The sequence below is a fragment of the Hypanus sabinus genome, chromosome 10 (assembly GCF_030144855.1).
Source record: "Hypanus sabinus isolate sHypSab1 chromosome 10, sHypSab1.hap1, whole genome shotgun sequence".
Lineage (NCBI taxonomy): Eukaryota > Metazoa > Chordata > Chondrichthyes > Myliobatiformes > Dasyatidae > Hypanus > Hypanus sabinus.
The window spans coordinates 46500491-46572579 of NC_082715.1; the positions used below are offsets into that span (position 1 = coordinate 46500491).

General features: G+C 40.2%; 2 protein-coding genes across 2 annotated transcripts in view; both read left to right on the plus strand.

Moving 5' to 3' along the window:
- Window positions 1-11346: 11346 nt before the first annotated feature.
- Window positions 11347-45761, plus strand: LOC132401315 (tudor domain-containing protein 15-like). Its single transcript, XM_059983447.1, is given in 6 exon segments — window positions 11347-11391; window positions 25500-25713; window positions 36912-40807; window positions 44774-45683; window positions 45686-45709; window positions 45712-45761. Coding segments are annotated over 5 exon segments (4887 nt in total). The 5' UTR covers window positions 11347-11391; window positions 25500-25706.
- Window positions 45762-65812: 20051 nt separating this feature from the next.
- The window catches only part of dusp23b (dual specificity phosphatase 23b), a 24651-nt gene continuing 18374 nt past the window's right edge, over window positions 65813-72089 (plus strand). The window contains exon 1 of the mRNA XM_059981807.1: window positions 65813-66138. The gene's annotated coding sequence lies outside the window, so the exon portion shown is untranslated. The remainder of the gene's footprint in view (window positions 66139-72089) is intronic.

Here is a 72089-nt window from a genome sequence, read left to right on the forward strand (position 1 = left end):
CACTGCCTCCTAAGGGTTCCTTCACTTCCATCTCTCTAATTACCTCTGGTTCATTACACAATACCCAACCCAGTGCAGACGATCCCCTATTGGGCTCAACAACAAGCTGTTCTAAAAAGCCATCTTGTAGACATTTTACAAATTCTCTCTCTTGAGATCCAGTGCCGATCTGATTTTCCCAATCCACTCACATGTTAAAATCCCCTACAATTATCATAACACTGCCCTTCTGGCAAGCCTTTTCTTTTTCCTGTATAATTTGTAGTCCACATCACTGCAGCTATTTGGAGGCCTGTAGATAACTGTCATCAGGGTCCTTTTACCCCTGCGATTCCTTAGCTCAACCCATAAAGATTCTGTACCTTCCGATCCTATGTCAACTCTTTCCGATGATTTAATATCATTTCTTACCATTAAAGCCACACCACCCCTTCTACCTAACTGCCTATTCTTCCGATAGACCGTGTATCCTTGGACGTTCAGCTCCCAGAGACATGCATCCTTTAGCCACATCTCAGTGATGGCCACAATATCATACCTGCCAATCTGTAACTGTACAACAAAATCATTCCTTATTCCTTATGCTGTGTGCTTAGGGATTTCACCAGTCTTCAATGACTTTTGAAAAATACATGTTAGCGGTTTGTATATATAATCACAGACCTCTTTAAGTACCCTCGAATATATGTTGTCAGGCCCTGGAGATTTATTAACTTGCAGCCATTTCAGCTGAAGCAGATGCTCACTTTCTAAGATCTCAAAGTCACTTAAAACAACCTTACATTTCTCTACACTTAATGGCATATTGCTAACATATTCGCAGGCGAATGCTGCAGCAAAATCTGAGTTAAGAGTATCCACTATATCCTTCTCTGCATAACTTAACACTATTACTCTGAATGGACTTGATTCCTCCTTAACTTTTCTTCTACTGCTAAAGTATTGAAAAAAATCTCTTAGGGTCAATCTTAGCATTATGAGCAATATCTTTCTCAATCTGCCTTTTGGCAATCAAAATCTCCCTCTTGACAATAGCTCTCATATTTTCATATGCCCTACAGTTAACATCATTACTATTTATTTTGTATTCTTTATATAGCTGTCTTTTCTTCAATAATTTTTATGATTATCTTTATTCATCATTGTAGTTGATCTATTGTTTTTATTGCTTCTCCCAACCTTGGGTCTGAACATTTTCTGCACTGTGTGTATTCTTTAAATTGACCCCCATGGTTCATCAACTGACTCAACGTCAAGCAGTCCATTCCACTTTACTTTCTGAAGTCTGTGCTGTACCTGCATAAACTTTGCCTTTCTGAACTTCAATTCAACGGCTTTGGCTTTTATTGATATATTCTCTCAAAAAACTTCGAGACTAACAATGTTATGATCACTTGTTCCTAAAGGTTCAACAATTTTTGTACTCAAAATTCTATCCAAATTCTTACAGAATATCAAATCGAAACAGACCTCTCCTCTTACTTGTTCACTAATATACTGGGTCAAAAAGCAATCATTCACTAAATCAATGAATTCACTTTCTTGTAATCTATTAGTCACTAGGTTCTCCTATTCAGTATTTTAGAAATTAAAGTTACCCATAACTATAACATTACCCTCAGAACTTGTTTTTTTAATATTCTAATATCATTGTTTATTGAAGTCACTATCAGCATTAGGTAGTCTATAACATACACTCAATGTTCAAACACAAGGAATACATTCAATGTTATTCCTTTTTCTTTATAGCTTTCAATCTCACCCAGGTATCTTTACTAAGTCTCAATTCATCTCCTATTATAAGCAAACTCATGTTTAAATTCTCTCTTTTATATATATATATATGGCTATTTCTCCACCTTTACAATATTGCCTATCTTTCCTAAGTATATCCATTAATACGAAATTCATCACCATCTTTTGAGGTCAGCCAGGTTTCAGTTATTGGTATTATATCATACTTCTACACACTTGCATATGATTCCAGCTCACTTAATACTTATTGCATTTACATAGGACATCCTTAGTCTACGTATTACTGATGTTATTCATCCTGTTCCGACATACTTTTATATTTTTGAAGCCTATAATCAGTTTATGTCCTAATGTGTTGTTCTCCACTAAGGTGTTTAAATTGATGAGCCTGGCCTGCACCATGGCCCCCACCCCCATTTCCTAGTTTTAAACAGAATACATGTTCTTTTTCCTGTCAAATTGAGATTGTTCATGAAGTTCACTGTGCAGAACACTGTGATCCTTTCTTGATCGAGGAAAGCATAAGTAACCACTGTTTTGTTACCCTTCTTAGACTTCACCTGGACTGGAATTATAGGAAGTTTACAATCATGATCACCAGCCCCCATAAAGCAATTAAATACCAAGGTGGTACTTGCTGAAGTGTGTACTTCATTAACGGGTTGTTTCGAATCTGCATCCTTTTCATTAGAGCTCATATGAAGAATGCTGGGATGTTTGCTACCCCACACCTTGCACAAAAGATGCTTCTTGCAATCTTGCTTAGTGTCCTGTATACAAACAACAAAAGCAGATGCCATTTTCTTTTAGAACGGTAACCTTCTCCTTCTGAACCTTTTATTACCAACTTACACCACGAATCCAAAGCATATTCACCCTGGCAGTACAGGCAAACCTTATCATTAATTCTGGGCTGAGTTTTAGCTTTACTTTTCACAGGAGCCACAGTAGTGTAAAAGCTGCTTCCTTTAGCCTAAGACCAATTTTGTGATCTAGTTTTGTTCATACCTTTACTTACTAGCAGCGATGTTGCCTTGTATTCTTTCCCAAACACTGGGTATGTAGCAATCTTTACTTGCCTTTCAATAAAATCAACAATGCCAGTGAAAGTATACTTATGGTTGTGCCTTTCTTGCAGTTTACCAGTCTCCATTTTTCCCAAAGTTTATCGGGCAATTTATTTATGACAATCCTCATATTAGCAGGCATGTCCAACTCACAATTGCCTTGCATGCCTTCTATGGCATTGCAAAGCAGCCTCTAAGAAAAAGACTATAGTCTTGAAGAGCTTTCACATCTTCCAATTTAATATGTTGCCAAGAAAGAGCCTTTTCCATGTGGGCTGCCACAATTTTGTGCTCATCACTACAATATTCCTGGAGTAAAGCTTGGGCCTTTAGATATTGTTGTTCTGAGCTGCCCACTGGCAACTTTTCACAAGCTCTCTAGGGTAACCTCCAGCAAAATGTTCGAGAAATAGAGATGGTCACCATAATTATCAGTCTTGCGCTCAATGCTATTCTTGAAAACCCTCATAAATGAATCATAATGCAATGGACCGTGATCAAAGATATGAACCTCTCTTTAGGCAGAGATGCAATGACTTGTTGTTGCATCACTATGCATGTTATTTCCTTTTGTGTCCTTATGGCCTCCAGTGCAGCATTTAGACCTTTAACATCTGAAGCATGAATGTCACCATACTGTAAAGTAATGTTCTCTGAAACACATTGTGCTATTGGACATGGATATTGGTACAGGCTGAGGGTGAGCATCCTGAACTACCTCTTGGGGTTCAAAACTGTGGTTCACATGCATTTGTTCTTCAGATTTATCCATGCAGACATCAGAATATGCAAGATTTTATCTGTTCCATGTCAACTTAGGAACTCTCACTATAGAACTCTCAGCACATTTAGCACTCATAGCACTCAAAGCCCTTAAGCACCTTAACTGTGGCAATCTTGGTTGCAATTTCTTCCTGCAACTTAAGCTGCCCCATCTTTCTCTGAAGTTGGTCTTCCTTCTGCTCTTGGTCTCTTCAAAGCTGTTCCATTTGTACTTCCTGTTTTCTTTGAAGCTGTTCCATCTTTTCTTCCAATGCTTATCCCTCAATATTTGTTGTTTTACACAATAACTCAGCTAAATCAGCCTCCATTCTACTGTGTGCTGATGGGGAATCAGATGCAGGGCACCTTGCTAGCAATAGAACATGGTGAATGCACGGTAGATGCACTGTCTTCATCTTTATACGTAGACACTGCCTGTTCTGTGGCTTTATAAATATTTTCATTTCCTTCAGCATCCTGACCTTCAACCACATCCAGTCTCTGCTGTAACTCTTTTAATGAGTGTATCAATGCTTACAAAATTTTCAGTCTGTTTATCTTGTTCAGAGATAGGCGTTAAAGACAACAGCAAATTATGTTGCTTAGCAACATTTTCATGAAGGATGTTTAAATCATCCAAATGAGACTGCACTGCTTTTCCTGTTAAAAATTTCTCTCTAATGTCATCCTCTTAACAATTTTATGATAGTCCTTTTGAAGGTTGTTTTCCAACTGCAACCAGACAAAGCAACAGAAATTCAATTCAACATTTCAACAGAACCAAGGGTTGAACTACTCAGGCAAATACCACTATACAGCTTTCAATCCCTAATTGGACAGGCAGGGCTGACCATTAAAAACTCTGTTTCAAACCTAAACACACAGCATGAACCAACAAAAGATCGTTACTTGCCACAAGCTGCTCCAGGCTGCGGTGCTTCTAATTTCATGAACACATCCAAATGCTGATGTTTGTTTGGTATAACTGTCAAAAACTTTTGCTGACAGAATGTTGTGGCCAAACCAAAGCAACTGCTGTTGCTGCTGACCCTACAGAATTGTTATACTGTGCTTGTACAACACCACCTCACTCCATTAAAGACTGCTCCAAAGCATTGAGGATATGCATCCAGATCCTTTGTTAGCAATTAGCAAACATACAACTTAGAAGCAATGAAACTTAAGCATACACAAGTGTAAGCTAAGTGTAATTAAGCATTATTGAGTGACCAGCAAAATATATGACATCCACCATTCCCCAAGCTAAAAACTGCTATGAACAAAGCATGAATACATGACTTATTCCCTTCATTTTTAACATGCCTGACTCATATGACTAGTTACCACTATAAACATAATAAATATGCAACACAGAATACAATGCAGATAGAGAATACATGCATGACTCCTACACAAGAATGAACATGAAGTGGAAGAAGATGGCATCAGCAAACAACATGACCAAGAGCAAAATCCTTCACAAAATTGTTGCAAGTGTGATCTACATTTTGGCCGTGTGTTTTCAAGCTGATTGAGCAATCTGGGACTTTGCTGTCTCCGAGGGTGTTCAGTGAGGTTTCCAGTGAAGCATGAGGCCTTGAGACCAAGGAGCCTGAAGACCAGTGCTGTTGGAGAATTGTATTGGAAGCCTGGGTCTTGGGCAGGGTTTAATCAATGCAGTTTGTGGATTGAATTTTATAGTTCATGTTATGATGTGTTTCTGGTTTCTCCTTTTTCATTACTATTTTGGGCAAATTTGAGCAGGGTAGCAGGTTCCTATGTTCGATAGATTCAGGAACAGTTCCTGCTGACTGGAGGGTAGCTAATGTTGTCCCACTTTTCAAGAAAGGAAGGAAAGAGAAAATAGGGAACTATAGACCAGTTATCCTGACATCAGTGGTGGGAAAGATGCTGCAGTCAATTATAAAAGATGAAATTACGACACATTTGGATAGCAGCAGAAGGATCAGCCTGAGTCAGCATGGATTTAGGAAGGAAAAGTCATGCTTGACTAATCTTCTGGAGTTTTTTGAGGATATAACTATGAAAATGGACAAGGGAGAGCCAATGGATGTAGTGTACCTGGACTTCCAGAAAGCTTTTGATAAAGTCCCACATAGGAAATTAGTGGGCAAAATTAGGGCACATGGTATTGGGGGCAGAGTACTGACATGGATTAAAAATTGGCTGGCTGACAGGAAACAAAGAGTAGTGATTAACAGGTCCCTTTCAGAATGGCAGGCTGTGACCAGTGGGGTACCGCAAGGTTCGGTGCTGGGACTGCAGCCATTTACAATATACATTAATGATTTAGATGAAGGGATTAAAAGTAACATTAGCAAATTTGCTGATGACACAAAGCTGGGTGGCAGTGTGACATGTCAGGAAGATGTTATGAGAATGCAGGGTGACTTGGACAGGTTGGGTGAGTGGGCAAATGTATGGCAGCTGCAGTTTAATGTGAATAAATGTGAGGTTATCCACTTTGGTGGCAAGAACAGGAAGGCAGATTACTATCTAAATGGAGTCAAGTTAGGAAAAGGGGAAGTACAACGAGATCTAGGTGTTCTTGTACATCAGTCAATGAAAGCAAGCATGCAGGTACAGCAGGCAGTGAAGAAAGCTAATGGCATGCTGGCCTTCATAACAAGAGGAATTGAGTATAGGAGTAAAGAGGTCCTTCTGCAGTTGTACAGGGCCCTGGTGAGATCCCACCTGGAGTATTGTGTACAGTTTTGGTCTCCAAATTTGAGGAAGGACATTCTTGCTATTGAGGGAGTGCAGTGTAGGTTCGCAAGGTTAATTCCTGGAATGGCGGGACTGTCATATGTTGAAAGATTGGAGCAACTGGGCTTGGATACACTGGAATTTAGAAGGATGAGAGGAATCTGATTGAGACATATAAGATTATTAAGGGATTGGAGACACTGGAGGCAGGAAGCATGTTCCTGCTGATGGGTGAGTCCAGAACTAGAGGCCCCAGTTTAAGAATAAGGGGTAGGCCATTTAGAACTGTGATGCAGAAAAACGTTTTCACCCAGAGAGTGCTGGATATGTGGAATGCTCTGCCCCAGAAGGCGGTGGAGGCCAAGTCTCTGGATGCATTCAAGAGAGTTAGATAGAGCTCTTATAGATAGCAGGGTCAAGGGATATGGGGAGAGGGCAGGAACGGGGTTTTTGTGTATGATCAGCCATGATCACAGTGAATGGCAGTGCTGGCTAGAAGGCGAAGGCGGTGGAGGCCAAGTCTCTGGATGCATTCAAGAGAGTTAGATAGAGCTCTTATAGATAGCAGGGTCAAGGGATATGGGGAGAGGGCAGGAACGGGGTTTTTGTGTATGATCAGCCATGATCACAGTGAATGGCGGTGCTGGCTAGAAGGGCTGAATGGCCTACTCCTGCACCTATTGTCTATTGTCTAAGTTTGTCATAGCTGGGGTGGTAATGGGGATAAGCTCCCACTTCTTATAAAGTACTCCAAATGGCATGCGACTCTAACAACCAAGTCCAACTCTTGGCCTTCATGTGTGGTTTAGTTGCTGGGCCCGGCAGAACTGTTTCTACTGACAGGGCAAAGATACCTCAAAAACATTTGTTTCGGGCAGGTGGAACTCATCAGTCTTGGACGGTAGCCTGCCTAGGAGAAGGAAAACTATTTTTAAACCTCCGCTGCCTTGCAGCCATACCCACCCATGGGAGAAATCCCCGAGGAAGAAATCCGGAGCTGGGGTCCCTAATGCAGTTTAATGTTGCTTACAACATCACTCTGGACTACATCAGTGATATGGAGAGGGTGAACCCGCGGCATGGGCAACATCCAGTTCTTCAAATCTTCCTGCACAGGCTTGCACCCTGGGGAAGACACAGTTCACCAGAGGCGCAAACCCATTATCCCCTGGGATCAATGGCTGGCAGTCCAAGATAATGAATGACACAGCGCTACATTGAACTGAACTGACTTGAAATGAATATACCTGGACTTCATCGAGTTTGTGTTTCATATTCTTTTTTTTTGCTTGTTTCTTGCCACATACATGTTTTTTTGCACACTGGGGGTCAGGGTTTGATGTTTTTCTTGGCTTTCTTTGTTTCATGGCTGTCTGTGAGGAGGACGAATCTCAGGGTTGTATACTTTTATATAAATGTACTTTGAACTTTGAGCAGTTCTCACAACCTTTTCAACTCTGTGTGTTTCATGTTATTTGCCACTCTAAAGGCTCTTCTTAAATACACAGTATGTTATAGTATGAATGAGAATCAACATTAATACGTATACTGGAGATCATTTTCTGAAACAATGTAACAGTCTATATTCTGTTGACTGCATAACTTAAAGGATTCTATGAAAGTTTTTATTGATGGTTTATAACCATTTATAAGTTATATATTAAACATATCTTCAATAATTTTCAATAACTGGATCCATATTTTTAAGCAATAGCAAGTAGTTAGAGATGAGTAGATTATATATCAAATACACATTATGCAACAAGTATCAGTTATACTATGTCATTTAGATGTACTCTCAACTAAGTCTGAAAGTTCTAGGTTCAATTCCTGTTTCAGTGACTTGAGTATAAAAGTAGTAACTGTGATATAGTGCAGTACTGAGAAGTATAGCATAGTGGTAAATATTATATTTCAGATGAGACAACATTGACTGCTCTTTCAACTAGATGTAAATAGCAGTACTGTAATGTGAAGATGAATGTCTGAGTTATCCCTGTAGTTCTGGCTAATACCAATCCTTCAATCTGAGCTTCAACTACTGATCACCTCTTTGTAGGACATCGTTCTGCACAACTGAGTGTTGTATTCTCTTCATTTCAACAGTGAAAAGTACTCCATTCACTCAAGGTTGAATTTGAAAGATTTCTGAAATGTTTCTCATTTATATCTAGATCCAAACTATTGTACTGCAATCTGTATATTAAATCTATCGGTTTCACCAAACAGAACTCTGACGTCCAATTTGAAGCAAGTAAAAGGGGACAATTTAAAGGGGACATTCATGTAGTTAGGACAGCCGCTGAAAAAACTACTGATGACATGACAGATGGCAGAATGAGGGTGAAAGAAGAGATCCAATCTTTTGATGCAGATCTAGAAGCATTTGTTTGTGGTATCTTCCACTTGCAGAAGGCCAAGAGTGAACATAACTGACCAATGTCACTTACGGTCAATTTTTGTTGCTACCCATCTTTTCTGTGCCTCCCATTACTGCCCTCAGCTTGTCTGGGACTTGTCAGGCATAGACTGGATTGTTTTCCATGCTGCAGCAAAGCTAAGGCTTCCCCCACACTACCTATACAGTTTGGCTATGATCTGCAGCGGGAGTGAGGTGACATTAAGTGACTGGATAGAACAATTTGTCAATCAAAAATCACCAGCAGTCTTTTCTTTAGGAACACTGAATTTTCCAGTATCAGGTGACCACAATTCCTCCCCTTCCTCTCTGATCCTCCTCCATTCCCCTTATTTGTTCCCCTTCCCATACTCTCCCACCTTCAGCCATTTATTTTCATTTCCACCCCTGTTCCGTGCTATCCACCTACGACCAACACATTTCACACATCAGCTTTTCCCCATCTGGTCCTGCTTAAACCTGCCTTTTGTCTCTTTCTAATAGTCTCTATTATTTCTTCCCTTACTTATATTTCAGCAATAGTAGCCTCTGTGTTTCTGCTAATTATGCTCCATCCCTGCCTCCTCCCAGCTACACCTCCCTCGATTTTTGTCTGCCACCTAATAGCAGATAATAATCTTTCATCTCCATCCCACTGCTCCTCTACCCCTACCTGGACAATCTGCCATCATTTTTCACCCCTCTCCAGTCCACTTATCACCTACTGCCTTTTGTCTCACCCCATCCTCATCTACTCTTAACAATTTTTTATTGATGCGCCACATAGAGCATTCTAACTGGATGTATTATAGTTGGCATGGCAACTGCTCTATGTCAGTGAAAGCAAAAAAAACTGCACAGATTTGTGGACAAAGCTTAGCACATCGTAGAAAACAGCCTCCACTCCATGGACTCTGTCTATACTTCTCATTTCCTCAGTAAAGCAGCCAGCATAAACAAAGACACCAGCTACTGCAGATATTCTCTCTTCTCCCCTCTCCCATTGGGCAGAACAGAATCAGAATCAGGCTTATTATCACCGGCATGTGTCGTGAAATTTGTTAACCTAGCAGCAGCAGTTCAATGCAATACATTATCTAGTACCCAAGATGGAGCTGACTAGATTTACAACTTTCTGTAGCTTTTTTTGGTCCTGTGCAGTAGTCCCTCCATACCTGGCAGTGATGCAGCCTGTCAGAATGCTCTCCATGGTACAACTATATAAGTTTTTGAGTGTATTTATTGACGTATCAAATCTCTTCAAACTCCTAATAAAGTATAGCTGCTGTCTTGCCTTCTTTATGTTATGTATATATAACATATATCGATATGTTAGGACCAGCTTAGACCCTCAGAGATATTGACACCCAGGAACTTGAAGCTGCTCCCTCTCTCCACCACTGATCCCTCTAAGAGGATTTCTATATGTTCTTTCATCTTACACTTACTGAAGTCAACAATCAGCTCTTTTGTCTTACTGATGTTCAGTGGCAGGTTGTTGCTGCGGCACCACTCCACTATTTGGCATATCTCACTCGTGCACGCCCTCTTGTCACCACCTGAGATTCTACCAACAATGGTTGTATCATCAGCAAATTTGTAGATGGTATTTGAGCTATGCCTAGCCACACAGTCACGAGTATATAGAGAGTAGAGCAGTGGGCTAAGCACACACCCCTGAGGTGCACCAGTATTGATCATCAGCAAAGAGGAGATATCACCAATCTGCACAGACTGTAGTCTTATGGTTCGGAAGTCGAGGATCCAATTGCAGAGGGTGGTACAGAGGCCCAGGTTCTGCAACTTCTCAATCAGAATTGTGAGAATGATGGTATTAAATGCTTAACTATAGTTGATGACCAGCATCCTTTCATGGGTGTTTGTGTTGTTCAGGTGGTCTAAAGCCTTGTGAAGAGCCATTGAGATTGCATCTGCCATTGACCTATTGTGGTGACAGGCAGATTGCAATGAGTCCAGGTCCTTGCTGAGGCAGGAGTTCAGTCTAGTCCTGACCAACCTCTCAAAACATTTCATCACTGTTGATGTGAGTGCTACAGAGTGATAGTCATTAAGACAGCCCATATTATTCTTCTTAGGCACTGGTATAATTGTTGCCTTTTTGAAGCAAGTGGGAATTTCCTCTGGTAGCAGTGAGAGGTTGAAAATGTCTTTGAATACTCCTGCTAGTTGGTTGGCACAGATTTTCATGCAAAAACATGTACCACCAGGCTCAAGGATAGCATCTATTGAATGATTCCCAAGTACTATAAGATTGAATTTTGATCTCACAAGCTAACTTGTTATGATCTAGCATCTTATTGTCTACTTGCACTGCACTTTCTTTGTAGCTATAATACTTTATTCTGGACTGTTACTGTATCATCTTACCTTGTACTGTACTACCTCAGTGCACTCTGTAATGAATTGATCTATACGAACAGTACAGCTTTTCACTGCATCTCGGTACAGGTGACAATTATAACCCTAGACCTATTTATCTCCGGACGCAGACCCGACACGGATGATGCGCGGTTCCAGCCGGTCGCCCGTTGGCCCTCCGCGCTCAGCCGCTCGCGCCCTCCAACCGGCGGCAACCAACCCGGGGAAGGGGAGTTTGCGCATGCGCGGGGCAGGAGCCTGGTCGCTGAGAGGTGGTGGCAGGATCGTGATGCGAGGAGGGAGGTAAAGAGAGCGGGGGTACCGAAGTGGGTTATGAATTCCTGTTCCCCCCCCCAAAGATATCGAGTGGTGGAGAGGCTTGGCGATGAATAATTTCCCTCCGTTAAATTTTACTATCTTATACACTCCTGACAACTTATGGTTAGACAAATAGTGATGAATGGCAAAATGGCTGAAGATTGGGTTGTCCTGCTGAAGGGTCTCGGCCCGAAACGTCGACTGTACTCTTTTCCATAGATGTTGCCCGGCTTCTTGAGCGACTCCAGCATTTTGTGTACGTTGCTTAGATTTCCAGCATCTGCAGGTTTTCTCTTGTTTGTGAAGATTGGGTGGTTCCACTTTATTGTAAAAATATTATTAACCTACGACAATTTATCCTCGTCGGACACTTTTTGACAAGTTAACCGAAGACATTCAAATAAGTAATCCCTACAAGTTTCACGAGTTTGCTTTACCAAAAGAGAGCAGGGCCTTTAAGACTTAAAGATGATAAAATTCTTTGTCGTCTCTTAATTTCAATTACGTCTGTCCTATTTTTACATGTGAATCTGCTCCACACATTCTTATTAAATAAAGGCCTTTGTTTAAAATATTATTGCTATTCTCTTCAAGTATGTTCCTGACCTGCAAAGTTGCCAATATAGGTACTTGTGCAGTTTTTTTTCAAACTGCTCGATCTGTTCAGAAGCAACTGATGTTTCTTTAAACGTTATTGCTCGTGAAATTGAATGATTTCAGACTTTGTGCATTTGTCTACAACGAAACATAAATTTACAGTACTAGAGCACAAAGTATCGGCCTGATCTCAAAAATATGCAGGAAAATGAGGGTATGAATGACCTTAATGTATCTGATTTTCTGACCCACAAATATGGATGCAACTAAAGATTGCCATGGTTTAAGATCTCGTTTTTTTAAATTGCAATTTCAGTAGTGAAATGTAATAATGCATCTGTTGCCATGAAAGAATGAGAATATATACAACTGACGGTACAGTTATTAGTCTGTTTTAATTGGGTGAAAACTTTTGAAGTGGATTTGCGGTACAACTCAAAATTTGAAGTTTTGCAGTGCAAGTGCACGGATATACAAGTATTAATAAGTAAGAAATAATTAAAAAAAATACCTCAGACATTCTAATGGGTTGGGTGGGGTGGGGGGGAGGTGTCATCACTTCCCCAACTATAGGTTGACTCATATAGAGCCTAAAAATGGCAGCGGGTAAGACTGAACTCATATAGCACTCTTCGGAGCAGCACAGTTGTCTTAGTCTATTACTAAAAGTGCTCCTCTGTTCAGCCAAGGTGGCATGCAGGGGGTGAAAAGCATTATCTAGAATTGCCAGGATTTTCCATAGGGTCCTTTGTTCTACCACAGCCTCCAGTGTGTCCAGCTTGACTCTTATAACAGAGCCAGCCTTTCTAATCAGTTTATTGAGCTGGTTGGCATCACCCATGTTGATGCCATTGCCCCAGCATGCCATCGCATAGAAGATTGTACTGGCGATAAAGACTGGTAGAAATGTGAAGGAGAGGCTAGCATACTTAAAAGGACCTTGGTCTCCTCAGGAAGTAGAGGTGACTGAGGCCTTTCTTGTATACAGCCTCTGTGTTGGTATGTTTGCTCTCCATATCCATGACACCAGGCATTTAATTTTAGAGCTCTTGTCAGTGTTAATTTTATTCACAATCCATGTTGTGTCCCTTTTTACTTTTCACATTTGAAGCACTTTCTTTACTTTGATTCTTTGATTAATAATTTTATTTTTGGAGATGTGAATGCCTCGGGTAAGACTATTTCTGGTCTGTATTAACCTTGAAAACATAAAGGTGAGCTGCTACCTGAAACTGCTGCAGTGCTAGTGATCCCAGTGTTGCTTAGTGAGGAGTTTCAGATTAATAATGAAGGATTAAGAATTTATTGCAAAATCAAGATGGTGTGTGACTTGGAAAGGAACCTGATAGTGATTGTGTTTGTATAGAAACATAGAAAACCTACAGCACAATACAGGCCCTTCGGCCCACAAAGTTGTGCCGAACACGTCCCTACTTTAGAAATTACTAGGCTTACCTATAGCCATCTATTTTAGTAAGCTCCATGTACCTATCTAAAAGCCTTTTAAACAGCCCTATTGTATCCGCCTCCACCACCATTGCCGGCAGCCCATTCCACGCACTTACCACCCTCTGAGTAAAAAACTTACCCTTAACATCTCTGTACCTACTCCCCAGCACCTTAAACCTGTGTCCTCTTGTGGCAACCATTTTAGCCCTGGGGAAAAGCCTCTGTCTATCCACACGATCAATGCCTCTCATCATCTTGTATACCTCTATCAGGTTTCCTCTCATCTTCCTTCGCTCCAAGGAGAAAAGGCCGTGTTGACTCAACCTATTCTCATAAGGCATGCTCCCCAATCCAGGCAACATCCTGGTAAATCTCCTCTGCACCCATTCTATGTCTTCCACATCCTTCCTGTAGTAAGGCAACCAGAACTGAGCACAGTATATCAAGTACGGTGTGACCAGGGCCCTATATAGCTGCAACATTACCTCTCGGCTCCTAAATTCAATTCCACGATTGATGAAGGCCAATACATTGTACACCTTCTTAACCACAGAGTCAACCTGTGCAGCTGCTTTGAGCGTCCTATGGACTTGGACCCCAAGATCCCTCTGATCCTCCACGCTGCCAAGAGTCTTACCATTAATACTATATTCTGCCATCATATTTGACCTACCAAAATGAACAACTTCACACTTATCTGGGTTGAACTCCATCTGCTACTTCTCAGCCCAGTTTTGCATCCTGTCAATGTCCCACTGTAACCTCTGACAGCCCTCCACACTATCCACAACACCTCCAACCTTTGTGTCATCAGCAAACTTACTAATCCATCCCTCCACTTCCTCATCCAGGTCACTTATAAAAATCACGAAAAGTAAGGGTCCCAGAACAGATCCCTGAGGAACTCCACTGGTGACCGACCTCCATGCAGAATATGACCTGTCTACAACCACTCTTTGCCTTCTGTGGGCAAGCCAGTTCTGGATCCACAAAGCAATGTCCCCTTCAATCCCATGCCTCTTTACTTTCTCAATATGTTCCTGTTTTTGTTCTTTTTGATGTGTGTTTGGAAGGTCCTGTTGCAACAATCAAGGGAAATAAGGATACACATTTTGTAGATGATGGAGAGATTTATTGAGTGGTACCAATTAGTTGGTTTGCTATTTCCTAGATAGTACTGAGCTTTTTGAATGTTAGCACTGTACTTATCCTGGTAAGTGGAGAGTATTCCATCTTCCTCCTGGCTTGTGCTTTGTTTTCCATGTTATTTGGTGGATGCCAGTGTTTTTGTTGTTTCGGAATAGTTTTGTGAGAGGTTCTGTGCTCAGTTTGAGGTCCCGAGAGACAGGTGACAGAGTAGCAGTGGGAGTATTTAAAAAAAACACCCTTCTGAATTGCTAATAAAACTTATAAGAAAAGCACTTCTTATTGGCTAATTGTGAGACCTCAGCGAATACAAAGAAAGCAAGTACTAGCAGAATGGCCATTGTGAGAGTAGACCAATATTTGAGCAGTAATTTAAGTAATCTAAGGCTCGCAAGTTAGAGACACGTGTCAAGTTCCTTGAATCACCTTGGAGCATTTAGATGGCATTTTGGGCTATAGCATGCTCCTATAGGATTCTCGAGGGGGAAGGTGAACAGCCTATGCATGTTGTCACAAATGATATAGGTAAAGAAAGGAATGGGGTCCTATGGAGTGAATATAAGGAACTAGGGAAAAAATTAAAAAGCAGAACCTGGAGGTAGTAATCACCAGATTACTTTGCTACATGCTAGTGAGGGTAAGAAAAGGAAGATATGGCAAATGAATATGTGGTTGAAAAATTGTAGGCGACAGAATTTTGGAACTTTGAGATATTTTCAGGGACAGAATGACCTGAGCAAGAGAGATGTGTTACATGTGAACTGGAGGGGCAATGATATCCTGGCAGGCAGATTAGCTAGTGCAACTGGGATTGATTTAAAACTGGATTGGCAGTGATTGGCATCTCAAGAATCGGGCGGGGTGCGTGAGAGATTAGCAGGAGTCAGTGACAGGAAGTTCTATAGTTATTACAGACAGGGCAATGGCCAGTAGGAAAGAAAGTCTGTTGGATTAAATTGCACTTATTTCACTGCGAGAGCTCAGTTGGATAGGGCAGATAAATGAGACTTATCTAGCCTCAAAGGACTGGAATATTATAGATATTATTGAAGGGATGGTTCTGGCAGCTGAATGTTACAGATACAGGTAATTAGGTTAAGATAGAGGTGGAAGAAAGAGGGGAGTTCCAATTTTGAATAAGGGGAATGTCACAGCAGGAGTCAGTTGTGAAATTACTGAGGGATCAAACAGTGGAACTTAATGGGTGGAGTTGAGAAATAAAGTGATGATTACATTGTTGGGATTGTACAATAGGTCTCCAAATTGGACAATGGGAATTAGAAGAACAAATGTGCAGATATTATGCAAAGTTTTAATAATAGTAAGGTTATTATAGTTGGGGATTTTACCATTCCTAACATAAACTGGGCTTAGATGGGATGGAATTTGTTAAATGCATTCAGGAAATTCTTCCGTGTCACTACCAAGGAGAGTGCATAGCCTGACTTATTCTGGGATAAGAAGACTGTGATAGTGGGGGAGCATTTTGGGACAAGTAGTCAAAGTAGCTTTAAAATAGTTATGGAAAGGGCAGAACTGAACCACGGTTCTAGATTGGGGCAAAGTGAATTTTGATAGGATGAGAAGTAAACAATGTGCTGCATGTCTTAAAAAACAAAGAAGATAGATGAATCTCCAAGATCTGGCAATATTTGCATCATTGTTAGCTTGGTGATGTGCTGATAGAATAGAGATTAGTGAACATTGTGCCTTTATTTTAAAAGGATAGCAAAGAAAAACTTGGAACCGATAGGCCAGTAAGTATAACATCTGTGGTTAAATTATGAAGTGGATTCTGAGGGTTAAGATATTCGTACATCTGCAAGGATGGGTTGATTAAGCATAGTCAGCATGATTATGGCCAATCATATCTTATAAAGTTAATTGAGTGTAATATGATCAGCAGTGTTGATGAGGATAGAAGCAGCATTATATGGACTTCAATATGGTTCCACATGGTAGGCCGTTCTGGAAAAGGTTATTTCTTGGACTAAAGGCCTGTGATTAGTGATATGTCGGTGCTGAACCCAGAATTGTTTGTCATCTTTATCAACAATTGGGATAAAAATGTACAAGGTATGGTTAGCGAGTTTGCAGATAACACCTAAAATAGGTGATATAGTGGGTAATAATGTAATCTTGAGACTTTATAAAGCACTGTTGAGGCCTCATTTGGAGTATTGTGAGCAGTGAGTATTGTGAAACCCCAGAAAGGATGTGAAAGGAGGTTCCCGAAAATGATTGCAGATTGGTGGGAGAGTCTAAGACCAGAGGACACTGGCTCAGAATAGAGGGGCATCCTTTTAGAACAGAGATGAGGAATTTCTTCAGTCAGGGAATGGTGAATCTGTGAAATTCTTTGCCAGAGGCAGCTGTGGCGGCCAAATCTTTGTACATTTAAGGCAGATATTGATCGATTCTTGATTGGGCAGGGCATGAAGGGATACAGGGAGAAAGAAAGAGATTGAGGCTGAGAGAAAAATTGGATCAGCCATAATGAAATGGTGGAGCAGACTTGATGGGCCAAATGGCCTAATTCTGCTTCTATATCTTGCAGTCTAATGAAAAAGGTTGTCAAAAATTACAGGGGTATTTTGTTCAGCTGAGTAAATGGGCTGAGGAACAGCCATTTGGAGTATAATTCGGCTAAGTGCGAGCTGTTACATTTTGGAAAGTCAAATCCAAGTCAAGTCAACTTTTATTGTCATTTCGACCATAACTGCTGGTACAGTGCATAGTAAAACTGAGACAATGTTTTTCAGGACCATGGTGTTACATGACACAGTACAAAAATCTGGACTGAACTATGTAATAATAAAAAATAATAACAAAGAGAAAGCTATACTGGACTACAGACCTACACTGGACTGCATAAAGTGCACAAAAACAATGTAGGTATTACAATAAATAATAAACAGGACAGTAGGGCAAGGTGTCAGGCCAGGCTTTGGGTTTTGAGGAGTCTGAAGCTTGCGGAAAGAAACTGTTACATAGTCTGGTCGTGAGAGCCCGGTTGCTTCGGAGCCTTTTCCCAGACAGCAGGAGGGAGAAGAGATTGTATTGAGGGGAGTGCGGGGTCCTTCATAATGCTGTTTCCTTTGCGGATGCAGCATGTAGTGTAAATGTCCGTGATGGCAGGAAGAAAGACCCCCATGATTTCTCAGCTGACCTCACTATCGGCTGCAGGGTCTTGTGATCCGAGATGGTGCAATTTCCGAACCAGGTGGTGATGCAGCTGCTCAGGATGCTCTCAATACAACCCCTGTAGAATGTGATGAGGATGTGATCCAGGTAAGACTTGAAGAGTAAACTGGCGTGTCTCTGGGGAGTGTTGTGGAATAGAGGGACATTGGAGTACATGTGGATGGTTTACTGAAAATGGAGACTCCAGTAGGCAGGGTGGTGAAGAAGGCTTTTGTCACACTGGCCTTCATAAGTCAGGGCATTGAGTATAAAAGTTGGGAGGTCATGGTGCATTTGTTAAGGATGTTTCAAATATTGAATTCAGTTTTGCTAACTCTTCCATAGGAAAGATGCTAATAAACAGGAAAGAATGGAGAAAAGAGACTGAATTAAAAGGAGAGATAGGATAGGATTTTATTCATTTGAGTATAGGGGAGTAAGGGGTGATCTTAGAGAGTTGTATAAGATCATGAGGAGCATAAAGTTGCATTGTCTTTTTCTTAGAGCTGTGGAATAAAGTACTCGAAGGCGAAATAGAAATGTGAGGGACAACTTTTCTTACACAAAGAGTGATATCTGTGTGGAATCATCTACTAGAATCATTTACTATAACTTTTAAAAGACTGTTGGACAGGTACATGGATGGAAAGATTTAGGTTTTATAGGTTAAATACTAGTAAATAGGACCAGCTTGGATGTAGCATAACAAGAGAAAATCTGCAGAAGCTGGAAATCTGAGCAACACACACAAAGTGCCGGAGAAACTCAGCAGGCCAGGCAGCTTCTATGGGAAAAAAGTACAGTCCATGTTTCACCTGTTTTTTTTTGCTCTCCCTTCCCCCTCCTCCCAGATTTGAAATCTACTATTCAGCTTTTCTTCTCCAGTCCTGCCAAAGGGCTTCGGCCAGAAACATCAACTGTACTTTTAAATGCTGTAATTGTCTTCCATTTCCCCCACCCATGTCTACCACTTTCTCCAGCAGTTTGTTACAATACCCACCACCCACTATAGAAAAAAGATACTTCTGATTCATTTTAAATATTTTCCTTACACCTAAACCCTATAGATTTAGACCCCTACCCCCTTTTTTAGAGAGATGGGGAGATTGTGACCATTCAGCTTCTTTATGCTCCTCATGATATTTATGTACTCTATAAGGTCACCCTTCAGCCTCCTACACTTCAGGGGGAAAAATTTCCAACCTGTCCAGTCTCTTCTTAGAGCTCAAGCCTTTCTGTCCCAGTAAAATTCTTGTAAAAATCCTTTTTGCACGTTACCCGGTTTAGGGTGACATCCTTCCTATACCAAGGCAACCAGAACTGTACACAGAATTCCAAGTGTGATCTTACGAATGTCTTGTATCAGTGTAACATGGCATCCCAACTTTTGTAGTTGATGCTTTGATTGATAAAGGAAGTATGCCAAATGCTGTCTTCATCACTGTTTTCCTGTGTCTCCACTTTCAGCAAACTATATGCCTATACCTGCAGTACTTTCCAGGGCCTTGACCAAGTCCTGCTCTGTTTCACTTTCCAAAATACAGCACCTTGCACTTGCCTGTGTTAAATTTTATTTATCAGTCTCTGGCCCATTTCCTAAGTTGATCTAGCTTGCTTTGCAAACTTGAGTAACCATTGTTACTGACTATTACACCACTAATTTCCTTGTTGTTCACAAACTTACTTTATTAACAACATTGAAATCTACATTAACACTAACACCAATCAATAGTGGACTCAGCAGCAATCCCTGTGGCACACCATTGGTCAGGGGCATCCAGTTTGAAAGCCAACCTTCTACCTTGCCTCTTGCCTTCTCCCACCAAGCCAGTTTTTATCCAATTAACTAGCTCACCTTGGATTCTGTATGATGCAACCTTCCAGGCTAGCCTACCATAGCAAGGACTGCAAGGACCTTGTTGAAAAGTCTTGCTAAACTACATTTAGACCATATGCATTGTCCTCCCCTCTTTAATTCTCTTGGTTATCTCTTAAAAACAAAACTCAGTCAAACCTGTGAAGCATGATTTCTCAAACACAAATCTCTGCTGAACATCCCTGATTAGTCCTTGCCTTTCCAAGTACTGGTCAAGCTAGTCCTGCAGTCCCCTATAGTAACATTCCCACCCAAGATGTTAGGCTCACTGGCCTCTAGTTCCTTGATGTCTTTGCAGTCTTTCTAAACTAAAGGCATTCAGTTAGCTATAATCCAATCTCCTAGTACCTCACCTGTGTCTAAGAAAGATGCAAGAGCCCTGGCAGCAGAGATACTTGTAATTTCATTTTTGGCTTCCTGCAATGCCATACGATACATTTGGTTAAGCCCTGGGGATCTGCCTACCTTAATATGCTGTAAGATTGCTGGTACTTGCTCTTCCGTAATGTTGCTATTTTCTGAGACCTTACTAACCATAAAGCTTATTCCTTTGTTTGGATAACCTTCTCCATAGTAAATAGATATGGTAAATATTAATATCTTGCACATTCCTTGTGGCCCCCTGCATGGATGACTATATTAATCCTTAAGGAGGACTTCTTAGCACCCTTGTTACCCTTCTTAATATACTGGTAGAATCTTTAAGGATTCTCCTTTTATTTTGTGGCAGTCTGTGGGCAGATGCATCTCAGATGAATCTCAGAGTAATATACTGCATACATACTTTGATAATAAATGTACTTTGAATCTTTAACTTATCAGCCAGAGACAACTTGTGTTGTCTTCTTGTCCACCTTGTCTCTGTCTTGTGAGCTTTTAAATTTCTTGTACAAAGGGGGTTGTTTCATCCAAGTCTTGCTTTCTCTCTAAACGGGAATAAGCTGCACTCTCTGCATCTCACCTTTAAAACCCTCCTGCTGCTCTCAGTTGTGCCTTAACTGAGTGGAAAAATAACTTTCTGATGATAGGGATCTTGAAATCTGAGATAGATCATGTGCTTGGTACCTCTGACAAGACATTGTTGCAAATGTTTATCCTTTAGTACCTGAGTGCCCATCTTTATTTCTAAACACATTTCTTTGAGCTGCTATAAAGGTTTAAAGTAAGTTTATTGTTAAAGTACATATGCCACCATATACAACCCTGAAATTCATTTTCTTGTGGACATGCTCAATAAATCCATAATAGTTATTTAAAGTTATTTGTTTTAATATTCTTACTGATGTGGCACGATTGTAGGGCTTTGACTGTTTGACTGGGCTTGAATATTTCTATAGTTGGCCACTACTTTAGTTGTGAGTATAATTGATCCAGCAGGTTGATGGAAAGACACAGGATTTGGATGGTACGGTCAGCTATGTTAAAAATTTACGTGGGCTGAGAAAAAACAGAAGGATTATGTTATCACGAGGAAAACTGCAGATGCTGGAAATTCAAGCAACACTCAAAATGCTGGTGGAATGCAGCAGGCTAGGCAGCATCTATAGGAAGAAGCACTGTGGACGTTTCGGGCTGAGACACTTCGTCGGGACTAACTGAAAGGAAAGATAGTAAGAGATTTGAAAGGAGGGGGAGGGGGAAATGCGCAATGATAGGAAAAGACCAGAGGGGGTTGGGTGAATCTAAGAGCCTTCTTGCCTCATCTCTGATATATTTAGTTTTTTACCCCCTCCACTTTTTTCTCTGCCCGTCACTCTGCCTGCTCTCCATCTCCCTCTGGTGCTCCCTTCCCCCTTTCTTTCTCCCTAGGCCTCCCGTCCCATGATCTTTTCCCTTCTCCAGCTCTGTATCCCTTTTGCCAATCACCTTTGCAGCTCTTAGCTTCACCCCACCCCCTCCGGTCTTCTATCATTTTGCATTTCCCCCTCCCCCTCTTACTGTCAAATCTCTTATTATCTTTCCTTTCAGTTAGTCCTGACAAAGGGTCTCAGCCCAGAACGTCAACAAGTGCTTCTTCCTATAAATGCTGCCTGGCCTGCTGCGTTCCATCAGCATTTTGTGTGTGAGGATTAAGTTATCTAGTTGGCCCCCCTTATCCGTGGGTTCTGCATGCGTGGATTCAACCAATCACGGATTGGGAAAACCTGGAAGTTCTATCTCCAGCACTTGTTGTTTGAGCATGTACAGACTTTTTGTCATTATTCCCTAAACAATACAGTATAACAATTATTTACATACCATTTACTTTATATTGGGTATTATAAGTAAATCGGAGCAGGTACATTCGGTATTATTTAGCATCAGTTAGTCAAACATTTGTCTTAGTATATAGTATATATTTTACCTTTCTATGCATATAAAATACTTAAACATATGTATTTTAATAATTAAATCACTGTGTTGCTTAGTAATAATTGCAGCTTTCATCGGGGCAGGGCCTTTCACATGCTGCATTATTTTCACTTTATCCTTTAAAATTGTTCCGATTGTTGACCGACTGTAGCCTAACGCTTTTCCAATGACCTATGAAGTTACAGCTCTTTCTGATCGCTTTATTATTTCTGCTTTATTTTCAATCGTGATCGTTTTCTGTCAACGGAACAGAAACACTGGGTGGCGGGTCCTGAGCTCGGCCAGGTCCTAAAGTCCACCACACTGAGACAGGTTAAATAAAGGAATTGAGCATCCACGTTTTTTGGTATCCGTGGGGAGGCCAGGAACCAATCCCCTGCAGATAAGGAGGGCCAACTATAGTTTGTTATATACAGTGGATTCTGGTTAATTGGGACCAGTACATTTTGGCCCAATTAAGTGGCTGTTCCAATTAGCCAAGGTTTCATAGAAATAGTTAAGATATAAAAAAGAGAAGCTACCTTTTAACTGAGTAAAAAATTATGTTTTTGAATGAAATACAGAACAAGTTAGAACCTCACCAAAATCACTGGTAGGTGTCCGTCTTATTCGAAGATGACAAAAAACTTGTGTGGGAGAGTTTTTAAAGTGGAAGAGCCACTGCACTGGATAGTTCTGCTTTCTGCCTTGTAAGTCTGGGGCCAGTGGTACAAGTAGTCATCACAGCCAGGGTTTTTTCCCTGGTTGAGACCGCTATGAGCAAAACAGTTCTGGATTGTCTTGCTGGTTATTTCTCGCAGCATCAGTGACAAATATCACTGCTTTTTGAACACAAACTGATGATTTTTAAAAACTGTTTACTCTAAGCATGGTCTAGTGTCCAACAACCACATAAACACTCATGATTAACTCTAGTTAGAAATTGTTTAGCAAGACAATTAGGTGGCATAGTGTCCCAAATGAATGAAGGGAATCTCAGTTGTTATCCTAATTAGTTTTTGTTCTTCTTAAATTGTTCCATATTAACTGGAGTCCATTGTATTACATTTTAATAACTTGGGTAAAAATGAAAGGTGACTGCTTTTCCTGATTAACTATTTTTATTGTAATTTTATTTTACTTAGATGGAGTGTGGAATAGGCCCATGCACTACCCAGCAACCCACCTATTTAACCCTAGCCCTTATCATTGCACAATTTCCAATTACAAATTAACTTTCTAACCAGTACCTCTTTGGAATGTAGGAGGAAACTGGAGCACCTGGAGGAATCCCACAAGCTCACAAGGAGGGACAAACAAACTCCTGGTAGATGCCATCGGAATTGAACTCTGAATTCTGACATCCCAAGCTGTAAGAGCATTGCGCTAACCACTGCTACGTGGTTCCCATTTACTTTTTGTTCAGGAGTAGAATCTTTTGCTGATCATGGTGAACAAAAAATTGCACTTTCTTCAAGGTACAGTTTGGGTGACAGCTGTAAATGGCATGGAGAAGCCAGAACAACATATTAATTTACTCTTGTCCTTGTAATACTCTTGACAACATTTCAAAGCCCTGAATTTAAATATTTGTGTAATCATCTGTCATGAAGTCCTAAAGTACTTGAATGCCAATAAAGCCCTCTCCAATCTTTCAAAATTATGACAGGTATAGTTACAGAAAATGCAAGTAGGCTTTTTCCACTGAGGTTGGGTGGGGCTACGATTAGAGTAACCAATTATGGTTTAAGGGTGAATGCTGCAAAGTTTAAGGGGAACATGAGGGGAAACTTCTTCACTCAGAGGGTTGTGAGACTATGGGACAAGCTGCCAGCGCATGTGGTGCAAGTCAGCTCAATTTCAATGTTTAAGAGAAGTTTGGATAGGTATGTGGATGGTAGGGATATGGAGGGCTATGGTCCTGGTGCAGGTCGATGGGAGTAGGCAGTTTAAATGTTTTGGCATAGATTAGATAGGCTGAAGGGCCTGTTTCTATGCTGTATTTTTCTATGACTCTAATCACAGTTATTGGGAATAAGGGAGCCAATTTGCCCACAACAGGTTTCTATAAATTCATTGTGATAATGATCAGATATGTTGTTTGGTGATGTTGATGGATAACTCAACAGCATTTACAGTCATAGTTACATAGCACAGAAACAGACTATTCAGTCCAGTCAAGTTGGTTATCTCAGGTAGCCAAATTTAACTGGCCCTTATCCCTCAAGCTTTTTTATTTGTATACCTATCCAAATATGTTTTAATCTATGTAACTACTTCCTTTGGTGGTTTGTTCTATATTTTTTGCCACCTTCCATGTGAAAATCATTGCCCCTCAGGTCCCTTTTAAATCTTCCTTTTTCACCTTAAACTTATGTCCTCTAGTTGTAGACTCTCCTACCCTGGAAAAGAGATTAACATTATTTTTCACACACAAAATGCTGGTGGAACACAGCAGGCCTGGCAGCATCTATAGGGAGAAGCACTGTCAATGTTTTGGGCTGAGACCCTTTATCAGGACTAACTGAAAGGAAAGGTAGTAAGAGATCTGAAAGTAGTGGGGGGAGGGGGAAATGCGAAATGATAGGAGAAGACCGGTCGGGGTGGGATGTAGTAAGAGATTTGAAAGTAGTGGGGGGAGGGGGAAATGCGAAATGATAGGAGAAGACCGGTGGGGGTGGGATGAAGCTAAGGGAAGCCAACTGGAGTCAGTTGGTGGCGGAGACACGTTCCAAGGAAGGATATATGGCTGTAATAACGGGTCTGGGTCAAAATATGATTGAAAAGTTGAAGGGCCGAAGGAATTATAGATGGGGAGCAGCGAGAGAGGGTTTCACTGAACTCCAGTTGAAGAGAAGATTTAAACTTCTTCAGTGTAGGCATCACTGGCAGAGGCTTTGCAGTAGTGAATTTGAAGAGCAAACACAAGGAAATCTACAGATGCTGGAAATTCAAACAACACACACAAAATGCTGGTGGAACACAGTAGGCCAGGCAGTATCTATAGGGAGAAGCACTGTTGATGTTTTGGGCCAAGAGCCTTCGTCAGGACTAACTGAAAGGAATGATAGTAAGAGATTTGAAAGTAGTGGGGGGAGGGGGGGAATGTAGTCCTGACGAAGGGTCTCTGCCCGAAAAGTCGACAATGTTTCTCCCTATAGATGCTGCCTGGCCTGCTGTGTTCCACCAGCATTTTGTGTGTTGTTTGAATTCCCAGCATCTGCAGATTTCCTCGTGTTAACACTATTTATGTTATCTATACCCCCACTCCTCTGTTAGGTCACTATTCAGCCTTTCACGTTTCAAGAAAAATATGTCGCAGCCTGTCCAGTCTCACCTTGTAACTTGAGCCCTTTAATCTTGATAATATCCTTGTGAACCCTGGTAATAGCTATGGTGTCAGCGTACAATGCTTCCTTGGTCAATGTCTTCCAGATAGCCCATGAAAATGTCTATTTTACTATCTTTAGTTTGGATTTTCATCTTAAGTGTATTTCTGGAATTGTTGCAGCCCACAGTTTGCAGTCTGGGGATCATTTGAGTGACCCGGTGCTTCATTGTTTTCAAGAAGGTTCCAGTGTCACGCACGTACTCAGACAGACTCAAGGTGAAGAAACTTCGAGATGGCGTGAGCCAATGTTTGACTCCATTTCGCCGATCAAAGTGTCCATTAATCACCAATTAAAGAGTCGAGAAAGATTGAGACAGAGAAGCGAATATGGAAGGTGAGTGAGAGTTTAGTGCCAACTGCCTGCCTTGTGATCGCTGCCGAGAAGGAAGCTGTGTGTGGTGTATTGCTGTGTGGCTCTCTGGGCAGGCGGGTAGGCCTCTGCGTTTGTGTGTTCTCTCTCTTTAGATGATGAAGGAGGACGTTACCTTGGCTCTGTGTAATGGATTGGACTTCTGCGTTTATGGACTGTGGGCTTCTTTTCAGACGAGTTTTTTTTTCCAATTTCTTTCCATTTTGTGTGTGGAAGGGGACTGATGTTCTGGTGATTTATAAGGTTTTTGTGCGGGGAAGGAGGATATGGGGGTCGATGTTCTTCTGTTTTATGTGGTGAGGGCAGTTTGGGTGTTGATGATCAGAATGCTGTTCTTTATTGTGTGGTATTTATTGTGTGGTTCTTTATTGTGTGGTTCTTTATTGGGTTTGATGTTTCTGAACAACTTTCATGTTCCTTTGTTTCATGGCTATTTGGAAAAGATGAATCTGAGTTGTATACGGATACATTGATAATAAATGAACCTTTGTGTCTTTCTTGTATTCTTTCCAATTTAATGGCAATTTTTTTTATATAGCTGGATGGTCAGAACTGCACTCAACACTGCAAGTATGATCTCATTGATGTCTTGTACCTTTGTAATATGATATCCCAACTCTGGTACTCAATGCCTGAATGATGATAAATATGTCAACCACCTTCACCCTGACTGCATGTGCATCTGCTTTCAGAGAGCTATGTAACTGTACCCTTTGGGGACTCTGTTCTACATCACTCTCTAGGTCCTACCATTTACTGTATCGTCCTACCTGGTTTCCTGGTTTAACTTGTCAAAGTGCTACACCTTGCACATGTCAGAGTTAAATTCTACCTTCCATTTTGAGGATGACTTTCCCAGTTGATCTAGATCCCGTTTGTGATCTTGGTTATCCCTCTTTACTGTCTACTATACCACCATTACCACCAATAATACCAGTTATCTGGAAACTTACTAACCATGCCAATTATATTCTTGACCAATTTTTTCCTGGATGTATGTTTTTGTCTTAATAAAGCAAATGGAGATAAAATTTAGCTAAAAACTGCTGGAAGAACTCAGTAGGTCAAGCAATATCTAATAAAAGATGTAAGTTAGTATTTTGGGTCGTGAACCTGCATCAGGACTGAAGAAAAGGAAAGATTGCAGAATTGGGGGCATTGGGGGTGGGTTGTTGCTTTTAGTGAGTTGGAGGTTGGTAGGTTATACAATGGAGATTGGAATTTCTGGGATTCCGTTTATTTTTTTTTTGAAAGATGGTTCTTCTGGCAAAGCACTGGAAAATGGTTTATGCAGAAGGTGAGTGAGAGTTTCAGCACTGACAACATGCCTTTTGATTGCTGCCGGAGAAGGAGTCTGTGAGCGACCTATCGCTGTGTGGTTCGCTGTGGCAAGTAGGTAAGCTATGAATGTTGGTGGTATCGTGGTTCTGCGTTTATGGATTGGACTAATGTGTTTATGGACGGTGGCCTTTTTCAGACTTCATGTTTTTATATTCAGGGTGTTTTTCATTTGCATGAAAATTGACCAGAAAATAATTACATTTTCAACAGGTATTATTACTGTCATTTATCTCTTTTTATGAATTTTAACAAAATCAGGTTTATCACTGGCATGTAACATGAAATTTGTTAATTTAGCAGCATAATCTAGCAGAAAGAGAAGAAAAAAAAATAAAAACTTTGTCTGAAAACATCGACATGTGGTCAATCTTTAAGGATCTCTTGCAGGATGTTAGGGATAAATTTGTCCCGGTGAGGAAGATAAAGAATAGTAGGGTGAAGGAACCATGGGTGACAAGTGAAGTGGAAAATCTAGTCAGGTGGAAGAAGACAGCGTACGTGAGGTTTAGGAAGCAAGGATCAGATGGGTCTATTGAGGAATGTAGGGTAGCAAGAAAGGAGCTTAAGAAGGGGCTGAGAAGAGCAAGAAGGGGGCATGGGAAGGCCTTGGCGAGTAGGGTAAAGGAAAACCCCAAGACATTCTTCAATTATGTGAAGAACAAAAGGATGACAGGAGTGAAGGTAGGACTGAATAGAGATGAAAGTGGGAAGATGTGCCTGGGGGCTGTGAAAGTGAGGGAGTTCCTCAATGAATACTTCTCTTTGGTATTCACTTGAGAGGGAACTTGATAATGGTGAGGACAATATGAGTGAGGTTGATGTTCTGGAGCATGTTGATATTAAGGGAGAGGAGGTGTTGGAGTTGTTAAAATACATTAGGATGGATAAGTCCTCAAGGCCTGATGGAATATTCCCCAGGCTGCTCCACGAGGCAAGGGAAGAAATTGCTGAACCTCTGGCTAGGATCTTTATGTCCTTGTTGTCCACGGGAATGGTAATGGAGGATTGGAGGGAGGCGAATGTTGTCCCCTTGTTCAAAAAAGGTAGTAGGGATAGTCATTTCAAAGTAGTGGTCTCTTCATGACCTTGATTTGTTTATATGCTAAGGTAGATCTGTAGAGAACATTGCAGTGCAGGAACTTGAGGTTACCACAAAGTAATGAAAGAATTTGGGAGAAATCATGACATATAGCTGTGAATGAGAGTGAGTGGGCGGAATGGATGAAAAAAAAGTACTATCTTATAATGCCAACTATTTTTACCTGTAAAATACCACAAATTCAAAACTAGAGCCAGCTAGCAAAAATATTTAACCACAAACATTTGGAATGTTGTCTGCCTTTCATAGAGCTATAGATCAATGCTGGCCCTTGGCCCAGTGAGTCCATGCCAAACCTGGTGCCTATCTAGCTAGTTCCACTTTCCTGTGTTTGGACCATATCCCTCTAAGCCAGGGGTTCTTAGACTTTTGGCTATGGATCTCTTTGGCAGTCTGGTGAAACCTATAGACCCTTTCTCAGAATAATATATTTAAGCATAAAATACATAGGATTATAAAAGGATACTAATTATTCTGAAATGCAGTAATCAAAATATTAAAGCAAATTTGTGATATAGTAATATATGTGCTTCTTTATTAACACATTAAATAACAAGAATATACGTTTAAGATATAGGCAAGTTAAAATTAAATTTTATTTCTAAAGATGTCTATGAAGGTTGTTGCTTAACTGGAAAAAGACCTTCAAATTGCGGGTTAGTCTTTGACAAAACAACACGCATATCATGTTGGACATCCAATCAATATTGATTTTTTGCTTTAATTGTTACATGTTGAAAATGCTGATTCACAAAGATATACTACAAATGGAATTAAAGCTTGCATAGCTCGTTTTTCAAGGCAAGGGTAGGTTTCTGTCAAGGAACACCAGAATTCTCCACTGCTTTTTGTGTTAAACTCCAGTTGTAGTGAGTTTTTGTCCTAGAGTTTTGATCTTTGGCTAGATCAACATCTTCAATAGAGCTTGCATCAAAAAGAAAAGGGTTGCTAATCCAGGGTTCAACTATAATGCCAACAAAATTGAAAGAGATCTAAGTGCTTCCAGGTGTTCACAGATGTCTCTCTTCAAAGAAATTGACAGAGAATTTTGTATCTCAATTCCATCTTGGTAAACTCTTGATCCAGCATTTAAAAGTTTGCAAAAATGTCAGCCTCTACTTTATTCTTCCATATCAGCAGCTTAAAGGTTCAAAGGATCACTTATTATCAAAGTATACAACTCTGAAATTCTTCAAAAAAAGCTAAGCAAAACAGATCAGGCACATTGACCTCAAATCATTCTCCCCACACAAAAATAATTGAGAAGATCAGGTAAAAAACACAGAACGTAAAACTGAAAAAAGTCTATTGTCCAAGTCCATATCCAAAAGCAGCAAAGACCTGGTCAGTGCTCTCTGGGCACAGAGGCAGGCTCTTCCCTCTCTGGTACAGAGCAACCAATCAAAAGGCAAGCAGCTGGTACTTACCCTCTGCACTTGCTTCGATGCTTCAGTCCCCCTTGCTGCGTTAATCAATGCACAATAGAAGCTATAATCGGCAAAATGGAGTCAAACATCAGTTTGTGTGCCATCCTGCAGCATTCTCGCCACGCAGTTCACTCATGCTATCTGCCTCCTGGAATCCTCTTGGAGACTGCAGAGCGCTGAAGTGCCCAAACAATCTCCAAACAGCAAAAGCTAAGGAAGCTTGTAATTTTTCAGTAACATTCATAATGGTGACTTCAAGAACTTGAATTAAAGAATTAACTTCATTCATGTGGTTAAAAATATCTGCCGGATAAGCAGATAATGGATACAATCCTTCTTTCCTAACTGTTCCAGGAGTGGGTTTTCTTTTACTTTTAGAAAAAGTGAAACTTCTGTCCTTAGTTCAACAATTGTTTCAAGATTTGCCCTCCTGAAAGCCAGTGAACACCTGTGTGGTTGAGAAGCACGTCATTTTCTTCATCCATTTCTTGACAGAAGTTTTTTAAAAATGTATTTTTTCAGAGACTGCCTTTTAATAAAGTGGATGACTTTTATACTATTAACAAAACTTCTTTCAGGTTGTTCGAAGAGTCTTTTTGAAAGTGTATGTCTGCTTTAAAAAAAAACAGCAATGATTAACACAATCCGAGGAGCTTCCTTTTTATTAAAGTAGTAAAACCAGATGTATTACCAAGCATTGCAAGAGCTCCATCTGTGTAAAGAGTTTTACCAATCAAAGTTCTGCTTGATTTAAAAAAAACTTTTTACTATTCGCAAAACATCAACAGCCCTTGTAGTTTCTAAAAGTCACTCACATAATAAGAATTTTTCTTTGGTGTGAGCATGCGCATAATAAAAAAATGAGCTGACTACATTGAGAGATGTCTAGTTTCACCTAGTTATATATTGAATGAGAATTGTGAAGGCACCAACTCCTCGATGACCAGCTTCGAAAGAAATATCTATTATTACCACTTCCAGTTTTTTTTCTCTCTGTTCCAGTTCACAAACCAACTCAGCCATTTCCAATGTACATGGCTTTACTAAAGTTTCTCTAATAGTCTGGGGCTTCTTCTGTTTGGCAATCTGGTAAGCAACTTTATAGGATGCTTCAAAAAGGTTTTTGTGAAAAGGCAAATCCATGTTTTGGAAGTGCCCCAAATTTTTTCAAATTGAGCTTTCTTTGAACAAAAAAAACCCCGCATCTTTGGATGGATTTTCAGGATGAATGGACATGAGATGTTCTTTCAGTTTTGCTGTGTCGTACTTCCTCTCAATTTTTGTTTCTGCATGTAAAACACTGGATTTTGTATTCCATTACAGCCATTAGTGGAAATGAAACCATATAATTCATAGCTTTCATTATATGTACTTTTGTTCGACTTTCAACTTTTTAAAAAAGTGTTGCATTTTACTTTCCCTGGAACTAGGATTCCCAGTAGAGATCATCAAACCATCATTTCTAGGATTGCCTCTGTTATCACTAGAGATTTTCCCCCCATATTCTTTGGTGTTTTGCTTGTGTAACCCCTACCAATAACTTACAGCCTTTGTCCTTTAGTCCCATAGACAATTTCCAGACTGATATAGCGTGCATTGTGTATCAGGCTAATGCTATTATCAAACCACTATCAGCAGCAAGCTGCCCACACTTGATAGTAACTTAAGACATGCACAAACTTCCCTGTAGTTTTATCTTTTGTGACCTTGTGCTTTCAAGCTAGCCTAATCATTAAGGCATGACCTTTGGAAGGCTGTTACTGGGGTGCAGTGATATAGGGAGAACAAATTGTGCCCAGGAAAAAGCTGGAAAAAGAACTGTTGTCAAAAAATGATACGTTCTTTAATATCTCTAAAAATGGAAGAATATTCAAAGATACTAAAAGTTAAATATTTAAAAAAATTAAAATAAATATTTTAAACAATTAACATTATTAGGCAATTATTCAAGTAGTTACGTTAAAATACTTGTAAGCAATTTAAATTCAATTCAAAAACTCTAAACTGAGGATGTGACTAAGCAGATTGATGGAAGGTAGAGCAGTAGATGGATTTGTGGATGTAGTATGTGGATTTCAGCAAGGCATTTGACAAGGCACCCCATGCAAGGCTCATTGAGAAAGTAAGGAGGCATGGGATGCAAGGAGACATTGCTTTGTGGATCCAGAACTGGCTTACCCACAGAAAGCAAAGAATGGTTGTAATCAGGTTATATTCTGCATAGAGGTCGGTGACCAGTGGTGTGCCTCAGGGATCTGTTCTGGGACCCCTACTCTTCTTGATTTTTATAAATGACCTGAAAGAGGAAGTGGAGGGATGGGTTAGTAAATTTGTTGATGACAGAAAGGTTGGGGGTGTTGTGGATAGTATAGAGGGCTGTCAGAGGTTACAGTGGGACATTGATCGGATGAAAAACTGGGCTGAGAGGTGGCAGGTGGAGTTCAACCCAGATAAGTGTGAGCTGCTTCATTTTGGTACGTCAAATATGATGACAGAATATAGTATTAATGGTATAAGTCTTTTGGCAGCGTGGAAGGTCAGTGGGATCTTGGGGTCTGAGTCTATAGGACACTGAAAGCTGCTGCAGAGGTTGATTCTGTGGTTAAGAAAGCATACGGTGCATTGGCCTTCATCAATTGTGGGGTTGAGTTTGGGATTCGAGAGGTAATGTTGCAGCTATATAGGACCCTGGTCAGACCCCACTTGGAGTACTGTGCTCAATTCTGTTTGTCTCACTGGAGGAAGGATGTGGAAGGGTGCAGAGGAGATTTACAAGGATGTTGCCTGGATTGGGGTGCATGCCTTATGAGAATAGGTTGAGTGAACTTGGCTTTTTTTCCTTGGAACAACAGAGGATGAGAAGTGACCTGATAGAGGTGTATAAGATGATGAGAGGCATTGATCATGTGGATAGTCAAAGGCTTTTTCCCAGTGCTGAAATGGCTAGCACAAGAGGGCACCGTTTTAAGGTGTTTAGAAGAAAGTACAGAGGAGATGTCAGGGGTAAGTTTCTTTATGCAGAGAGTTGTGAGTGCGTGGAATGGGCTGCTGGCGATGGTGGTGGAGCGGATTCAATAGGGTCTTTTAAGAGTCTCCTGGATAGGTATAAGGAACTTAGAAAAATAGAGGTCCATGGTAACCCTAGGTAATTTCTAAGGTAAGGACATTTTCGGCACAGCTTTCTGGGCCCTTTGGCCTGTATTGTGCTGTAGGTTTTCTGTGTTTCTGTTAATACAATTTTGAACTAAATGATTTCAGTGTTTCTAAAGTAATACAACTTGTACATCTTTGCAGTAGTGCCTGTCCATTGAAATGAATCGTTTTTTAGTTGCTCTGTCTGATCTGTCATAATGTAGATCTAGTGAGCAATTTACGTAAACAGTTTGGAGTAAAATCCAGAAATGACTGGTCAGCAGTTGTGAGTTCAGAATTCATGTGTGTTACATCCTAGCTATATACAGTAATTGTGCCTAAGACTTTTGCACAGTACTGTATATTTTGTAACTCCAGAAACTAATCAAAAGAAAAGCATAGGATCTTTGTCTACGTAGTATTTTTCCATTTTATAGTGAGGTGTTCATATGTGGAGTGGGTGCATAATGACGCTTGTCATTCACATACTACTTGCATATAACCCATAACAAATTATGTAAATAACAAATGCTTAAACAATATATTTGCAATATTGCTGAAATATTCATGAGTTGATACTTAATCATGGTGCTTAATTTGTATATACATGGAACTTGTATATGCATCAGCTCTAAGCCCTGGATCATCCTCTTTTATTTTGGTCTGAAGTATTGTGCTATCTTCTTGATCTGAGCAAGTTTTTCCAAAGTAAATAATAAATTTTATTTTATAATACAGTATCAATGTATGATAGTTTTGTTTTATTTGATGTATGTAAATTTTTTATGACTCATCAGTAAGCAACATCAAAAGTCATAATTTGGGTTGTGGGTGCCCAATGGGGCCTTCCAGTATGGATCAAGTGTTTATTTTGTAGAGGCTTTCTTTTTACATATTGCATTAAGTACCTAGTTTTAACAAATGTCATATAGGTCCTTGGGAAATACTCCTCCATGTTTCTGCATGTTTAAACATATGTCAGCAATGTGCAGTTAATTTACATATTTCTGATTTTATAAATAATACAGTGTAAATTAATTACCTGTTTACAAGTTAATTTTCCTTATTCTCAAACTTCAATTTTTAGTATGCTCATAGATGGCATCATACTTGCTTTTTGGATTTTTGTTTCAGATTTTATTAAAACTGTTGTAACAAATTACTTTTCAATAGACCCTTTAGAGAACATAAGAAATAGGAGCAGGAGTAGGTCATCCGGCCCATCGAGCCCACCCCACCATTCAATAAGATCATGGCTGACCTGTCCGTAAACTCAGCTCTATCTATCTGCCTTTTCCCCATAACCCTTAATTCCCTTACTATGTAAAAAAACTATCTAACTGTTTCTTAAATACAGTATATTTAGTGAGGAAGCCGAGGAATAACACATCCCAAGATACTTGAAAAAAAATATAAATTGAAATTTGGACAACTGAACAGAAGTTGTTGGGAGAGCTGTCTGATTGCCAGATCAGAGGTAGGTTTTGTGGGGGTTTTTGAAACGTGCAGAAATTTAACAGGTAAACAATGTTTAAAAAGTGACTTCAAGAGAATGGTACATTTCTCCATGAATGCCATGGTATGGAAGTCTACTGAATTTCTGAATGCAGAATTCAGAGAAGGGTCACGTTGAAATTATACAATGCATCTGTAAAGTCTAAGAGTCTGCCAGATTCTTGGATATCTACTGTATGTATCTAAAATACTGCAAACGTTGAAGATCCTGACCTTTATTATGCCATGAACAAATATCATTAAGCAAAGGATCCATGTTCCCTGATTGGGAATCCCTGAACTAAAATAAAAACATAAATAAACTCTGAGTCATAGAGTAATGCAGCATTGAAACAGGCCATTCACCTCAACTGATCTATACTGACCCAACATCCTCCCTGCTGGTCCTAATTGTCCACTTTCCAAGCCCGTAACCCTCCAAGGCCTTCCCCTTCGTGTACATTCCTCTTCTTAAAAAGATGCTGCCTAGCCTGCTGAATATTTCCTAAACTAAGAAAATGAGAGGTGAAATCTCAGAAGTTTATAAAATCATGAAAGGTATGGATAAGGTCGTGGTCTTTTCCTAGAGTTGGGGAGTCCAAAACTATAGAACACATGTACTGGAAGGGACAGTTTTACAAGACACCAGAGAGGTAACTTCCTTACACAGAGGGTAGTGAGCACCCAGAATGAGCAGGTAGAGGACTTGGTCAAGGCAGGTACCGTTGCAACGTTGGACTGACATCTGTGTGACAGTATGTTCATTTTCAGTTTGATAATTTCAGGACTTGAGCACTATTCAGGTTAATACTCCATAGTATTATAATGTAAGTTCAGGAGTTCAAATTGTTTAATTTCATTTCCAGTACACATGTATAAGGAGACAAAATAATTGTTTCTCCAGATCCGATGTGATACAATTAAACACCAAGATAAAGAATACAATAATATAAAAATCAATACATATAAATACATAAGGTAGCACATATATAAAGTGACACTAGGCTCAAGAGTGTCTGTATATAAGGTGACTAACAGGAAATGGTAAAGTTGTGGTGGTTAGGGGTGTGAAATAGTGGGTTACTGGGTGGAGATGTTGATCAGCTTTGCTGCTTAGTGAAAGTAACTGTTTTTGTGTCTAGTGGTCGTGGATGCTACGTAGCTGCCTCCCTGATGGGAGTGGGACAATTAGTCCATGAGTAAGATGGGTGGGATCTTTCATGATGTTACTGGCATTTTTCCGGCAGCTTTCGTGTATATGTCCTTGAAGGTGGGTAGACTGGTGCCGATGATGCATTGGGCAGTTTTACCTAACCTTTGTAGAACCTTCCTGTACACTGCACTGCAGCTTTTGTATCATACAGTGTTTCAGGACAACATGTTAAACCAAATGCTGGCTATATTCTGTGTTCAGAAGAGCAGGAGTTCTTTTTTCCCAATCCATCAAGAATTTTTATCTCCAAGTTAGAACGTAAGTGTAACTGTAAAGCAATACTTTCCAGTGTAACATAAATCCAATTAGTAGGGCAGGATGAGGGATGCCCTAGAAATTGCAAGTTGTAATATCAAAAACATTAATTCAAGCTCTTTAATTCATTGTGCAGCAATCTGTTTGCTATATATTATGTAACATTTCTGAGAACTAGGTGGACTACTAAAGGGAATTAATAATATATCTTACACAGTGGATTCCAATTAATTCGGGCACATTGGGACCAGTATATTTTGGCCCAATTAAGTGACTGGCCCAATTGGTTGAAGTTTCATGAAAATAGTTTAAAAATATACAAGAAATGCAAGCTACTATTTAACTGGATAACAAATTATGTATTTAAATGAAATACAAAATCAATTAGAATACTACCAAAACTACTGCAGCACAATCAAACTGTATTAGTTCTTATAGTTATCAGAGGAATTCATTCAGTATATGTTGATGTGTTCTTGTGATTGTAAATGAACAAAATCAGTGCAAGCACCTTGCGGAGGTAGTGGACTGTCTTCAGGCAATGCTTTCGACAATTGCATTCTCCAAGTCTTCATTTTCATCGTAATATTTCAAATGATTTTCGATAGCTTCAAATTTTTTGTACTTTCAAACTTGTTGGAATATTGAAATTGTTTAATTTTCACTCCCAGACGTTTCTGGCATGTCCAGACCTGAATGCTTGAAACTACAGTGCACAAAACAGTTCTTACTGTTTATCACTTCTCAACCATCAGCAACAAAAATCACTGCTTTTTGAATTCAAACATGCAAGTTGCACTATTTAAAAATTATTTGTTCTAGCACATTGTAATCTCTACAGCTATATGATGTGCATGCAACTGATGTTTGGCACCAGTCTCCTGTGCCAATTAAGCGGAAGTGTCCCAAATAAACAAAGGCATCCCAGCTATTTTCTGGATTTGTGTTTTTTATATAAAGAATTGTCCCAAACAAGTGTCTGTCACCATTAACCGATGGCTCAATTAATCGGAATCCGCTGTTTACTCTGACATTGAATGGCTTCAATCTGTGCATTTAACTGTTAAATTCTGCAATCAAATCCCCAAGTGTGTAAACTTTTTGAATGTAAGACAGGCTGACATCCCTGACCAAGTGTGTGCTGTTACATTATGCTTAGTAAGATTTAATTTTAATTTTTTTTTAAATCTTGTGCTTTTAGGCCTTATGTGGTCTTGTATGGTGCACCTGGATCTGAAATTAACCCGTGTGGAATGTCATCCAGAGAAAATATTGGTATATTTTTGGGGGCAGTACTGCAATGCACATGAATTGGATTATCATATACTACAGGCGGAAATACAGACTGCAGTAAAGACAAAAACAGATGTTGCAGTGGATGAGTTGTGTTTTGTAGAGGACACTTACCGTGGTGAATGGTACCGAGGAAGAGTTGTAAGAAAAAAAGAAGAATCATATGATGTATTTCTCATAGATGTTGGAATGGTCTTGACGGTTGATGCTGGGTATGTTGCTTCTGCCTGTAAAAAATTGTTTCAACTTCCCCCAAAAGTAGTATGTGGCATATTTGCCAATATAATCCCTATAAGAAGAAAATGGTCATCAATGGCTGTCAAATATTTTGCCTCATTGCCATCTACACAAATCAAAGGTTATGTTGAAGATGTTTTAATGAACCAGTTAGTTTTAGAAGTTCCCAGTGTTAACCAAAAGCTTCTTGAGCTTGGCTTGGTAAAAATTCTTGATGGCAGCACTTTCCATTTCCTATTGGAAATGTCTGAAGATTTGCCAAGTTACCTTGGTTGTGAAAACGCTAAAATGAAATCCATGAATAAACAATGCTGGAGACCTATGCTGGATAAAACTGTTATACGATCACTTAGTTTCAAGCATATTGTGGATGTTTTCAGTCTAAGTTTGCAAACTGATGTTATAGAATCAGTCAGAATTACATGTGCATCAGGACTTAATAACTTTTACTGCCAACTGAAAAAGCTGACTTCTGAGCTCGAAGCAATGAGTAAAGATATGCATGATTACTATGAAAACAAAGAAAAAGAATTAAATGATGAACATATTAATAATTCTGGTGCACTCTGTGCTGTCAAATGTAGAGATGGAAAGTGGTACAGGGCAGTTGTAAAACAGCTGTTAACTTCAGGGCACGTGGAAGTTTGGCTTATGGATTATGGAAGTATAACAGTTGTATTACCCCATCATATTAAACACTTGATGCCAGATTTTTTTATGATGCCTGTGATGTCATTTCCATGTGCACTAACTGATTTAGCAAAGCAAACAAAACATTGGATAAATTTACAAATTGAAATTTTCAAGCAATCATTGTTTGATGAGGAAGGATTAAATATTTTCATTGATTCATACTCCTGTATAGAACATCTGTACTATGTTACACTCTGTCAACCCCAAAACATTAACATCCATCAGTTGCCTGAAACATTATCAGGAGTGAATCGAAAGATTAAATGTGCCCCTGATGAGAAAGCAAGTAAGGATATAAGCAGGCAATTTGGAAAATCAAGTGGAAAACTGGCCAGTAACTCAGTGCATTATAGTTTAAGATCAGCTGAAATGGAAGTAAATGCTTCCTATGTTGGATTTGTTGAATATGTTATTAACCCATCTGACTTTTGGATTCGTACTTCAGAATACAGTCATGATTTTGAATGTCTAATGAACAGTATTTCAGATCATTACAGCAAAATTGGTGTAAGCGAAGAACTTATTCAGAAACCAGCACCTGGCTTGTTTTGTTGTGCAATATATAGTGGAGACCGGCGATACTACAGAGCAGTTATTACTGATATATTTGATGGTTACCTAAAAGTTTTCTTTGTTGATTATGGGAATACTGAAATTGTAGACATTACTGCTGTAAAAACACTTCTTCCCCAGTACACTCATTTGCCACTTTTGGCTATGAACTGTTCTATTGCTCGCATTTTTCCTATTGAAGAAGTGTGGACAAAGGATGCTACCAACTTCTTTAAGAAAGCTGTATTTAACAAAGAACTTACAATTGAAGTAGTTTCAAAAGAAGGAAGCAGATATATCATTGATGTTTGTGACAAAGAATGCACGGAACAGCCATCTGTTAGCACACTAATGCTTAAGTCTGGGTATGCTGATTTTTGGAATGTAAAGGCAGATGATAATTGGCCAAAACAAAATTGTAAATTGAAGCATTCAGGAAATAAAACAACCAGCTTCACAAAAAGTGGCAGAAGAACATACATAGTTAAAAATTCGAAGTTGAAAAATACAGGCATTGTTCCAGATTCACCCAATAAGCTGTCTACTCTGTACTTTCCGACTCGACCTCCTGCCATGTCAACACGAACTAAGAAATCCTTGTTAGTATCACCATTCAGGCAACAAGTGTTTAAGCTTGGATCTGTTTTTGATGTGAGAGTGTCTCATATAAAATCTCCAGCAGAATTTTGGTGCCAACTACAAAGGAAATCCGATGAACTTGAGTTGCTTATGAGAGATATCCAACTTTATTACAGTATTCCAAGGGATTCTTTTCAACCTAAAGATACAGGATGCGTTGCAAAATACTCCAAGGATGGACAGTGGTATAGAGCAACAGTTATTCAAAGAAATATTCCAAAAGAAGTTACTGTATTGTTTGTTGATTATGGCATCCAACAAAGAACTACTCTGAAGAATCTTTGTGCTATTAATCCAAAATTCGTTCAACTGGAAGAGCAAGCTTTTAGTTGCACTATTAATGGCATCATTCAATCTGTGAACCAAGACCCTGCTGTCTGGGATCCAGTTTCCTGCAACATGTTTAAACAGTTCATTGACAATACATTGACATCAGATTTGAATCTTAAATGCACAATATTCGCAAAGGCTTTGAAAGATGGAAAGGATCTGTGTAATGTGGTAGACCTACACACTCCATATACTAATTTATGCCAGCTATTTTTGAACATGGCGTTGGCCACGAATGTTAAATCACCATTTTCTTTCAGTTCATCAGTTCAGTTATATACATTTTATTATAGTGATCATGGCATAAGAATCGGAAGTGAAGAAAAAGTCTATGTAACACATGCTTATGATTTGTCAGAATTCTATTGTCAATTTGAAAAAAATACTTCGGTTGTGGATAAACTTATGACTGATATCGCCTGCATTAGTAAACAAGTGCAAGGACAAAAGTTGAACTTTAACAAAACTTGTATGTGCTTAGCAAAATATTTTGAGGATGGTCAGTGGTATCGTGCTCTAGCTTATTCTGCACAATCACCTGCACATTTTAAAGTATTCTTTGTAGACTATGGAAACACAGAAATAGTTGATGAAAATGATGTGATTCCAATTCCTCTGGAGGCAATAGAACTGATTTCTATACCTATGCAAGCAGTAAAATGTTGTTTGTACCTTCCCCTTCAGAAAGTACCTGATGATTTCACTTTGTTTAAAGAAACTGTGATGGAAAAGCAACTGAAAGCTTTTGTGGTAGCAAAGAAATCTGATGGCCAGTTGGTTCTTGACCTTTATGATGGAAATGTCAAAATTAGTGATGAAATAACACAGCAACTTTATGGAAGTGGTGTGAGATGCCTTGACGACACACAGTGGCAAAGTAGCAATTCTTCCTCCCCAAAAAATATAGTTACTTCTTCAAAACAGACAAGTGAGCACCTTGTAAAAGAAACAAAAGGATCGATCAGTTCTGATTTGAAAGCAGACTTGTGGTCTAAAGGAAGACAAAACAAAGACCAGAATGGGTCTTTTAAAAATATAAAAGTACCTTGTAAAAGAGGTGGAAAAAATACAACTTACTTACAATTAAAGAAATTTGTCCCTGGATATAATTTCCATCAAACAAACTTGGGGAAAGTTTACATCAGAAGGAACACAGGCAAAGCAGTCCATCCAGATAAGACTAGATTCTGTGTATGGAAGACCGGAATGATACCTCATACAATTAATTCCAGAGAAATGACAACACCAACTGTACTCAGCTCTTCTGTGCAAAACATTGCTGCAGTACCAAATGCAAAAGACAGTATTGAAATTATTTGTAGAAGTAAGAAGAAAACTGCTAGGTTTCCTCAAGTATGTATCCATTTTATTCAATTTGATCTTGCCACCTAATTAAATGTATTTTGTGTGAATTTTTTTCAGATTTCACACACATGGCACAATGAAAATGGGACCACTGATACCACAAATGAAATAAGTGATTAAGCAATAATTGAAGTGAGCTGAAGGATTAGGACATTTATAAATTGGTTTGTTTATTGTAATGTTTACCATGATGCAGTGAAAAGCTTATCTGCATTGTTGTTCATACAGATAAATTCATTGCAGCAGCCTATTGATATAGTACAAGGTAAAGCTGACAGAATACAGAATAAAGTGTTACAGTAAGAGAATACAGTTCAGGTAGACAATAAGATGCAGGGACATAAGGTAGATGAAGGTCAAGCACTCGATAGTCTTAACAGTGGAATAGAAGATGTCCTTAAGCCTAGTGGTAGGTGCTTTCATTTGTTAGTATCTTTTGTTCAATGGGACTGGGAAGAAGAGAGAATGACTGGGATCTTTGATTATGCTAGCTGCTTTACCAAGGCTGCAATGTGATAGTCCATGGATGGGAGACTGGTTTCACTGATATGCTGTGCAGTGTCCATAACTAGATCATGAGATCATAATACCAAAGAATAGAGGAAATTAGACCACTTGACCCATTGAGTCTGCTCCACCATTTCATCCTGGCAGATCCATTTCCCTCTCAGCCCCAATCTTCCATCTTTCCCTGTGTCTTTTTTGTGCCCTGACTTATCAAGATTCTATCAACCTCTGCCATATATATATATATATATATATATATATATATATATATATATATATATATATATATATATGCAATGACTTGGCCTCCACAGCCACCTGTGTGAATGAATTCCACAGATTCACCACTCTCTGGCTAAAGAAATTGCTCCTTATCTCCGTTCTAAAAGGGCATCCCTCTGTTCTGAGGCTGTGTTCTCTAGTCTTAGACTGCCCCATCTTAGGAAACATCTTCTCCAAATCTACTCTGTTGAGGCCTTACAACATTCAACTATTTTCAATGACAAAACTCCTCTCATTCTGAATTCCAGTGAGTACAGCCCAAAGCAATGAAAATCTCTTAATATGATAAGCCTTTCAATCCCAGAATCATTATCGTTTACCTTATTTGAACCCTTTAATGTAAGTATATCCTTGCTTAGATGAGAGGCCTAAACTACCTCATAGTACTCCAAATGAGGCCTCAATAGTGCCTTTAATAAGGCCTGAATATTACGTCCTTTTATATTCGAATCCTTGCAAAATTAATGCTAACAATTCAGAAAGAGTGCAATGGAGATTTACAAGGATGTTACCTGCGTTGGCGGGCATACCTTATGAGAGTAGGTTGAGTGAACTTGGCCTTTTCTTTTGGGAGCAACAGAGGATAAAAGGTAACCTGATAGAGGTGTGTAAGATGAAGAGGGGCATTGATAGTGTGGTTAACCAGAGGCTTTTTCCCAGGGCTGAAATTGTTAATACGCGGGGCCATAGTTTTAAGATGCTTGGAAATAGGTACCAAGGGGATGTCATGGGTAGGTTTTTCACACAGTGTATGGTGGGTGTGTGGAACGCACTGCCGGTGGAAGCGGATACGATAGAGTCTTTTAAGAGTCTGTTTGCCCATTCTCCTGATCTAAGTCTTTCTGTTGCCTTGCTGCTTCCTGAATACTACCTGTCCCTCCATCTATCTTCATATTGTCTGCTTCTTAGCATTAAGCTATCAATCCAAATCATTTACTTATAATGTAAAAAGAAGCGGTTCTAACACAGACCCTTGTAGAACTCCACTAGTCACTGATAGCCAACCAGCAAAGGCTCCCTTTATTCCTCCAGCCAATTTCGTATTCATGCTAGTATCTTTCCTGTAACATCATGGACTCTTGTGAGGCAGCATCATGTGTGGCACCTTATCAAAGGCCTTTTAAAAGTCCAAGTACACAACATCCACCTATTCTTCTTGTTCTTTCTTCAAAAATTTTGATCTTCCCTTAAGGGAACCATGCTGACTTTGGCCTATTTTATCATGTGCCTCCAAGTACACCAAAACCACATAGACTTCAACACCTTTACAGCTCCTGAGTTGCAACTCGCTGGCCTGTAATTTCCTTTCTTCTGCCTCTTTCTTCTTGAAGAGTGGAGTAACATTTGCAATTTCCCAGTCCTCTGAAACTATACAAGAATCCATTAATTCTTATAAGATCATTATCTGTTACTCCTCAATCTCTTCAGAAAACTGGGGTGTAAACTATCTGGTCCAGGTGACTTATTTACCTTCAGACCTTTTAGTTTCTCATGCACCTTCTCCTGAGTAAAGGTAATTTCACCCAGTTCTGCCCTCTGACACTCTTGGACCACCGGCATACTGCTAGTGTTTTCCACAATAAGGACTTATGTAAAGTACATATTTAGTTTGTCCACCATTTCTATCTCTCCAGAATCATTTTCCAGAGGTCTGATATCTTCTCTCATATCTTCTCATGATAACATAGGGAAAAAAAAGTAAACCAATTACAGTAAATATATATAGTTAATTAAAAATAGTGCAATAGGGCTCAATGTCCAATTAGGAATCTGATGGCAGAGCAGAAGAAACTGCTCCTGAATAGCTGTGTGTACCTTCAGGCTTTTTTTCCTCCTTCCTGATGGTAACAATGTGAAGAGGGCATGTCCCAAGTGGTGGAGGTCTTTAATGATGGACACCACCTTTCTGAGGCACTTGAAGATGCTTTCATCTGCTAAATCATCCCATTCTGACCCTCTTTCTGCCTAGCTCCCTAAAATCTCTTCAGGACCTTCTCATCTTTCTTACCTATGCAATTGGTGCCAATATGTACCAAGACTTATGGCTGCTTACCCTACCCCTTTAGAATGCCATGGACATGATCCAAGACACCCCTGACCCTGGAAGCTAGAAGGCAACATATCATTCGGGTAACTCTTGTGCTCACAGAATCTCATCTATGTTCCTCTGACTGTGGAATCTCCTATCACCACTGCACTCCTCTACACCTCTCTTCTCTTCTGAGCCGCAGCACCCAACTCGGTGCCAGAGGCCTTGTCACGGCCCCTTCAACAGTATCTGAAGGGGCTTGGCAATCATTGTCTTCCAGTCAGTAATCTTGATTCTCAAGAACTAAAATGAAAATTTATTTAGCAAACACAAGGAAATCTGCAGATGCTGGAAATTCAAGCAACACACACAAAATGCTGGTGGAACACAGCAGGCCCGGCAGCATCTATAGGAAGAAGCACTGTTGACGTCTCGGACCGAGACCTTTCGTCAGGACTAACTGAAAGGAAAGATATTAAGAGATTTGAAAGTAGGAGGGGGAGGAGGAAATGTGAAATGATAGGAGAAGACTGGAGGGGGTGGGGTGACGCTGAGAGCTGGAAAGGTGATTGGCAAAAGGGATAGAGCTGGAGAAGGGAAAGGATCATGGAGTGGGAGGCCTAGGGAGAAAGAAAGGGGGAGGGGAGCACCAGAGGGAGATGGAAAACAGGCAGAGTGATGGGCAGAGAGAGAGAAAAAAAGAGGAGGGGGAAAAAACTAAATATATCAGGGATGGGGTAACAAGGGGAGGAGGGTCATTAACGGAAGTTAGCATTACCTTTTCTATCTAACACCTCCCGACTTCTTACTTCAGTGTTTGAAGATAATTGCTGTATTGTTAAGGTTATCTTTTTTATAAATGTTTTAAATGTGAGGTACTGTCCCTTAGCTGTTCAGAGAAGAATTTTAACTGAAAAAAGTTAAAGTGAGTATTTTTGGTAAAGTTCAGTCTGTATTAAGCTGTTAATTGAGAAACTATTGATAAGATATTATGTATTGATAGGCTTGTAATAGTGATACTATTTTTTAGTCATAAAATGTTGAGATTAAATATTTTAAACGTGTTCTGGAATATATTGGAAAAGAAACACAACTATTGGAAGGATATCTAACATCTTATAATTCTATTTGAACAGGATTTCACCAAATTGTTTGGAATGTTCGATTCTGGCATTTGGAAGATTAATGCTGCTTCTCTTTCTGAAAAACACAAAGTTTTCCACGCAAGTGATGCTCTTTCTATATTGAAAGACTTTTTGTTTGATTTGGATGGATGGATGAATAAAGTGGCTTGTGCAGATGTGATAACTGCTTCAGCTAAACATGTATCATTAAAATCTTTGCTTCCTGGTGAGAGTGCCAGGCAATGCTTGTCAGCATTGAATTTAATTGCATGTGGCCCTATCCAGCCAGCTAAAGAATACAGTGGCTTTGCTAGTTCTGTGATTGACCCATCAGAATTCTACATTCAGCTAGATGATACATTTGAAACAATGATAACTCTTAGTTCATTCCTGGCTGAGCTACCAGAGAATCTGCAAACATTATCTCTCGATTCATTGAAAGTTGGGGTAGCTTGTCTAATCAAATGTGCCAGCAGTAATCATTGGTGCAGGATTGAAATTTGTGCAGTGTCACAACAGTTAGTTCTTGCTAGAGCTGTTGATTATGGACATTATATCTTCATTCAGCCTTCAGATTTTAGCAGAATATGCGCACTTCCTCAAGAGCTTGTTGACTTGCCACGTTTAACTAATCGCTGCATTTTAAATGGAGTTGTGCCTGCAAAAGGAGATTTTTGGACAGATGAAGCTGTTGTTTTTTTTCAAAAGTCTTTGAATAAGCAGAATTTGACTGTCAGTTTCAGACAATATTTTGCTCAATTGGTGTGGGAAGTGAATGTTGTCATAAATAACAAGAGTGTGGCAGAAGATTTAGTTGCTGCTGGACATGCTGCATTTCTGAAAAAAATTGTTAACTCCTCCACTAAAGATGCACTCAGTTCTTCAGAAGTCTTTCGGATTCTGGCAGGACCCATCTCAAACCGACATTTAATAAATATGGTGAGCTGCAGTCTATCAAGGAGAAAACCCATCGATGAGCAATTTGAAGCCAGTTACTTAACAAAATGTGAGTTTTCATTTTCCAACATAATTGTTTTGCAATGAATGGCATTTCCTCATGATTTTTGCAACTACACTAGAAATGCGGTAAACACTGAGTTGAATAATTAAAAAAGAAACTGGTATGCAATCACTTCAATTTGATAGTACTTATCATTTGAACAATCTTTTGGCTTTACTTGCCATATGATTTCATCAAAACTGCTATTGTATATTGTTACAAACCCCGTAACTGGGTCACTTACCAGCAAAGATAGAGAGGTCCATTGAAGTCTGATGGTACTATTTTTAAAAGTATTTATTGATAAAGGGGCACAAAAATAAGATTAATGCAAACATACAGATAATATACGGCATCAATACTAAATCTAAAAGCGCGGGTATCATAATAACCAATAAGAAATAGCTCTATCGTTGTCTAGGGGATAATGTACTGTCCGATGGAAATATAAAAGTCACTGTTAGTTTGTTCAAGCTGCAGCGTTTTGGGTTTAAGAGAGAGACGGTTTAAACTTGTCTGGGTCTTTTACGATGCCAATCCTTTGAGTCAGGGAGTTGGTTTCCCTGTTGTTAGCTAAAAGCCGTTTTCCGTGTTACAAGCCACCAGTCCCAGGCAACGGAACTGAACGCGTGTGGCCTCCTTCGAATGGCTTCCTGCTCTCACGGGAATGCTAGCGTTTCTTCTGGTGCGTCTGAGGGGCTGTTCCCACAGACCCTCTTTTATCCTGACTCGCAGGGTCGCAGATGTCAATCAGGTTGGGGGTGATGCAATCCCTCCCTCAACCAGCCCACTTTGCCTGAGGGCGTTCACGTAGCATAGCCTCCAATCCACAAATTTGCCTTCTGGAGACAATGGCCATGTCCCGGGTAGCTTTACATCGCCGGGGGAACGAGACATTTCACATGTCTCTCTCTCATTTCCTGGGCCCCATGACCCAACCCAACAGTGATCTTGCGATTCTCACAAAGGAGGGGGCTGCAGGCATAACAATATCAATTCCTAACTTCTTTTTAGTGAGTTTCTCTTTCTCTTCTGCAATCCTTCCTCTTTCTTTACCTCCTAATATTTTATTGTTGCTTCGTTATTTCACATACTTGCTGGTGCCTACAAGGGCATCATGGAAGTATAAGTGAGCATAACTTGACTTCCTCTCTTTCCTTTTGGGTTGAATATTTTGAGGAAAATGTAGCAACAGTAACAACAATAGCAATTGTATGAGTTTAAAGGTAAAGCGAACAGGTTAATGTCTTTAAGGAAATACAAATTAGGGTAGACAAATGAAAATTGGATGCTTAGCAAAATAAGAGTCCATGTTATTGCAGGAAAGATACTAGCTTGGATGGAATATTGGCTGATTGGTAGGAGGCAAAGAGTGGGAATAAAGGGAGCCTTTTCTGATTGGCTGTTGGTGACAAGTAATGTTCTGCAGGAGTCGGTGTTTGGGCAGCTTTTTACATTGTTATGTCAATGATTTGGGTTATGGAATTGATAGCTTTGTGGCCACGTATGCGGATGATACAAAATTAGGTGGAGTGGCAGTTGGTGTTGAGGAAGCAGGGAGGCTACAGAAAGACTTGGATAGATTAGGAGAATTGGCAAAGAAGTGGCAGATGGGATAATGTTTTGGGAAGTGTATGGTCATACACCTTGGTAGAAGGAATAAAAGCGTAGACTATTTTCTGGAAAAAATTTTAAAATCTGAGGTACAAAGGGATTTGGGAGTCCTCATGCTGGATGCGCTGAAGGTTAATTTACACGTTGAGTCAGTGGTGAGTAAGGCAAATGCAATGTTAGCATACATTTCAAAAAGACTAGAATATAAAAAGGATATGATGCTGAGGCTGTGTAAGGCACTTGTGAGGCCTCACTTAGAGTATTGCGAGTATTTTTGGGCCCCTTACCAAGAAAATATCTACTGACATTGGAGAGGGTTCAAAGGAGGTTCACAAAAATGATTCCTGGAACAACCGGCTTATCATATGAGGAGTTTTGATGGCTCTAGACCTATATTCACTGAAATTTAGAAGAATGAGGGAGGATCTCATTGAAACCTATCAAATGAAGTAAGGCCTGATAGAGTGGATGAGGACAGTATGTTTCATATAGTAGGAAATCTACACTATTTAGTGAGTTACATTTAGAACAGAGACTAGGAGGGATTTCTTTAACTAGAGTCTGGTGCGTCTGTGGCATTTATTGTCACAGGCACCTGTGGAGGCCAGGTCATTGTGTATATTTAAGGCGGAAGTTGATAGTTTCTTGGTAAGTCACGGCATGAAAGGTTATGGGGCGAAGGCAGAAGAATGAGGTTAAGAGGAAAAATGGATAAGCTAAAATTAAATGGTGGAGTGAACTCAATGGGCCAAATGGCCTTTTTTCTCTTTTTATGCCTTATGGTCTAATAAACAAAGGCCACACTGATTTCTACTATCAATATGTTTCTGTGTATGAAAATATTTTCGCAAATTTGTTATTCTTTGATTAAATAAAAATTGCCTAAACCATTAATCATTGCAATATATATGCAGGCAAACACATTTGCGCACTCACACAGATAGATAAATATATATATATGTGCGTGTGCGTGTGTGTGTGTGTGTGTCTGTACACACACACACCCACGAATGAGAAGAGATGATGCCTTAATGATGGATACTGCCTTTTTGAAGAATTGTGTTTTGAGAGTGTCCTCCATGCTGGAGACTGTGCCAATGATGGAGCTGGCTGAGTTTGCAACTTTTTCTGAACTTGTACAATGGCCCCTAAATTTCAGAGAGTGATGCAACCAGTTAGAATGCTCTCCATGGTACAAATGTAGAAATACGTGACTGACTTGGGTGACACACCAAATCTCCTGAAACTCCTAATTAAATATAGCCACTGTTGTGCCTTGTTTATAATTGCATCAATATGTTAGGCCCAGGATAGATCTTCAGGGATGATGACACCCTTTAACTTGAAACTGCTCACCCTTTCCACTGCTAATCACTCAAGGAGGACTGGTGTGTGTTCCCTTGACTTTCCCTTCCTGAAGTCTACAATCTATTTCTTGGGTCTTATTGACATTGACTGCAAAGTTGTTGTTTCAACACCACTCAACTACTTGATCTGTCTTGCTCCACTACACCACGTTGTCACCATTTGAAATCCTGCCAATGATAGTTTTGTCATCCTCAGATGAAATTGGAGCTGTGGCTAGCCACGCACTCGGGGGTGTAGAGAGAGTAGAGCAGTGGCTAAGAATGCATCCTTGAGGTGCACCAGTGTTGATTGTCATCAAGGATGAGATGTTATTTCTGATCCACCCAGACTAGTCTCTCAGTGAGGAAGCCAAGAATCTGGCTACAAAGGGAGGTACAGAGACCCAGGTTTTGAAGCTTGTTGATTAGAACTGAGGGTGTGATTGTGAAGAGCACTAAGCTGTAATCAATAAACAGTAGTCTGACATAGGTATTAGATGATCCAAGGCTGAGTGGAGAGCCAGTGAGACGACTGCATCTGTTGTAGACCAATTGTGGTGATAGGAAACTTGCAGAGAGTCCAGGTCTTTAGCTAGAAGTTGATTCTGGCCATGATCAACCTCTCAAAGCACGTCATTACAGTAGATGTGAGTGCCACTAGGCAATACTTGTTGAGACAGCTTACCCTGCTCTTCTTGGGCACTAATATGATTGTCGCCCCTTTGAAACAGATGGGAACTTCGGATTAGAACATAGAATAGTACAGCACATTACAGGCCCTTTGGCCCACAATGTTGTGCCGACCCTCAAACCCTGCCTCCTATATAACCCCCCCCCTATATAACCCCCCCCCCACCTTAAATTCCAACATGTACATGGATTGCCGCAGTGAGAGATTGAAGATGTTCTTGAACATTCCCTCCAGTTGGTTAGCACAGGTTTTAAGAATCTTACCAGGTACACCATCATGTTCTGATGCCTTGTGAGTGTTCACCCTTTTGAAAGATGTTCTGACGTCGGCCTCCGAGAGGAAATGAGCGTGTTACCAGATGCTGCAGGGATCTGCACGGGTGTAGATTTATTCTCCCTATCAAAGTGTGCATCAAAGGCGTTTTGCTCATCTGGGAGTGAAGCATCGTAGCTATTCATGATATGTTTTGCTTTGTAGGAGGAATGGCCTGCAAACACTGCCAGAGTTGAATTCTGTCTCTCTCCTCAATCAGAATTATTTTTTCACTCTTAAAATAGCCTTTTGTAGGTTGTACCTGAACTACATGTATACTTGTGGATCACTGATCTTGAATGCTACAGATCTAGTCCTCAGCATACTAAAGATCTCCTGTTTCATCCACAGCTTTTGGTTTGGGTACACCCAGTATGTTCACAAAGGCACATACTCATCCATGTGGGACTTGATGAAGTCAGTGACATCTGGCATATTTATCGAGACTGAAAAATGACTCCTGAACGTTGAAAATTTGTATTTCCAAAATTGTATTTCATATCTAAACCATAGATTATCCCATCTATGTAGTGTTTTAATCCAGGATCCTTAATTTGTCAAGTTCAGTTTGTACCTATAATATATAGCAAGCATGCACAGTGCATTGTCAAACTTGATTCCTGTTTAATCAACAAAGTGTAGTTCAAAACTCTGCATTTTGACAAATGCCATTTATGGTAATATTCATCATAATAAGTTATGGAATAATTTTGAATCAATACTGAATTCACCCTTAGTTTGGGCTATTACATTTTTCAGTGACGTTTATTAATTGTTGCTTTTTTTAAGCAAGGATGTGAGACAAAGCATCTGCTTTTCCTTCACTGATTTTATTAAACAGTAACTGGATTTTTCCTGTCTGCTTAGTCTGACAACATTTTAATTTTGAGTTTAAACATGAAATTTTATCAGATATGAAAATGTCAATGTTTGCAAATGCATCAAATGTTTGACTTGGAACAAGATGTATTTCATTTCCCCTTTATACCAACAGGTGACAATGACCTAGTGTGTGCCCTGGCTATCTAACATAAGTTAAACAAAGTTCATTGAGTAAGAGAGCTAAAGGAGATAATTAAATATTATTTTGCCCTGTTATGTACTGGAGGCAATTGTATGAAACTTTTTGACTTTTTCCAATTAAGTTCAATTTTTACATTTCAACTTTTGAACTACAATGACAAGCAAAGTAAAAACTAAAGGAGATAGGAGTACTAGTTTTAATGTTGCTTGGTTAAGGTTGTCAAAATCTAGGGTCATCGTGCATTTTCTCTCCATAGTTTTTTCACAATTCACGTCATCTTTAGTGACTTCTTTTTTGTACTTTATGTAGTTAGGCAAGGTCATTTGAATCAACTGAAACAGAAGTAAATGGAAAAATAATCCATACTTTTTCTTTGCTTTAAAGCTTTTTAATTTATTTGTTGTTCATAATTCTGAATACCAGGAGATTAGTTTTGCTGGTCTTGAGATTTTTATTTGGCTGTCTTGTGAGCATCATATCATCGGATACACCCAAGTAACTGGATTATATCATACCTTTTCCTTTCAGCAAGCTTTTAATTGAGAGCTGCAAAAATCAAGTTTACATTTTGTCTGTAATTCATTATTTAGCATAGGTAGCTCATCGCATTTGTTAATATTCTGGAGCAGAAGTTCCCATAAGGGTGGTTAGAGTATGGACCTCTCCAACATATTTTGCTTCAACAAGCCATGGTAGTGATGCACCATCAATAACTCACTCTGAGACGTAAGGCGAGATATCGGCTTTTATTGACTGGAAGAAGGAACAAGCAGTGAGTGACCACCATACTACATCCTGGAGACTGAGAGGCCGTGCTCAGGCCTTGATCACCTTTATACAGGGGTCTGTGGGAGGAGCCACAGGAGCAGTCAGCAGGGGGCGTGTCCAGACAGGTATATGTAGTTCACCACAGGTAGTGTTGTGGCTTGCACATTACTATTACAGCTCAGGGGATCAGCAGCATCTGCAAGGAGTTTGTACGTTCCTTTCTGTCATACATGTGGGTTTCTTATGGGTGCTGCCGTTTACTCCCGTGGCCCAAAGGCATACTGGTCAGTATGTTAATTAACCATTGTAAATTGTTCTGCAATTAAACTGGAGTTAAATAGGTGGATTCCAGGTCATTGGATTGGAAGGCCTGTTCTGCAGTGTATCTGGAGATACAAATAAAATAAAAGATTGAGTTAAATAAATACTGAATTGATGGGCTAGGTGGTATTTTCTGTTCTAATTTGCTATTATTTCATTAACTTCTGATGACTAACTAGAGGGTCTAATAATAAAGAGGAATGCCAGGCTAGTTGCAGCCAAATTCATAAGAGAAAAGCTGCAACAAGTAGCTGAGGTGGGTGCTTGATGTGAGATTAAGATAGTCAGAATCCGTGCAACTCATTCCATGAAGTAGAACCTTCAAGATTCTAAACTTTTTCAAATATGATCAAAGGGTAAAATATTAATTTGCTGTTAGATTTGATGGCTTCTGCTGAAAATTGATAGTCCTGTGGGTTTACTGAAAAGTTTAACAGACAGTGCCATCTAGAGTATATTTAGAAATAATTCGCTTCTGTTTGCTGTATTAGATTTAATTTGAAGTAATGTTTATTTTAAAGCAATAAACCGTTGAACTAATATTTTTAGATGTGATCAGTTGAATTTAAAATACATTTGAACTCCCATTGTAAAAGTCTCTGTCTTAGCAAAGTGCTTATCAATTTAGGAGAATGAATTGTTTTCTGCCTTTGCAACTTTAAAAGGTTTGACCCAATGTAGAAGCGGTATTTACTGTCAATATTTTTCTGGTTTCAGTCTCTGTGTAGAGATGACAAAGATAGTGAACTCTTCAAATCTTACACCAGAAAACTGATTCAATAATAGGTGGAATTTGAGTATTGTATCAGAGAAGGTTTTTGTACTGTCAGGTATGTGTTCGTCAGATGAGGTGTGAAACTGAGGCCCTATTTTGCTTTTTAAAGTGAAAAGCATTACAGTTTTAGATTCTAAGTTAAAAGTTATCAGTGACCTGCCGCTTGGTGCATTATAAACAATTGCAACATTGCTGTTTGTGGAACAGAGTCTTTGGAAAAGTAAGTGACTCACTTCAACATAGGTTGTGATATGCAGTTCATATCTGGTCTTATTTTTTTTTTGGGAAGTAATGTGAATTCTGTTAGGTCAGCTGAGAGAGCAGAGGAAGACTTTCATTTAGACTAAGTCATAAAGTTTCCAAATTGAATTATTGTCAGATCTTAAGAATCATTCTTAACACTCACGACCCCACAAGACAAAGAAGAAGAAATAGGCATACTGTTTTCTGATGCTAAACACTGGAAATACTGAGTTAATGATTCTTGGTTCTGTAGGTTTTTTATGTTTCTACTTCACATGCAAACTGCTGGGGTCGTCTGTTGTGTGCAATGAAGTCTCCTCTACATTGGTGACACCTTATGCCATAAGTTGGGGGAACTGCTTCACCAAGCACCTCTGCTCCATCCACCACAAGCAGTTCTTCCTGGTGGCCAAACTTTCCAATTCTGATTCCTATTCCAACATGTCAGTCAATGGCTTCTTCTTGTGTCAAGACGTGCCATCAACTTATTTTCCAATTGGATGGCCTCCAACCTGAAGGCATGAATATCGATTTCTTCTTCTGGTAAATAGATCATTCCTCCCCCACCCCTTCCCCATTCCTCTATTTCCTATTTTGTCCTTTTACCACTTCCCACCTGTTTATTACTTCCCCTTGGGTTCCCTCCTCCTCCTTCTCCTCCTCCTCTTTCTCCTATGGTCAACTCTCCTCTCCCATCAGATCCCTTCTTCTCCAGCCTTTTCCACCCACTTGGCTTCACCTATCACCTCCAGCTAGCTTCCTTCCCCTCCCCCAACCTTTTTATTCTGGCATCTTCCCCCTTCCTCCTCAGTCCTGAAGAAGGGTCTCAGCTTGAAATGTTGACTGTTGGGCTATTTCTTTGGAATAGTTGACAAGAGGAGTCATAATCAAGAAGTGTAAAATACTGAATGTCACATTATGGGAATTTTGTATTTGAGAGTATTTTAAACATGGCAGAATTTATTTTCCTTCTGCTCAAAGTGGTTTCACCATTACCCATTGTATCATTGCATCAACAGCAGAGGAATTGTGTTGTCTGTGGGGGGGGGGGGGGGATGAGGCTTTCAAATTAAGATTTCTATATGCAATAAACAAAAGGTATGTAGGCAATAATAGTTCAATTACCTTGACATATAATTGATAGTAGCTTTAACCTTGTGAAGATTTATACTTTGGTGACAGCCATTTATGATCGTTTCACCTCCCTTCCCACTACTCACTGTTACGAGAAGCTGGACATGCATCTCTGCCAGACCTTCTTGTGCCTTGATATCAAATTGTTTAATGCTAAGGTAGAAAGTAAACTAGTCACTAATTATGGTTCGTAAAACTAAATTAAGGATGATTATTTCTTTGTATTCAATCTAGTGCAATGATTGTCTTTTCTTTTAATTCTGTTTCAAAATCCATACAGTGTGCAGTAATTTTATTATATTCAGTGGACTATGGCACTGAATATTGGGTAGATGGAGCTTGTCAGCCAGGGAAGGCAGTCCATCTAAGAGAGAGGAACTGATTTCAAACCTCCACTGCCTTGCGGCCATACCCACTCATAGGAAAGGCTTCGGGAGTAAACCCTGAGGACAAATCCGGAGCTCGAGTCCCTAAGGCAATCCGACGTTGTATTCAACCTCGTTCTGGCAACTCCTGTGATGTACAAAAAAGCTGGATAAACTTAGCAGGTCGGGTAGCATCCGTTGAAAAAAGCAGTCAACATTTCAGGTCGAGACTCTTTGTCAGGACTAAAGAAGGAGGGGGCAGGGGCCCTATAAAGAAGGTGGGGGGAGGGTGGAAAGACACTGGTGCCAAGCTGTATTGGTCCTTGCCCTTCCCTTGGACAACATTGGTGGCGTAGAGAGGGGAGATTTGCTGCATGGGCAACAGCTGGTCTTCCATACAACCTTGCCCAGGGCTGCGCCCTGGAGAAGACTTACCAGGCGCAGATCCATGGTCTTGCGAGACTAATGGATGCCATACATGCATACATGGCAAAAGGAATTGTTTTATTCTGAATTACCCAACAGCAGTCTGCATTGTGCACCTTGCTCAAATGAAATTAAATTACTTAGAATACATACACAACGCTGGAAGAACTCAGCATGTCAGGCAGCACCTGTGAGAAAAGAGTAGCCAACGTTTCGGGCCGAGACCCTTCATCAGGATTACTTGGTGTGTCAGTGTTTGTCTAAAGTAATTAGTTGGAAAAGCCAGCTTGTTTTCAGTTGTAGCACAAACATGAGAAAATCTGCAGATGCTGGAAATCCAAGCAATATACACAAAATGTCTGATTGAATTTTTTGAGGTGTGACTGAACACATTGAAGATAGAGCAGTAGATGTAGTGCATATGGATTTCAGCAAGGCATTTGATAAGGTACCCCATGCAAGGCCTTTTGAGAAAGTAAGGTGGCACAGGATACAAGAGGACCTTGCTTTGTGGATCCAGAATTGGCTTGCTCACAGAAGGCAAAGAGTGGTTGTAGATTGGTTATAATCTGCATGGAGATCGGTGACCAGTGGTGTGCCTCAAGGATCTGTTTTTATAAATGATCTGGATGAGGAAGTGGAGGATTGGGTCAGTAAATTTGCTGATGATATGAAGGTTGGGGGTGTTGTGGATAGTGTGGAGGGCTGTCAAAGGTTACAGCAGGACATTGATAGGATGCAAAACTGAGCTGAGAAGTGGCAGATGGAGTTCAACCCAGCTAAGTGTGAAGTGGTTCAGTTTGGTAGGTCAAATATGACAGCAGAATATAGTATTAATTGTGAGACTCTTGGCAGTGGTGGATCAGAGGGATCTTGGGATCCGAGTCCAAAGGACACTCCTGCAGGACACTACTGTGCAGATTGACTTGTGGTTAAGAAGGCATACAGTATATTGGCCTTCATCAACTGTGGGATTGAATTCAAGAGCTGAGAGGTAATGTTGCAGCTATGTAAGGCTTTGGTCAGACCCCACTTGGAGTACTGCGCTCAGTTCTGGACACTTCACTAGAGGAAGGATATGGAAACTATAGAAAGGGTGCAGAGGAGATTTACAAGTATATTGCCTGGATTGTGGGGGGGGGGGGGGGGCATGCCTTATGAGAATTGGTTGAGTGACAGAAGATGAGAGGTGACTTGATAGAGTTGTTTAGGATGATTAGAGACATTGATTGTGTGGATAGTCAGAGGCTTTTTCCCATGGTTGAAATGGCTAACACGAGGGGGCACAGTTTTAAGCTGCTGGGGGTAGGTACAGAGGAGATGTCAAGGTTAAGTTATAGACAATAGACAATAGGTGCAGAAGTTGACCATTCGGCCGCTCGAGTCTGCACCGCCATTCTGAGATCATGGCTGATCATTCACTATCAATACCCAGTCCCTGCCTTGTCCCCATATCCCTTGATTCCCCCATCCATCAGATATCTATCTAGCTCCTTCTTGAAAGCATCCAGAGAATTGGCCTCCACCGTCTTCCGAGGCAGTGCATTCCACACCTCCACAACTCTCTGGGAGAAGAAGCTCTTCCTCAACTCTGTTTTAAATAACTGACCTCTTATTCTCAATCCATGCCCTCTGGTACTGGACTCTCCCAACATCTGGAACATATTTCCTGCCTCAATCCTATCAAATCCTTTAATTATCTTAAACGTTTCAATCAGATCCCCTCTCAATCTCCTCAATTCCAGCGTGTACAAGCCCAATCTCTCTGCGTAAGACAGCCCTGCCATCCCTGGAATCAACCTAGTGAATCCACGCTGCACTTCCTCAATTGCCAGAATGTCCTTCCTTAAACCTGGAGACCAAAACTGTACACAATATTCCAGGTGTGGTCTCACCAGGGCCCTGCACAAATGCAAAAGGACATCCTTGCTCTTGTACTCAATTCCCCTTGTAACAAAGGCCAACATTCCATTTGCCCTCTTCACTGCCTGTTGCACTTGCTCATTCACCTTCATTGACTGGTGAACTAGGACTCCTAGGTCTCTTTGCATTTCTCCCTTACCTAACTCGACACCGTTCAGACAATACTCTGCCCTCTTGTTCCTGCTTCCAAAGTGGATAACTTCACATTTATTCACATTGAATGACATCTGCCAAGTATCTGCCCACTCACCCAGCCTATCCAAGTCTCCCTGTATTCTCCTAACGTCCTCTTCGCATGTCACACAGCCACCCAGTTTAGTATCGTCAGCAAACTTGCTGATACAATGCCCTCATCTAAATCGTTGACATAAATCGTAAAGAGCTGTGGTCCCAATACAGAACCCTGTGGTACCCCACTATTCACCTCCAGCCAGTCCGAGAAACACCCATTTACTGCTACCCTTTGCTTTCTATCTGCCAACCAGTTTTCTATCCATGTTGAAACCCTGCCCCCAATGCCATGAGCTCTGATTTTACTCACCAGTTGATGGTGTTTCTGTAGCATTGGGCTTTTAGAGGATGGAGTTGCCAGCCCCATGTCCAATCCTCCTGCTTTCACAGTCAGGCTTGGGGCCGTACATGGCAGAGTTTACTATAGGGTTATAAACTTCTCATTTTTACTATGTAATGTACCAGCAATAAAAGTGACTTGATGTGAGGAAAAGTTTCCAACTAATTAGCATTTAAAAGCTTTTCTGCAAGAAACATGTATTTCAACTTGGGCTTTATCTTTCAGGTAAAATAAAATTTAACTTGGATATTGTCATAATCATTTCTACTTGATCACGCTTCTAGTATTTCAAGTTGGAATATTAGCTTTGATTTTAATAATTATTGAGCTACTGATTCAAACTGGGGTTTTATTCCAGGTTGTGTTATTGGATGCCTGCTACAGATGTACTGAAACTCATTTCTGTATGAAATTAGGAACATTTTGGTTCTTATTCAGTGTGGGGTGGAGAGGATGGTTAAAAAATTACAAAATAACACTTTGTTTTTTATGATGTTTTATTTCCAGTGTCAGCTCCACCAGTTCTTCTGAAACCCCATCCAAAATTGAAACCTAGTATTTTTCCACCTGAATCTAGCCACCAGTGACTTGGGATCTATTTCCAGTCACTTGGATACGTAACTTTTCTTTGACTTGTGGGCCTTAGGATAATCTTCAAAATATTAACATGCTGTGGGGATGTGTGAGAGATTTGTACAAGAAAGGATTTGGAAAAGTGATCTTGAAAGACAGACATAAATAGTATGAGGAAATGTAGGAAGAGTATCAGAATCAGGTTTTTTTATCAATTATGTTATGAAATATATTATTTTGCAGTACAGTATCTGACTCATTCCACCAATAATCTTAGATAAGCACATCAATATAAGAAAAATAGAGCTTTGTGGGATGGGTAGGAGAAAAGCGTTAGATTGATCATGAAGATAGGTTGGCACACCAAGGGCTGAAGGGCCTGTACTGAGCTAAATTGTTCTGTTTTAATCAGTTCTTTAACATTCCAGTAGTATTTTAATTTAATTAAATAGATATCTAATACAACTAGTGCTATAGTTGAACTAAAATGATATGTGCTAACATTTGAAGTGGAAATATTTTGATTCATATTCACCTTCATTAAATGTTTTTCTTCTTAAACTTGTACATTCTGGTAATTGAATATATAATATACAAAATTGTGTGTGGGCTATTAATGCATGTTTTTCATTTTCTTAGATATGAGCAAAACTTAGTAAAGATGACTTCTCCCAACAAAGCAGATTTCCTCGTGAAAGCATTGTCAAGACTGTTTTCCACCATACAATTTTTCACGGATGTGTACCACATTGAATCATCATCAGAATTAATCTGAGCTGAGATTTCAGATAAAAATGAAGGAATGTGTCAAATATTATGACAAGAATTTATAGAAAATGTCTTTGAAAAATATCACAAATTCAAATAGACTTAATCGGGCAGACGATTAATTGAAAATCTAAGTTTAAACAGCCATTACAAGTTAATGAAAGCAAATGATCCGTCACCAAGACTGGAATGTGGAACAAGACTTATTGTTTTTGAAACTGATTTTTCATTGATACAGTTGTTAAGGTTTGAAATTCAGTTTAATAATGGAGTAAGTTCCATGTTAAATTTTGAACAGACATGTTTAAAATGTGCAATTGCTTTTGAAATATAATTTAAAATGTATTATACCTCCATCTTGTATTATTTGTACATTGTGCACTTTTTATTTTCAAACAATCTAAAGTAGATTTTGATTTAGTATGTTGAAGTAGAAGTTGTGTTCTGGCATGGAATAAAGTAACTAATTTTTCCTGTGTTGGAAAATAAGAATAAACCTTAAATTATGGACACAAAACATCCTGAATTATCCAGAAAATAATAAACCTGTAAGCACAGCCTACGTACTGATTGTATTGGTATTTTTAATTTTAGGTGCATATAATGTTTAAAAGCCATTTGAAATTGGCAGGAGTTTAATGTAGATAGTAGTCAATTAGACTCCATTGCAAAAAGTTGTTTTGCTCTTAATTTGTAATCTTCAATATTGCACTTCAAATATATAATAACTAATTTAAGTAACTATAAGTTCCTACTACTATCAATCAGTATTTTTTGGGAATTTATTCAAAAGTGATATATAAGTATTGCTTTTCCTTTTAAAGGTTGCATTCCTAGAATAGCGTCTGTCACAATTTTCGACAACATAAAACCCTGTTTCCTCATTGAATCTCACGTTATAAGTAGAGATGTATCGTAAGGCATGTTTTCCACAGCACAGTTAGGAGACACATTTAAGAGATTTGCTTTGGAAACTGATTAAATAATCTTTTAAGTGGCTCATAGTTTCATTTGAAGACATATCTCCAGATGCTCATCACCTTCCACTCTTCAGTTTGAATACATTAATTTCAAAAGTCAATCAGATAAATAAGATAATTTAATGATCTAACTCTTCACTATAACAGTGGTGGTTTAGGTTTACAACTTGCATTTGAACTTGCTGGTTCTTTCATTTATCTTGATTGTAAATAGAAAAACTTCTTGAGGTTAATAAAAATGCTAGACAACAAAATGATCCCACAATGCAACAAAAACTACATGTTTAAAAAAATTGAAATTTGTTCCTTTTAGCTTTTTAATGTTGATTCCATTATCTGCGGCCCTTTGTTACCTACTTATCACCTTGTCACCTCTCAGTCTCTGCTGCTGTTGCTACTCTTCGTCCATCAACATATCATCCCACCATGTCAAACCACCTGTTATTGTCAGCTCCTGCTGTACCCATTCCCCAACTTCTTTATACCATCTCCCCTGTCTTACAGTCAAGATAAAAAGTCTCAACCCAAATGGTTAACCTGTCCATTTCCTTCCAGCGATTTTACCTGATCCACTGAGTTCCTCCAGTAGTTTTTTTTTTGGTCCGGATTCTAGCATCTGCAGTCTCCAGTGTTTCCAGAATACAAGGAGATCCAATACTGGGAAAGATCTGAACCAGTCTGAAATAAAAGCACAGGCAAAAAAAGGTGGAATTAGTGCTAATTGAGATGTTAAAGTGCATGTTTAAAAAATAAGACCAAAAACATATTTTGGGATGGATTCATTTTATTTTTAATTTAGTTACTCACTTTCGGGATCTGCGTATTACTGATAATCTTGCATTTGCTGTTTAATCCTGAATGAAGGGGAACTATAATGCAACCAGTAATCCATATTTCCTTTTGAATTGAATGGTTTGCTTGAAATGTATTACATTGGTGAGTTTGACATCACACCTAGACCAGCCCAGTTAAGGATGGCAGCCCTCTTCCTCTGAACCAAGTAAGATTTTACCAGTGACTTTGTGATTATCATTACTAATGACAAGTTTTAAGATTCCAAACTGTTAATACTATTCAACTTTCCTCTTCCATGGTCCTGTTTGACCTTGGGTGTGTGCAGTGTGAGACCATATTGTTGTACCTCTGTTGAGTTTGCTTGCTATATCTACTGATGAGACCTAAAGTCAGGAGAAAGAACAAAGCGGGAACCTGGGTAACCCCCTTATTCAGTAAAACCATGCAACTACAAAAATCTCAAAACTCAACAGTACATCCCAAAGCATGACTATTTAGATGGTTTACCTATGAATATTTAATAAATTGATAGGAACAATGACCAATTGGTGCAAGTCAGCCTGGGATTGGTTGTCAGCTGACCAATAGGCATTGGCTGTTTTGGCTCCCCATAACAATTTCTAAGTTAGTTACTGAGCCCTGACTTTAAAAAGGAAAGGAAGAAAGTCGTGCAGTCTGATACACATTTTAAAAATGTGTGGTTAAAACATTAATGCTAGAGAACTGGAAAGTTGCAAATGTGGCACTGTTGTATAAAAAGTGAGAAAGGAATATAGGGTGGGGGTAGAATGAGTTAGGTGGATTCAAAATTGCCTTGGAGGTGAGAAGCAGAGAGTGGTTGCTTTCTTGGGATGGAGGCAGGTGATGCATGGTGTGCCACAACAGTTGGTGTTCAGATCCTTTGGATGCAAATACTCAAGGCTTGATTGGTAAGTTTTTGGAGAACATAAAATCAGGAGGTGGTATTGACAATGAAGAGGTTATGTGAGCATCTTCTTTAATTAAGAAAGTGTGCCAGGAATGGCAAATGGATTTCAATGCAGATTGAATTGAATTGACTTTATTTCTTGCATCCTTCACATACATGAGTAAAAATCTTTGTTATGTCTCTGTCTAAATGTGCAATGTACAATCATAGTAATTTATAATAGAACAGTCAGTGTGGCACAGAATACACTCAAATCAGCATGAGTTAATCAGTCTGATGGCCTGGTGGTAGAAGCTGTCCCAGAGCCTGTTGTCCTGGCTTTTATGCTGTGACACTATTTCCTGGATGGTAGCAGCTAGAATAGATTGTGGTTGGGGTGACTCAGGTCCCCAATGTTCCTACGGGCCCTTTTTATAAACCTGTCTTTGTAAAAGTCCTGAATCATGGGAAGTTCACAACTACAGATGCACTGGGCTGTCTGCAGAGTCCTGCGATTAAGGGAGGTACAGTTCCCATACCAGGCAGTGATGCAGCCAGTCTGGATACTCTCAATTCTGCGCCTGTAGAAAAGAAAGTTCTTAGGGTTTTGGAGCCCATACCAAACTTCCTCAACTGTCTGAGGTGAAAGAGGTGCTGTTGTGCCTTTTTCACCATACAACTGGTGTGTACAGACCATGTGAGGATCTAGGTGGTGTGGATACTGAGGAACTTAAGCTGTTTACCCTCTCAACCCCAGATCCATTGATGTCAATAGGGGTTAGCCTATTTCCATTCCTCCTGTAATGCACAACCAGTTCCTTTTTTTTTTGCGACATTGAGGGAGAGGTTGTTTTCTTGACACCACTGTGTCAGAAATTACTTCTTCCCTGTAGGCCACCTCGTTATTGTTGTGTTGTCGGCAAATTTAATTAGCAGATTAGAGCTGTGGGTGGTGACGCAATCTTGTTCTACAGGGAGTAAAGCAGGGCACTTGGTACACAGCTCTGAGGGGCTCCTGTATTGAGAGTCAGAGGTGTGGAGGTGAGGGAGCCCACTCATACCACCTGTTGACCATCTGACAAGAATTCCAGGATCCAGCTGCACAAGGCTTCTGAGCTTCTTACTGACTCTGGATGGAACTAAGGTGTTGAATGCTGAACTGTTTAAAGTAATGCATTTTGGAAAATCCAGCTAGCGTAGAAGTTGTGCTACAAGTGTTAAGGAACAAGGGAGTGTATTGGAATAGAGGGACTTTGGAGTACATGTGCTGATATGTTGAAAGTGACATCAAATGTAGATAAAGTAGTTAAAAGTGTTTAGCATGCTAGCCTCATCAGTCAAAGCATTGAGTGTGGGAGCTGTGACATAATGTTGCAGTTGTGTAAGTTATTGAAGATGCACATGTGTACATTCCTTAAGTGGGAAAAACTGTGGTAAATACAGACCATCAACCAGTACAGCACCAAACAAGACCTTTGGCCCACAATATTTTGCTGACCTTTTAACTTTTTAAAATTGAAAGAGTGCAGTGAAAATTTACAAGGATGTTGCCAGGACTAAAAAAGTTGAGTTATAGGGCAAGTTTGGCTTCATTCCTTTGAATATAGGAGAGTAAGGGGTGACCTTATAGATGTGTTTAAAATTATGGGGGGCATAGATAAGATAGATGGTAACAGACTTTTTCATAGGATAGAGGAGTCCAAAACTAGGTGATGTAGATTTAGGGTAAGAGGGGAGCATGTAAAAGCAACTTGAGGGGTAATTTTTAACACAGAGGGTAGTGAGTATGTGGAAGAAGTTGAGGCAGATACAATAGTACTGTTTAATCAGGACCTGAATAGGAGGGGAGGAGCTTAGGGAGATGTGGGTGAAATGCAGAAGCTTGGAACTAGCTGGATGGGCACTATGGTCAACATGGACTGATTGGACTTGTATTTGTGTTGTATTACTCTAGCTTCAAGGGTGTAACTACAGTTCTTTCAATAGGATATCAGTGTTGAACAAATTATTAGGAAAAGATCAGGGCCCAGAATAAATCAAGCCATAAAGTGCACCCAGGTATACTGTATAGTTTCCCGTACTTTTGATGTCTATGATGTTTGGATGAAATGGAGTACAAGCAAAGATGGTGCTGTTGTAAAAACATATACCCACAGGGGCCAAATAACCTGTTTCTGTGGTGTAAATCTATATGAAAGTGTGTGGACAATACAAAGATGGGTGGAAGGGCAGGTAGCATTGACAAAGCAGAGGCTGCAGAAGGACTTAGTCAGATTTGGAGAGTAGGCAAATAAGTGGTAGATGGAATACAAAGTCAGGAAGTTTATGGTCATGCACTTTGGTAGAAGAAATAAATGTATAGACTATCTTCTAAATGGAGAGCAATTTCAGAAGTCTGAGGAGCAAAGGGACTTGGGAATCCTTGTGCAGGATTCCCTAAGTCTACTTTGCAGATTAAAGCTATGATGAGCAAGGCAAATGTAATGTTAGCATTTATTTCAAGAGGACCAGAGTATAAAAATAAAGATGTAATGTTGAGGCTTTATAAGGCACTGGTGAGATCCCACTTGCAGTACTTCAGCAGTTTTGGACCCTACATCTAGGAAAGGATGTTCTGATATTGGAGCATGATCAAAGGAAGTTCATGAAAATGATTCCAGGATTGAAAGGCATATCATATGAGGATTGTTTGATGGCTCTGGGGCTGTTGTCACTAGAGTCAGAAGAATGAGGGTTAAGCTCTTTGAAACCTATCAAAAATTGAAAGGCCAAGACAGAGTCGATGTGGAGAGGATGCTTCCTATGTTGGGGGAATCTGAAGACTAGAGGACAGCCAATAGAGGGACATAATGGCAATGAAGAAATTTCCTTAGCCAAAGAGGTGAGTGAATCTGGAATTTGTTGCCACAGGTGGCTGTGGAGGCCAAGGCCTTAGGTCTATTTATGGTAGAGATTGATAGATTCTTGACTAGTGAGAGCATGAAGAGTTATGGCGAGAAGGTAGGGGACTGGTAGGAAAATGGATCAACCTTGATGAAAAGGCGGAGCTGACTCGATGGGCCAAATGGCCTAATTCTGCTCCCATTCTTACGCCCTTATTCAAAACTCAGCAATACCTGCAACTCTTCCTAAGGTTTTAAAGGCTGAGGAAAGTCAATTTCCCACCCCCCATCCTCATCATATTCTACAGGGGTTGTATTGAGAGCATCCTGAGCAGCTGCATCACTGCCTGGTAAGGAAAATGCACCATCTCGGATTGCAAGACCCTACAGTGGATAGTGAGGTCAGCTGAGAAGATCATCCGGGTCTCTCTTCCTGCCATCACGGACATCTACACTACATGCTGCATCCGCAAAGCAAACAGCATTATGAAGGACCCCATGCACCCCTCATACAAACTCTTCTCCCTCCTGTCGTCTGGGGAAAGGCACCGAAGCATTCGGGCTCTCACGACCAGACTATGAAACAGTTCCTTCCCCCAAGCTATCAGACTCCTCAATACCCAGAGCCTGGACTGACACTTTACTGTCCTATTGTCTTGTTTATTATTTATTATAATGCTTGCACTGTTTTGTGCACTTTGTAGGTCTAGTGATTTTTTTTACATGGTTCAGTCCAGTTTTTGTACTGTGACATGTAATACCATGGTCCTGAAAAACGTCTAGTTTTTACTGTGTACTGTACCAGCAGTTATGGTCGAAATGACAATAAAAAGTGACTTCATCGTTCACCAATTAGTGGGATAGAGTAACGGTTGCCATGGTAACATAGCGGTTAGTGCGTCACTATTACAGCTCGGGGTGTCAGAGTTCAATTCCAGTGTCATCTGTAAGGGGTCTCCGTCCATCCTCGCCATGGAATGCATGGGTTTCCCCCGGGTTCTCTGGTTTCCTCCCACTGTCCAAAGACGTACCGGGTGGGTTAATTGGTCATTGTAAATTGTCCCATGATGACGATCGGCTTTTTCAGGATTGTCGAGGGTTGCAGAGGCAGTGTGGCTCAAAGGGTTAGAAGGCCATACTCCATGTTTTATTGCCAAATAGGTAAATAAGTAAATAAAACAGATTTAAACTTTTGTTGAATGTCGAGTAACAGGAATTATCCTGGAATCTACAGTGTGGAACGAGCTGCCTGAGCAAGTGGTGGATGCCATTTCGATTTCAATGTTTGAGAAGTTTGGTTGGTACGGATGGGAGAGATGGACGGCTGTGGTCCGGGTGCAGGTTGATGGGTAAAGCCAGTTTAAGTGGTTCAGCATGGACTGGATGGGCCGAAGGGCCTGTTTCTGTGCTGTAGCTTTCTGTGACTCTCTCCGTGACTTGAAAATTTAAATCCTGTCAACTGTTTTCATCACTGGAGGGTAAGCCACTATAATTCTCAATGTACCGCTTATTTTTTTCCTTTTCCCGGAAACCTGCCATTCGCCTTCCTCCATACAACTGTTACCCAATATCATGTCCCGGTCCCGCCCTCCTTTTCGTCACTTCCTGGAATCTCCACCTCCCCCCATTTCCTTTTCCTGCCAAGCACTCTCAGGCTAGCAGTGCTTCCTGTGGCAGCACCGAAACAGATACATCGTTGAAAATTCAGAGAAAGCTCAAAATCTTTCCACGGTCTGAATTCACGTCTTTGGATAAATCGCAAAGAGAAGTCCGTGTTGCAGTGCATGTGCCTATCCTGTTGACCTTGGCAATCTCTTGGTAGTGGAGCTTGCCCTGACGCTCCTGTGATTGGTTGTTATACCAAGCCGCTTGACTGTCAATCAACGTTGGAAGTTCGGTCTCTCTGATCGGTGCCAGCATTTCCTCCTACTTAATTTATCTTCTCCGGTATTTTGCAAGGTAAGCATTTAGTCGTTGCGTGATAAAGTTATAATATTGAAATCGAACGCCGATGTTCATTGTTCCCTCTTAAGTTTTAAATCCATGTTATTGGTACCATTTTGAATTCATTTTCCCATCCGCACACGTCTTTTTGGAGCAGATTGAGGTGTCCGTGCTGCATATTTTTCCTTGCGTCTTTCGTTTTGTTAAATGCTGTTTAGGAAAAGAAATGTTACTATTTTCTTGCGTAATACCTAAATTTAGCATCAAGTTTGCCATCAATGGGAGCAAAACTTTGTTCCTTTCTGGTCACGTGTTAAGGAATGCATTTGATGTGATAAGGTTGGCTTTCTCGATACCCTATAAACTTAGTAAAAATGCTATCGTTCGAAAATATTAGGCGCCTTCTGCTAATATTAGACCCTGGAATTTGTCAGAATTGGTCACAGCACCAACAAATCACGACATCTGACTTAACTGCAATTTTGACCATAAGACATAGGAGCGGACTTGGGTCGTTCGGGCAATCGACTCTGCTCCTCATTCAATCTTGCATGATTTTTTTTTTGTCTTCTCCCTGTAACCTTTGACGCCCTGAATAATCAAAAACCTATCAAGCTCCGCATTAAATATACTCTATGATAAATGCGGCATTCAATTTCACAGATTCACCACTTCTGGCTAAAAAAAAATTCTTCATCTCTGTGCTAAATGGACGTCTCTTTAATCTGACACTGTGTCCATCTGGTTCTAGACTCCCCGCACCACGTCCATTCAATGTAGAATTTCAATGAGATTAGCCTCCCCCGAACTCCAGCGAGTACAGACCCAGAGAATCAAACGCTCCTCATACATTTCTGTGTTCTCTGGATCATTCTGGTAAATCTCTGGGCTCTCTCCAATGCTAGTACCTCCTTTCTTAGATATGGGGCCTAAAACTGCTCACAATACTCCAAATGAGGATTCACCAATGCCTTATTAAACCTTAGCATTGTAGTATTACTTTTATATTCTAGTCCTCTTGAAATGAATACTAACATTGCATTGACCTTCCTTACTACCACTCAACCTGCAAATAGGGATCCCGTCTCATCTCTGATTTCCACATTTTCTCCCCATTTAGAAAATAATTTACAGCTTTATTCCTTCTACTAAAGTAAATGGCCATACACATCCTTGCATTGTAATCCCTCTGCTGCCACTTTGCCCCTTCTAATCTGTTCACTTCCTTCTACAAACTCTTTGTTTCCTCAACACTAGCTGCCTCTCCACCTAATTGTTTATCATCTGCAAACTTGGCCAGTATGTCAGTCTTCTTACGATGCTAGTACAGTCGGCTCTCCTTATCCGTGGGGGATTGGTTCCAAGACCCCCCGCGGATACCAAAAAATGCGGATGCTCAAGTCCCTTATTTAACCTGTCTCAATGCGGACCCGACAGCGCAGCTCCGAATCCGCAGTGTTTCTGTTCATGAAATTAATCACGATCACGATTGAAAATAAAGTGGAAGTAATAAAACGATCGAAAAGAGGTGAAACGCCATCGGTCATTGGAAAAGCGCTAGGCTATAGTCGGTCAATGATCAGAACAATTTTAATGGAGCATGTGAAAAGCCCTGCCCCGCTGAAAGGTACAATTATTACTAAGCAACACAGTGGTTTAATTATTGAAATACCTATGTTTCTTAAGTGTTTTATATGCATAGAAGGGTAAAATATGTACTATATACTAAGAAAATCGTTTGACTAACTGACGCTAAATAATACCGGATGTACCTGTTAAGACTTCAAATCCGACTTAAAGACGGACTCAGGAGTGGAGCTCATTCATAACCTGGGGACTGCCTGTACTTTTAAGTCATTTCTAGATTACTTATAATAATACTATGTAAATATTTGTTATACTGTATTGCTTAGGGAATAATGACAAGAAAAAATAGTCTGTACATGCTCAAACAATGAGTGGTGGAGAGAGAACTTCCGGGTTTTCCCGATCCGCAGTTGATTGAATCCGTAGATAAGGAGGGCCAACTATCTGTTTTGTAATACCAGGAGCTGTTATCTTATTCAGCAGCCTCATGTGGAAGACACCTGCAGTATTTCAGAAATTCAAGAGTGTTATGGAGCAGAAGTGTAGTACTATTTATGGTACTTGGGAAGCTGAAAGATCTGAAGGTAGATAAGTCACTTGGACCATATGGATTACACTTCAGGGTTTTGACAGAGGTAACTGCAGAGATTATGCATGCATTAGTAGTAATCTTTCAAGAATCACAATTCTGGAATGGTTCCAGAGAAATGCAAGATTGCAAATGTCACTCCACTCTTGAAGAAAATGCGGAGGCAGAAGGGAAATTATGGGCAAGTTAACCTAATTTCAGTGGTTGAGATGATGTTGGAGTTCTTTCATGTTTTCAATCCTCAATTTTATATGATTCTATAATGTCACCCCTCAGTTTCTACACTACTGGGAAGAAAGGCCCCATTACCTCTATATAACTCAAGCCCTTCGGTCCCAGTATCATCCTTATGAATATATTCTGCACCCTTTTTAGCTTAATAACGTCCTTCTGGGTGACCAGAATCGCACATGAACTCCCAACAGTGGTGTCACTAACATCTTGTACAGTTCTAACATAATCTGTCAGTGCTCTATGCCAAGTGTCAAATGCATTCTTTATCACACTAGCACACACAAAATGCTGGTGGAACACAGTAGGCCAGGCAACATCTATAAGGAGAAACACTGTCGACGTTTCGGGCCGAGACCCTTCGTCGGGACTAACTGAAAGGAAAGATAGTAAGAGATTTGAAAGTAGTGGGGGGAGGGGGAAATGCAAAATGATAGAAGACCAGAGGGGCTGGGATGAAGCTAAGAGCTGGAAAGGTGACTGGTGAAAGTGATACCGAGCTGGAGAAGGGAAAGGATCATGGGATGGGAGGGCTCGGGAGAGAGAAGGGGGGGTGGGGGGTAAGCACCAGAGGGAGATGGAGAATAGGCAAACGACTAAATATGTCAGGGATGGGCTAAGAAGGGGAGGAGGGGCATTAACGGAAGTTAGAGAAGTCAATATTCATGCCCTCAGGTTGTAGGCTACCCAGCCTGTATATAAGGTATTGTTCCTCCAACCTGAGTCTGGATTCATTTTGACAGTAGAGGAGGCCATGGATAGACAGATCAGAATGGGAATGGGACGTGGAATTAAAATGTGTGGCCTCTGGGAGACCCTGCTTTCTCTGGCAGACCGAGCGTAGGTGTTCAGCGAAACGGTCTCCCAGTCTGCGTCGGGACTCACCAATATATAAAAAGCCACACCAGGAGCACCGGACACAGTATACCACACCAGCCGACTCACAGGTGAAGTGTCGCCTCACCTGGAAGGACAGTCTGGGGCCTTGAATGGTGGTGAGGGAGGAAATGTAAGGGCAGGTGTAGCACTTGTTCCGCTTACAAGGTTAAGTGCCAGGAGGGAGATCGGTGGGAAGGGATGGGGAGGGGACGAGTGGACAAGGGAGTCGCATAGGGAGCGATCCCTGCGGAAAGCAGAAAGGGGGGGGGGGAGGGAAAGATGTGCTTGGTAGCGGGATCCCATTGGAGGGGGCAGAAGTTACGGAGAATCATACGTTGGATCTGGAGGCTAGTGGGGTGGTAAATGAGGACAAGGGGAACCCTATCCCGAGTGGGGTGGCGGGTGGATGGGGTGAGGGCAGATGTGCGGGAAACGGGAGAGATGAGTTTGAGAGCAGAGTTGATGGTGAAAGAAGGGAAGCCCCTTTGTTTAAAAAAGGAAGATACCTCCTTCGTCCTGGAATGAAAAGCCTCATCCTGAGAGCAGATGCGGCAGAGACGGAGGAATTGTGAGAAGGGGACAGCATTTTTGCAAGAGACAGGGTGGGAAGAGGAATAGTCCAGGTAGCTGTGAGAGTCTGTAGGCTTAGAGTAGATATCAGTAGATAAGCCATCTCCAGAGATGGAGACAGAAAGATCAAGAAAGGGGAGGGAGGTGCGGGAAATAGAGCAGGTAAATTTGAAGGCAGGGTGAAAGTTGGAGGTAAAGTTAATGAAGTCGACGAGCTCAGCATGCGTGCAAGAGGCAGCGCCAATGCAGTCGTCAATGTAGCGAAGGAAAAGAGGGGGACGGATACCGGTATAGCCTTGGAACATGGACTGTTCCACAAAGCCAACAAAAAGGTAGGCATAACTGGGACCCATATGGGTGCCCATGACTACGCTCTTGGTTTGGAGGAAGTGGGAGGAGCCAAAGGAGAAATTATTGAGAGTAAGAACTAATTCTGCTAGACAGAGGAGAGTGGTGGTAGAGGGGAATTGGTTAGGTCTGGAATCCAAAAAAAAGCGAAGAGCTTCGAAACCATCTCGGTGGGGGATGGAGGTATATAGGGACTGGATGTCCATGGTGAAAATAAGACACTTCACCTGTGAGTCGGCTGGTGTGGTATACTGCGTCTGGTGTTCCCAGTGTGGCCTTTCTGCATACCTTGACACTGTCTTATCCCCCCCCCCCCCCTTGTTCAATCTCTTCCCACCTATGTTCGTGACACTTCTCATGCTTTGAATTTTTTCAATGATTTTAAGTTCCCTGGCCCCCACCACCTTATTTTCACCATGGACGTCCAGTCCCTATATACTGACATGATGGGTGGGTAATTTGTGAGATGTTTGCTCCCATTCTATAGGCACACAGTTTGCAGTTCCAACCTGAGTGCTCCTCCATTCTGAATGGTCACAGCAAGGTACTCACAAGGGTTAGAGAGGATGTTGCACATGTTTCCTTGACTCCTTCCTTTTGTCTGCTGTTTCAGGCATCTGATATTGGGCATGCTTAGTATGCAGCTTACCAAATGGAAGTAATTGTGTGCTACAGAGGCATCATTGTAAGCTGTCATCCCAAAAGAGAATACAGTCAGCCCTCCTTATCCGCGGATTTCGCATGCACGGATTCAACCAACTGCGGTTTGGGGAAACCTGGAAGTTCTCTCTCCAGCACTCGTTGTTTGACCACGTACAGACTATTTTTTCTTGTCATTATTCCCTAAACAATACAGTATAACAACTATTCACATAGCATTTACATTGTATTAGGTATTATAAGTAATCTAGAAATGATTTTAAAGTACAGGCAGTCCCTGGGTTATGAGTGAATTCCATTCCTGAGTCCGCCTTTAAGTAGGATTTGAAGTCTTAACAGGTACATCCGGTATTATTTAGCGTCAGTTAGTCAAACGATTTTCTTAGTATATAGGACATATTTTACCTTCCTATGCATATAACACACTTAAGAAGTATAGGTATTTCAATAATTAAACCACTGCGTTGCTTAGTAATAATTGTAGCTTTCATCGGGGCAGGGCCTTTCACGTGCTCGATTGTTCTGATCGTTGACCAATTGTAGCCTAACACTTTTCCAATGACCGATGGCGTTTCACCTCTTTCCGATTACTTTATTACTTTCACCTTATTTTCAATCGTGATCGTGATTAATTTTGTGATCAAAAACACTGCAGATTCGGAGCTGTGCCAGATCCTAATGTCCACCGTACTGAGACAGGAATTTGAGCATCAGCATTTTTCGGTATCTGGGGGGCGTCTCAGAACCAATCGCCCATGGATAAGGAGCGCCGACTGTACTGACCATCTTTTGGATAAAAACATGAACTTTAGTCCTTTTACCAACTACTTTCTAGGAAGTGTTCCCTTTAGTTGTTGAACCTTTCCTAAGGATTCCATATTCCTTTTTATTTATTATTTCCAGTTCTCTAATTAACCTCGTATTAAGTATTCTCTTAACCTCCTTCTATACTTGGTTTTTCAATTACAATAAGAAAATTCCAAGACTTAGCAAGTAATGGCATATGAGCAAGTATTTGTCTCTTATTAAAACGACATGTATTACAGAAATACTTTCAGGATACTCTCACAGCAGTATTTATCCAGGAATGAGATTAAAGGCC